This window comes from Chenopodium album, chromosome 6 (genome assembly GCF_948465745.1).
Source record: "Chenopodium album chromosome 6, dcCheAlbu1.1, whole genome shotgun sequence".
Classification (NCBI taxonomy): Eukaryota; Viridiplantae; Streptophyta; class Magnoliopsida; order Caryophyllales; family Amaranthaceae; genus Chenopodium; species Chenopodium album.
The window spans coordinates 72349006-72421094 of NC_137839.1; the positions used below are offsets into that span (position 1 = coordinate 72349006).

Sequence of the window (72089 nt, forward strand, 5' to 3'; positions counted from 1 at the left end):
CATATGAAGAGTTTTAAAGTGATGATACATAAGGTGACATATATAGTGATGATGTGGCGCCAATCATATTAAGGAATTGTAACACATGGCGTTAGCATGTTGTCCCATTATATTACTATAATACTATAGATTGAAAAGACTAATCCTAACTTTTTAAGCATTTTTCAAAAATAATCTCAACTTTTGATTATTTTATAATAATTTTAAAACATCAACTTAAAATTTGTTTTTTTATGATTTGTATATAAATATATTTGAACTTAAATGTTACATTAAAAGTTGTATAAACAGTGAAACATGGAAAAAAAAAAAAAAAAAAAAACCGAGGTTATAAGGTAAATATCAAATTTAACACTGTAATACATTCAAGCTATAGTTTAATCGCTCACAATATTTTGTACCTTAAACAAGTCAAATCTCGTTTTCAAAACGGGAAAATACAAGTTAATCTGCCAGATAAACGAATTTTTATTAATCTGATGACATTTTTGTAAATATATTGAAAAGGCAGAGTCATTTATTCAGTACTTTTGATAAACTGTGCAATTATTGTTTGTTTTTTGCTTTTACTGTTTGGTGAGAAAATTACACATATACCCCTCAACTACTACATGAAAAGACGCATATACCCCTCCACTAATACTTGAAAAGACAATTATACCCCCAGATAACCTTGGGAATTAACTGGGTATCCCTCCGTCAAAACAGTGATTTTTCAAGGACATCAAAACCCAATATCTCTAAATCAATGTGTAATTTCTCCAATTATTGGTAACCTTGATAGCCCACATTTCCAACATAGAAAAAGAGAGACGTGTGTCCTAGCATGAGGGGAACCAATGATTTGTTTCATCAATTAAAAAGTACTTACGGATTACCAAATTTGTTTACATTGATAATTTGATAGTATAGATATTTTACCATGAATATACAACACAAGTACAGCACCTAATTATTTACTGACTAATTTATTTTTAACAATAGTAATCCATCCGTTTCAATTTGTTAGTCACATATATTATTTTGGGCGTTTAAAAAAAATCTACCCATATTGAATGTATTTCACTTGTAACTTAGTTTTTATTTCCTATTTTATACATATTAAATTCTGATTGGTTAAGTTAATTGATTGTGAATTTATGACATGACTCTAAATCCTTTGAATTATGCAATTATAGTTAACGGTTTCCTAAAAAATAAAATCAAAACAATTTAAATAAGACAAAACTATTTATAAATTGTTTTTTTACTTTAACGATGAATTCCAAATATCCTTCTTCTTTTATTTTATGTGATTGATTCCATATTAGACTATTAATATTGAAAATGAGCAGTAATAAAACGTACAGAGTAAAACACATATAAAGTTCCCTCTAGGCACGCCTTGGGAGGGTTTTCTTTCTAGCTTTTGGCTAGGTTTTCCTCGTTCTCGAGGCTTTTCTCGATCATCGATCGAGTTTCTTGCTTTGTTTTTCATATATTTCTTTGTTTTCGAACTTTGTTCCTGTCACTATGGCTGAACACGAACAAACCCTAGCAATTGAGGAGATCGATTCTGGTGTGGGGAGCACCGAGGACGCGGCGAAACGGATTGATCCTGATGAAGCAATTGATTGAGATGAAACCAGAGAAGACGATGAGGATGCTCGGATTGAATTAGCTCTTGTAGGTAAACTCTGGACAATTCGTAATATCAATGTTAATGCTTTCATTGCTACAATAAAAGGGGTATGGCAACCCAAACATGGGGTGGATATCTCACATATTGGGGATAATAGATTCCTTTTTCAGTTTTACCATTGGAGGGATAAGCAACGTGTTATGGATGAACAGCCATGACACTTTGATAGACATGCTCTGATTCTTGGGGATACAATTGACTCAGTTAAATCTTCTGAAATTGAACTCTTTCATCTTCCTATGTGGATCCAAATTTATAATTTACCTTTAAAAGGTAGATTGAACCTTGCATATGTTGAGAAAATAGGAAATAAATTGGGAGTTTTTGTTAAATTAGATGATGCTGCAAAGATGAGTATTGATAAGTCTATTCGAATTCGTGTAATGGTAGATGTTCGAAAACCACTCTATAAACATGTGAGACTGAAATTGAGAGGTGGGATCGAAGAAACCTTTGAGGTGAAATATGAAAGGCCACCATTGTTATGTTTTTCTTGTGGAAAGATGGGTCATGGACTCAAGGATTGTGATGATTACAAGGAGCATGAGGAGGGAGAGCTTCAATATGGTAATTGGATGAAAGCTTCCCTGTGGAAACAAAACATAAGCAGTAGAGAGGCAACAGATAAAAAAGGAGGAACATGTGCGCGCTAGACCCCTATTTGTTACTAAGCCGAAGCATACTGCAAAAAAGAAGACAGTAACGGCTGCGCAAGTGAGTGAAGTTCTTGATAAATTGGGGGAAGTAGAACTGAGCAACAAGCATGGAGAAGGGGGCTGCCAAGATCAAAGAAGTGTTGAGAGTTTTGCTTTCACCAGTGGTGAGAAGATGGCAGGTGACATATTGCAATCTGTGAGGAAAGAAATAGCAGGAAAAAATGGGGAAAGGCAGAACAAATCCTGGAAACGTGCTCTTAGGGACAGTGATCTTAGTATGGAGGGGAGTGTGAGCATCTCTGGAGAGAAAAGGAAAGTATTGGAGATGGATGCTAATAGCAGCAACATGAGTATGAAAATAGATAGCCTGGAAAGTAATAAAAGACGAGTTGTAGAGAAAAATTCTGAGAAGGTGGCGAGCCCCACTCAATGGGCTCTTGGTGAACAATGAGCTACATCATCTCATAGAATTGCAGGGGATTGGGGGGTACCCCTGCATTTAATGCTTTGAAACGAATTTTGTTTCTTGAGTCCCCCCAAATAGTGTTTCTTTCGGAAACACGGTTAAAAGCTTTTGAGTTTGAAAAAATAAAACAAAAAACAAGATATGATTGTGCTTTGGTGGTGGATTGTGAAGGGGAAGGAAGGAAAAGGAGTGGAGGTTTGGCTTTGATGTGGAAAGATACGGTGGATGTTGTGGTTAAATCATACTCCAAGAACCATATTGATGTGGCTGTGATTTTGAACCGACAAAATGCTTGGCGTTTCACAGGTATACATGGTCATCCTGAGGATGAAAATAAATACGTGACGGGTTTGCTACTCAAGGGGTTATGGGATGATCAAGAGAGGTCGTGGCTTTGTGGTGGAGACCTCAACCTTCTGTTACAGTCAAATGAAAAAATGGGAGGGCGAGGCTTTAACAGTGAAGAAGCCGACATTTTGAGAGAAGCTGTGCAGCACTGCCACCTTGAAGACCTTGGTTATATTGGTCACAACTACACATGGTCAAATAATCGAAGTGGTGCTGACAACATACAGGAACGACTAGACCGTTTTCTGGCAAATAGCGCATGGAGGGAGCTTTTCCCTGGGTCTTTTGTGTCACATCTTTCCAAGAGAAAATCTGACCATCTCCCGATTCTCTTATGTATCAAGGAAGCCCTTCACGCTGCTAAGAAAAAGAAGAAAAAAAAAAGAAGTTGTACCGTTTTGAGGCAATGTGGCTTCGAGATGAAAATTGTGCGGAGATTGTCTCAAATGCTTGGGAAAAAGGAGGAGATATTTTCTCAAAAATTGCTTTTACCTCTTCAAATTTGAGGGAGAAATTTGGTGATTTTATGAAGGAGTTAAAGGCTTGTAAGGGGAAGATGGATGAGCTAATGGGTGAGTTTCAATCGAAAGAAGTTATCGCTCAAATGAGAGCGATAGATGATAGGGTGGACGAGTTAGAGAAGAGGGAAGAGATGTATTGGAAACAAAGGAGTAGGCATGACTGGCTAAAATATGGTGATAAAAACACTACGTTTTTTCACACAAAGACGAAGCAACGAGCCGCACGAAATCAAATAAAAAAATAAAAGATGCGACATGTGCTGAGTTTGAGGATGAGGAGCAGATTACAGAGGTCTTTGTGAATTATTTCCAGGAGCTTTTTGCAAAAAATAGCGAGGTGGAACCGGAACCAGTACTTGACAAAGTGGAATCGGCCGTGAATGAGCGACATTACAATGATCTAGCAGCTCCTTTTACTGCAGAGGAGGTTCGAATAGCACTCTTTCAGATGCATCCGACAAAGGCCCCTGGGCCCGATGGTATGTCTGCAATATTTTTTCAGAATTTCTGGGATGTAGTAGGTATGGATGTTGTAGATAAAGTGTTAGATATTTTGAATAATAATGGTGACATAGGTACTACGGAGTATTAATCAGACTCACATTGTGCTAATCCCGAAAAAGAAAGACTGTGAGTCTCCTGTTGATTATAGGCCTATTAGTTTGTGTAATGTTTTGTATAAGATTGTCACAAAGGTACTATCTAATAGGCTGAAAATAGTACTACCTTTAATTATTCATGAGTCGTAGAGTGGATTTGTTCCGGGCCGGTTGATCACTGATAATATTTTAGTGGCTTATGAATGTTTCCATTACCTCCGAAAGAAGAAAACAGAGAAGAAAGGCTATTTGAGTCTCAAGCTAGATATGAGTAAGGCATACGATAGGGTCGAATGGGATTTTCTGCAAAAAATGATGAGTAAATTGGGGCTACCGGAAACTATGGTGCAATTGATCATGAAATGTGTTAGTTCTGCAGAATTTGAAGTTCTGGTAAATGGGCAGCCTTCGAAGAAATTCAAGCCTAGTCGAGGGCTTAGACAGGGGGATCCTTTATCTCCTTTCCTGTTTACTATGTGTGCGGAAGGATTGTCAGCTCTGCTCCGGGATGCAGAAAGGAGGAAAATTATTCATGGGGTTAAAATTGGGAGAAATGTTGCTCCTATTTCTCACTTATTTTTTGCAGATGATAGTCTCCTTTTTGTGAGGGCGACGGAGGAAGAAGTGGAAAATGTGTTGGGTATTCTCTCTACCTACGAAATAGCTTCGGGTCAGAAACTGAATATGGATAAGTCAGAGGTGTCTTTTAGCCGAAACATAGAGCAAGAACGGAAAAACATGCTTCAGATGAAGTTAACTTTTAAAGCTGTCGAAGGACATGACAAATATCTTGGGCTTCCAACCTACATTGGAAGTTCGAAGAAACAGGTGTTCCATAACATTCAGGATCGGATTTGGAAAAAATTGAAGGTGTGGAAAGGAAATTTCCTGTCACAAGCCGGGAGAGAGGTATTGCTAAAATCGATTGCACAAGCAATTCCAACGTATGCAATGCAATGTTTTTTTATTCCGAATAGCATTCTTAATGATATTGAAAAATTGTGCCGACAGTTTTTTTGGGGTCTAAAAGGTGAAGAAAGGAAGCTTTGTTGGATCGCTTGGGATAAACTTTATGTGCCAAAGAAGGAGGGGGGCTCGGTTTCAGGAATATGAAGAACTTTAATCAAGCCCTTCTTGCGAAACAAGTATGGCGTATAATGTTGAATGAAAACTCTCTTGCCGCTAGAGTGCTTAAAGGAAAATATTTTCCTCACACGACGCTCATGGAAGCAAAAGTGTACTCGAACTCGAGTTACACTTGGAGGTCGATAATGGGAGCTAGAGATGTGATTTCAAAGGGGGCAAGGAAGTCGATTGGGAACGGCTCGACCATCCATATCTGGAAGGATTCGTGGGTTCCTAACTTTCCTCATTTCAAGATTGGCTCAGAACAAAGGCATGATGATGGCGAACCCATTTTTGTGCGTGACTTATGGATTGACAATGCGTGGAATACCAATGTTCTTGCTGGAAGGTTTTCTAATGTGGAGATTAATGAAATTTGCAAGCTCCCTATCCCTTTGTTCGAGAGGAGGGATTCTTGGGTATGGCATTATACTAAGAATGGAGATTTTACAGTGAGAAGTGCTTACAATCTGCTCACTATGGAACAGAAAAATGTAGAGGCCTCGACTTCGAATGTTGGTTGCAAAGTAGATTGGTCGATGATATGGAATGCTGAGGTTCCTCCAAAAATTAAATTTTTTGAATGGCGTGCAATGAAGGAGGCAGTGGTTGCTCGTCTTAGCCTTGCTAAACGAGCAATGCAATTGGACACGACTTGTCCAATGTGTGGGAGTGCGGTTGAGAGCACCCTCCATATGCTTGCCCTATGTGATGATGCTAGGTGTATTTGGTACCTTTCCCCCCTGCGGCTAGTGGTGAATGACTACGAAGGTGAAATCTTCAGGGATTGGTGCTGCTCAGTTCGCAAGAAGCATAAAGACCCCTCTTGGTGAGCTTATTTTGGAGTATTTTATGGGGAGTGTGGAAGCGTAGAAATGCATGGGTTTTCGAAGGAAGGAGGAAAGAAATGAGTGACATCATTCATAAGGCCGTGGGTATCATTGGTGAGTATGATCAAGTCAAAGACGCTGTTAGCACTCACGTTGCACCGCAGCTCTTGGAGTCTCGTTGGCAGCCCCCCCACAAGGTACAATTAAATTAAACTCTGATGCTGCAACTTCCAATTTATCTTGTGTGGGTTTGGGTGGAGTTTTGCGTGATACAGTGGGGGATGTTGTGGTCTCAACATGATTACGGATTGCTGGAAAATTTGAGGCCGATGTTGCGGAAGCATTAGCAATGAGACACGTTTTATCTATATCTTTGGAGTCGGGCTTTGATGTGGTGTGCTTGGAGACGGATTGTTTGAAGGTATACAATCACTTGGTGAAAGGTATGACTCTCTCTACTGCATTTGGCCTTGTTATAAATGACATTCTCCAACTTGCCCTCCGATGCCGTTTTGTTTCTTTCTCATTTGAGAAGCGGTCTGGCAACCGGGTTGCCCATGAGCTAGCAAAATTGAGCTTTTCTTTTGATGAACTTAGAGTTTGTAATCGATGATTTGAACCATTTGGTTGATTAATAAAATTGCTAGCTCATGTTTTCGTAAAAAAAAAAAAAAAAAAAAAAAAAAAAAAAAAAAAAAAAAAAAACCGTACAGAGTAAAAACAAAATTAGAAATCCTAAAATTCTAAAAAAAATAAAATAAATGAAAAGTAGGACCACAATATATAAACGCAAAACACACGCACAGCTTGAAAAACACATCACCCCGAATCTAAGCCTCCCTCTCGCATTCTAACACGCTTCCACCACCCACCACTCATTTTGTCAATTTTGCCGTTTACTAATCTCACTATTTTTATTAATTAACCAACATTTTTTTATCATTTATTACATACATCTTCCCCATAATTAATCATCTTTTCTTTCTATAAAAAAAGTTCGGTTTTTTCTCTGACATTTTTTCTGCCTTCCATTGACTCTCTCTTTCTCTTTCTTCATCTTTCTCTCTCTTCTAAATCAAAGCTTTTCATCAATGGATTCTGAGTTTTGGACCACCCGTTTAGCCGCTGCAAAGCGGCAGTTTAATATGCAACACCACCATAATCACCAACTTCATCATAACTCTTCTCATCTTGGTTTGTTTGTTTCTTTCTTTTTTTAATTAGTTTTTGTTGTTTCCTGTTTTTTAGATCTGAAAAAATGTTTTTTTGTTGTTAATTTGGTTGATGGTTTCTGGGTTTTTGTTGATTAATGATTTGGTGAAATGGGTATGTTTTAGATCGGTTGAATATGGATGACTTTGAGATGGAAGATGAGATTCGACCCGATATTCCATGCCCTTATTGTTATGAAGAATTTGATATTGGTTCGCTTTGTACTCATTTGGATGATGAACACTCTTGCGAGTCTCGAGCTACCGTATGTTTTCTCTCTCTTCACCTTTGTAATGTTAAGTTTTATGAGGTTTTGGTAAAATGGGATTTTAGATTTGGTTATTTTTATGTGTATATAATGTTAAAGATGAAAAGTTGGAAACTTTTGAAATTTTGTTATAAATTTCTGCATTTTTGTGCTTTTTTTTTTCATTGTATTTTGCATTTTTTTTTTTATGTTTTTGTTTTTATTTTATTTTATTTTATTTATGATACAAATGAGGTATATTTTGATTATGTTATTGTTTCAATTTTTAAAATTGGTGGTGGTGATTAATTGTTTATAATTAATGTTTAGAAAGTTTTATGATGGTGGAAGTTAGAATATATGTGCACCCACCTATGGATGTGGATTGATAGAACAATTTATCAAATGTTTATGATGGAGTTAAACTGATGATCTATAGAATATGTTGGAGGTCAAATGGTCAATGGCCCTTTTCTACATTTTAGGCTTGATGATTTGTGGGTTGAGGAATAGGTCAAGCCATGAAAGCAGAAGGAGTATGAGTTGGGTTAAACACTGATTAATCTGTGATAAGGGGGATAATAATGTGGAAAGCATTTGAGGAAGCTAACCTCTATGTTAAAGTTTGTTACTTTCCAAAGTGCAATAGTTTGTGCAATGCAATTAACATTGATTGTAGTTGCAATTTTTGTGATAGTAACAATTTGAATTTTGTATCTTGAATTCCTACTTATCAATCAATCAATCAAAGCCTTAATTGCATTAGTGAGATTGACTGCATGAGCTAAAAGTGATTTTTCTGTATAGTCATCCACAAAAATCTTTCTCCTCCATCCCTCACGATCAAATGTCTTATTCTCATGCAATTCCACAAGCCTTTTATCCTTCCTAACTCCTTCTAAGTTCTAACCATGTCATTTTCGGTCTCCCTCTCCCTCATATAACCCCTCCATGATCCTATTCTTCTACTCTTTGTATTGGTACACCCTTGGGTGTTCGTTTTACATGCGTGAACCAGCGGAGGTGATTTTCCCTTAGTATGCAGTGCTTGCAACACCCACTTTCTTGCAACACCTACACATTCATCTTAACATGTGCATTTCCTTAACCTCCATCTTTTTAATGTGCTCCTTCTTAGAAATCCAATATTTTGTACCATAGAGCAACATTGGTCTTGCGGTAGTCTTGTAGAATTTCCCTTTGAGCTGTAAAGGAATGCATCCTGGATTCCTAGTTGATTGAAAATCTTCCTAATGAGATGTTGATGACATATAAACTGTTTTGATTAGGATATGAGTTGACTACTCTGAAGGGATGGATGGGTTTTCTTTAATGCAGGGTATGTTATAGATAATTGGTTCAAAACATCAAACCAAGTCTACACAACATTGCCTTTTGACAGGGAGTTTGGTTCACAAAGTGGTATGGGTTTGCAAATTGTAATCAGGTTTGAAACTAAGATGGGATGGGGTTGGAACTTATTTCTTAATTGTGTTAGGTTGTTGTTTGGGAATGACTTTTTCCTTATTATTTGATACGTAAGAGGTGTGGTACACCCACCTTCTCCCTTGGGTTTCTAAACCCCATACCTTGTAGGTTTGAGATATGAGTTTAGAAATAAGATTTTTCTTAAACAAACATTAGGTAGGGTTTTTACTCATTCTAATCTCATACCTCATTCCTAAGTCTAATGTGTAATATTTGGAATAGCCCACTTGGGTTACTAAGGTTTAGTCTGTGAAGGTTGTTCTACAAGACTTTCAATGGTATTCTTTAGTCAATATTGGTTGATGAATGTTCCGTGAAAATGTGCTGTTGGCGGGCCAAACAAATTGATATAAGTGGCACTACTTGAGGATTTGGAGTGAATAAGTTCAGGGAGCTCAATCTTACTTGCTGAAACTCAAACATTTTGATGAAATTACCAATCGTTATTTGGTGTAGTGGCCTAATAGGTTATTTGTGGTGTTTATTTGTATATCCATAATTGTTCAAATAGGCTCCTAGTATTTGGGATGGGCCTGCTTTAGATGAATATAATTATGTAACAAGTTTGTTGATTTATAGAAAACTTTTAATCAAGCGACAAGCTTGATTGAAGAAATGATAAGCAAGCTCCTCTTATAATGTGACGTGGATAATAAAAGCTATTTTATTTACAAACGGTTTCATTATGATTATTCATGTTAGCCGAGCCCAAATCAGTTTGGGACTAAGGCTTTTTTGTTGTTGTTGTTGGCTCGCTATAGTGTGTTATAGGCTCATATAACTAAATATTGGAATACTATGTACTTTTTAGTTAGAAAGTATTGTAGCTTTAAAAAATTGATGCGTTGAGCCAAGCTATAATACCTTGTAGCTTAGCATTAGGGATGCTCTTTAGCTTGTTTGGGCGTCATGCTGCAATATCCTTTGATGACTTCTTCCCATTTCTTGTCCACTTGCATGTGACCAATCGAGGGCCATTTGCTACATCAGTACATCTTGTTCTTGGTCTCAATGCTTGTTTTGCAACTTAATTGTTTACAGTAAACTTACATGCCCCTAATTTATATTGAAGGTGTTCTAAGATAAATTACTTTGTTCCAACAACGCATATATATATGTATTTTAACGAGAAATTTGTGTGTTTGTTTGCCAATTCTTCAGGTTTGCCCAATATGCTCTGTTAAAGTTACACGAGATATGCTAAGTCATATCACGTTGCAGCATGCACATTTATTTAAGATCCAAAGACGTCGTAGATTGCGTAAAGTCGCAATTCCAAATAGCCAAGCACTATCCCTGCTTGGCCGAGACCTTCGTGAAGCTCACCTACAAGTGCTTCTAGGAGGAGGTGGATTTCGATCAAGTAGTACAAATGCCTCTAATGCTGCAAATGATCCATTCCTTTCATCACTTATCTTAAACTTCCCTGGATCAGAAGTTGATGAACTTACTAAGTCCGTGGCATCCAGCATTGAGGATACAACTTCGAAAAATACCTCAACAGATCGTTATTGGAAACCAAGGTACTTGGAATTTTCCTTGGATTTTGCTGTTCTTTTATTAACAAACAAGTCAAAATTAGAACATCTTCCAAATTGATGTTCATTTTGAAATTGTTATTGGATATAAAGAAGACCTTGTGTTTGGCATCATGCATAGACACTAGAATATTGACCAACGGAAGTAAATTTTAGACTCCGACGCCATCATCAGCCTAAACAATCAACTACTAGATTCATTGCCATTCATTTTTGTATCCAATTTGTCTTTATATCCAACATCAAGCTCCTTGTATAGATCTGTTATTGTGGACAGTTTTCTGTATGTGTAAAAGTCTATTGATAATCGATTCAATGTCAAAATTGACTTCAATAATTCAAAAAAATTGAACGGTTCAGTAGAACAAGTGGCAGAAATTCCTGATTAATACAATATAGTACCTCTCTTCTAAACTCTTCTTTGATGTTGAATTTTGATACAACATTGGCCTAGCCTCACATGCACAGAGAATAGCTTATCTATGGACTCAACAAAACACTTGAAAAATATGAGGAAAGAACAATTGACATTTATGAGATTGCTTGTGGGTATTTGCAAATTGTTATGTATAAAGCATGCAAAAAGATTTTAACACATAAACATGCTTCATGAATGTTTTTGTTCCCACACCTTGGCTGGGTTGACAGTTGGATTTTGGATATGTACTCGTACGTAGCACGTGTCAGATGTTATGGAATAGTAATGATGCAAGGTTATTATTTGAGGAACAATTTGTAAAATTTAATTGCTCAGTACTATAGCTAATATCAACTCCGCCAGTGGGTTTCCCGCTGCCAGTCCCAAGCCTGGATAAAGGAGGAGGGTTACGGTAGGCCAGTGACAGCCAGTATAAAACTTCGTCACATCCCATGACATGAGCCAAACAGATATTTTCGTGGGGGCGTTCCCTACTCAGCGACGCGCTGCACTTCCTAGACCCGGGTGTAGTGATAAGTATGCAAGGGTTGCTAGGTCGTCGCCCAGAAGCGACGCGCCACATTGCCCGAGTGTGGTGTCAAATGAGCAAGGGCGTGCCATTGGGGCGTTCCCTACTGAGCGACGCGCTGCACTTCTCAGACCCGGGTGCAGTGATAAGTATGTAAGGGTTGCTAGGTCGTCGCCCAGAAGCGACGCGCCATATTGCCCAATTGTGGTGTCAAATAATCAAGGACTTGGAGTTGGGATCAGGAGGGAGCGTGGGAGAAAAGAATTTAGTTTGCGGATTGGTTCTTGGAATGTGGGGTCTCTTACGGGAAAATCAGCAGAATTGGTAGAAGTAATGAAAAGACGACGCGTGAACATCATGTGCCTCCAAGAGACAAGATGGACAGGAGAAGGAGCTCGAGGCTTGGTTTTGGGGTATAAGGTATGGTATGTTGGGCAAGAAACGAGCCACAGAACAAGGAATGGTGGAGCTAGGAACGGAGTTGGTGTGGTTCTCGATGAGAGGTTGGCAAAAGAGGTGATCGAGGTCTATCGGAAGAACGATAGGTTGATAAGGCTGAAGTTGCTATGTGGCAAGGAGATTGTGAATGTTATCAGTGCTTATGCTCCCCAAGTGGGTTTAGATGCAGAAGAGAAACGACAATTTTGGGAGGACCTAGACGAGGTGGTGCAGGGTGTCCACCACTCAGAGAAGTTATATATTGGAGGGGATCTAAATGGGCACGTTGGGGCGAGCCGAGATGGCTATGAGAGTGTCCATGGAGGCTTTGGGTATGGGCAGAGGGACGCCGGTGGTGAAGCTATTATGGATTTTGCCCAATCATATGATTTAATTTTGGCTAATACTTGGTTTAAGAAGAGGGATTCACACTTGATAACTTTTCGGAATGGAGCAAATGCAACTCAAATAGACTTCCTGCTCACAAGGAGCATAGATAGACAAAGTTGCATAAACTGTAAGGTTATCCCAGGGGAGAGTGTGGTCACCCAACACCGGCTATTGGTAATGACTATTCGTCTGAAAGAGAAGGCGAAGAAAAAAAGTTAGACAAGAAGAACCAAGGATAAGATGGTGGACCCTAAGGGATGCAAAAGCTAAGGTTTTTACAGAAAAGGTAATTGAAGAAGCGGATTGGGATGGAGAGGTGGATCCGGACATGACCTGGTTACGAATGAAGAACTGTTTCCTAAGAGTGGCCAAAGAGGTCTTAGGGGAAGTAAGGGGAAGAACTTCGGTACAGAGAGATACTTCGTGGTGGAATGAAGAGGTGAAAGCAGTAATTAAGCAAAAAAGGGAATGCTATCAAGCCTTAGGAAAATGTAGGAGTGATGAAACCTTTGCAGCGTATAAGGAGGCTAAGAGTAAGGCAAAGGCAGCTGTTCGCCAAGCAAAAGAAAAGGCATATCAGGAGGTTTATGAAAAGCTTGATTCCAAGGAGGGAGAAAGGATCATTTATAAGATGGCAAAGAGAAGACAAGAGGCAAGGAAGGATATTGGCATGGTGAAGTGTGTCAAAGATAAGAACCAAATGGTCCTAGTGCAAGAGGAGGGCATCAAGGACAGGTGGAAGGGGTACTTCGATGAATTATTTAATGGAAGTAATGGAGTTGTGATAGGAGATACCTCTATGAGTGATGAAGAAATCAACATGGAGTATGTGCGAAGGATTAGGAGAGTAGAGGTGGAGATTGCACTGAGGAAGATGAAACCTAAGAAGGCGGTTGGCCCTGATGGGGTACCGATAGAGGTGTGGAGGTGTTTGGGTAAGATTGGTATTGATTGGTTAACAAACCTTTTCAACAAGATATGGACGGCTACAAGGATCCCACAAGATTGGAGGAAGAGCACCTTGGTCCCGGTTTATAAAAACAAAGGAGACGCTCAAGATTGTTCTAACTATCGAGGAATTAAGCTTATGAGCCATACTATGAAGTTGTGGGAAAGGGTGATTGAACAAAGGTTGAGGGCATGCACAAGCATTTCAGATAACCAATTTGGTTTTATGCCTGGGAGATCTACTATGGAGGCAATCCATTTGATAAGACAAATGATGGAGTTTTATAGGGTAAAGAAGAAAGATCTTCATATGGTCTTTATTGATTTAGAGAAGGCATATGACAAGGTGCCAAGAGAGATACTTTGGTGGGCAATGTTGAAGAAAGGTATCCCACGAAGGTATGTAGACCTAGTTAAGGATATGTATCGGGATGTGTCAACAAATGTGAGGACATGCGGAGGGTTGACAAAAGATTTCCCTATTACAATCGGATTGCATCAAGGGTCTGCATTAAGCCCTTTTCTTTTTGCAACGGTTCTAGACGAATTAACTAGACCAATTCAAGATGAGGTTCCATGGTGTATGCTGTTCGCAGATGATATCGTTTTGGTGGATGAGACTAAGGATGGGGTTAATGTCAAGTTGGAGCAATGGAGGCAAAGGTTGGAATCTAGAGGGTTTAAGCTAAGTCGGAGTAAGACTGAATGTTTGGTATGTCGTTTTGGCACTCAGAGGGGGACAAGCAATGAAGTGGTGAGTTTGGATGGAAAGGATTTGACCATGAGTGAATGTTTTAAGTACCTAGGGTCGATCATCCAGAAGAATGGTGACATTGATCAAGACGTGACCCACAGGATTAAGTCAGGGTGGCTTAAATGGAGAGCGGCCACGGGAGTGCTATGCGACCGCAGCATTCCCTTAAAGTTGAAGGGAAAATTCTACAGGACTGCCATAAGACCAGTGTTGCTCTATGGTACAGAATGTTGGGCTTCTAAGAAAGAGCATATTAAAAAGATGGAGGTTACGGAAATGCGCATGTTAAGGTGGATGTGTGGAAACACTTTAAGAGATAGAATCAGAAATGAGGTTATTCGCAAGAAAGTAGGTGTGGCGGGCATTGTAGATAATTTAAGGGAAAATCGTCTGCGTTGGTTTGGACATGTAAGACGGAGACCCGAGGGTGCACCGGTGCGAAGAGTGGAAGAGTGGGACCATGGAGGGATTAAACGAGGAAGAGGGAGACCAAAGATGACTTGGTTGGAAGGAGTGAGGAAGGATATGAAGTGCATGGATTTACGTGAGGATGAAGTTTTGGATCGTAAGGGATGGAGGAGAAAGATTTATGTTGATGACTACACGGAATAATCAAATTTGGTTCATGTTAGCCGACCCCACTTTTGGGATTAAGGCTTTGATTGATTGATTGAGTACTATAGCTAATATCCCTCTCTCTTTGTATATTATTGCAGTTTTGATTCTTCATTAAGTTCTGAAGAAAAAGAGAAGAGGATACATCAGGCAGCTGGTAGAGCTGGCTTTGTACAAGATCTAATTCTCTGCACCCTCCTGGGCGATTAGTGGAGTGCCAGGTTATCAAAATAAAGGTAACTGAGATTTCGAGTAGCTCAATGAGGGTATATTGGAGGGATTAATTGTAATATTTCTGCACTTGCTGGCTTCTAGAATCCTCACGTGATGAGATTCTATGCAGTTGCTTAACCGAGCTAGTGCTTACATCAAAACATCCCTTCAGAAAAAAAAAGAAAAAATGAATCTCAGGTACATTTTAAAGAAACAAGTCTTTCATGGCTTTAGTTTCTCCGTTTGCAATTTGCTTTTAATTCCTGCTGCTAGTTTGTGGGTATTAGCGCGGAGGAAGGTTGACATGTACTTGTAAATGTTGAAAGGTGTAACAGCCTTCCCCGTGCAAAATTGGAGGCTGTGCCTGCTTGTTTGCGTTTTCTTTTGCTTCCTTGGGAAAAAGAAGGGATCATAGGTTTTGCACCTACGCTTGTATAACAATTGCTAATTGACTTGTTCTTTCATCCAGTCATAATAGAAATGTAACTTTAAATTGTTGTAATCTTATCAAATTAGACTTTGTTATAGTGCTTATCAAAGCATAACAGTGTAAATCATACATGCTGAAGCATTTCCATCTTGATAGTGTAATTTGAATTAATAATGCGATGACTAAATCCTAGTAGAACTGACATAGTTGTGTTTAGAACCATGTGTATCTTATTAAGTCTCAAATGTGGCATGGTCAGACTCTTTATGGAATAAAAAGATTTTGGTACTCTTTGCAATAAAAGGTTTAGTTGGCTACATTAGCTGTAGAGTTGAGCTAAACTAAATTGTTTATGAGAGAAGGAAAATAGGAACTGAACTGAAATTAAGCTGAAGAGAACAGGAGAGTCTGTTCACATATACTGATCTGATTGGAGTTGAACTAAACCAAACTAAATTGAATAGAGTTAAAATGAATATTTTATGAGAGAAGGAAATTATGAGCTAAACTAAAGTGAAATTAAGCTGAAGTGAACATGCTCCTTAGTACTTCCTGTATTTCTATAGACATGAACTTGACTTGACATTATAGGCAAGCTTGTAAAAGTGTAGTTACCTTGACATTATAGGAAGTAGATAGATGTTTCAGAATTTTCAAAAAAAAAAAAAAAAAAACTGATTGTCTAATTTGTAAGTTATAACTAACACATTACTTAAAACATCGTAATCATAGTGTGTTAATAATTGAGAAAAGCTTAAACAATATATACTACATTACTACGACCTACGAGTAATAGAATTTAAAGAAGTTGTACCTAATTTTTACTCATTATTTAAATACGGTTTACATTCATTAACATATTGTGTCCCGATAATTTAGGTTGATATTTCTAGTAGTCCATTACATTAGTACTTAATAGTTGGAGTACTTTAGATAAGAATATAAAAAGTCATTTTTGCCATTATTGAAGACTTGCAAGAATAACAAACATTATTAGGAAAAAAATTGGTTAGTAATGTTGGCGGGCGTATATAATTATTGATGGCGGTGAGAGTGAGTGGTGAGGGATAAGGACGGTTCGGTGTGGTTATTGTTTGTTTGGCGGCACCGAACATGTTTCCAACTTTCTATGTTTTACAAACTACTCAATTCATTGGTGAGGGGTCTAACTTTGTGTTTAGGAAACTTTTTAAAACTCATATTAGTATATTACCTCCGGTCCAAATTACTCGCAACTTTGGAATATTTTATATCTCACAAATAATACCTTAAAGTTGCGAGTAATTTGGACTGAAGGTAGTATCTTTTGTTCTTTGTGACTTGTTCATCTTTTCTAAGTTTTGAAAAGAAGTTAATCAAATTATTAGGGAAAATAAATTGATAAAGTAGTACTATAAAGTCTATAAGTTATATACTTTCTCTGTCAAGGCGGTCCCAAGTTCCAAACTTCCAACTATTATAAATACTCTTATGTAATTGAGATAAAAATAGCCTCCCTCCCACTTCTTCTTCTTTTTTTTTTTTTTTTTTTTTTTAAATGTAAAATAATCTTGCGCTTTTTAATAAGTACTACGCTTTGATTTCCACATAGGTTTAGAATAAAGAAATAAATGTATTAAATTATTAAAGCGAAATATGTTGAAAAGCAAAAAACAATTGAGCCTTGAGCGGTTGCGTATGCTGCACCGGCTAAGGGTCGGGCCTGTTTTTTGTTTATTATTGGTTATACTATTTCCACAATTTTAAGATGCACCATGGTGCGACCATGCTTATACTTTTGAACATTTAGTAAAAAAATCTAAACAATTGCAAATTTTGAACATGTAGTAAAAACATCTTAACATCTCAAATTTTGAACATGTAGTTAAAAAATCTGAACAATCGCAATGCATCACGCCTGAACATTTAGTAAAAAAATTTAAACTATCGTGAATTTTGAACATTTAGTAAAAAGTCTGAACATTGCAAATTTTGAACATTTAATAAAAAAATCTGAACAATCGCAATGCACTACGCAAATACTTTTGAAAATGTATAAAAAATATGAACAATAACAAATTTTGAACATTTAGTAAAAAAAATCCAAACAATCGCAAATTTTGAATTATTACGAGTCAGACAAATTTTGAAAAAAGTCTGTCTGACTCGTAATAATTCAATAGTTTTATAATATAAACTGAACATTTATTGTATACAAAATGAACATTTCATTATAAAATATGAACATAAAATTGCATGTTTATATTCAGTTTTTGTGACGTGTTTATATTTTTTTACTAAATCACTAGTAGAAAAAACATCATTTGTAACGCCCTATTAGTAACTGACATACATTACGTTAGTTACTATAAGAGTATTTGTAACTGACATAACTAGTGTGAGTTATAAATACATTAGCATTAGTAACTGGCGTAACTAAGGCCAGTTAAAAAAATTCGGTCAACAATAGTCTGACCAAACATTAGTAACGGGCGTAGAAATGGCCTGTTACAAATAGTTGGTCAAAATTTATTGACCTAATTAGTTGTAACAAGCATTAACAAGGCTAGTTACTAATGTGACCCTTGGTAAATTCAAAAAACACGACTAAGAGGCCCAACTCTATCTTAGCAGTTACCCAATTTTTTTCACCCTCCTTTAAACCCTGTCATCTTCGTTTTCAAGATGTAACCACAAGGAACTACCTTTTTTTTTTTTTTTTTATTTCCCATCCGCTCTTTCTCCTGCCTGTAGAAATCTCATTCCTTTTTCTCTCTCCTCTAAAGCTACTCATCCATGGCTAGCAGTTTTTTGCTCCGAAGAATCCCAAGGTCGGATATATTCCGTAATTGGTAGTGATTTGCAGGTATATTTTCTTACAAGTCTCAATTTTATTCACAATAATCCAATTCTGGATGTTTTTATTGTGTTCGGGTATTTTACATTGAAAATTAGGGCATATTCATATCAATAACATTATCGAATTTGACTTATGAAACTAGTTAATTTGAATTATTTTGTTTGCTGAAATTTTATGTTAGCATAAGTTGTGAATTTTCATTGCTGTAATATCTGATTGAACATTTCGTTTGACTACTAAATGGGTATTCTCTACTCAACTTTAATTGTATCATCACTCTATATTTCGATAATATTAAGGTAAGGTTTTGATTTTTTTTTTTCCCCCAAATTGAGTATTGGCGGGGGATTTATGGTATGATATGGATTTGATTGATGAATATTATAGATCTTAGAGATTATTTATTTACATTGTTATGTTTAATATATGTTAATTTTTAATTCAATTATGAAAATTTGGCCTTTAATTATTCTGTGTTTGAAGCATGATTTTGAGTTAAGTGATGTTTGGCGAACACTGTTTGATAACTTTATTTGTATGATTTTGAGTTCAGTGATGGTTTTGTATTGCTGATTAATTATTGATAAAAAGTTGAAATTAATCCTGTGACATGAATCTACTACACAATTTAACTCTAACTAAGCTACATTGAATTGAACATTTTTATTGTCGGCACATAAGAATTCTGTCAAGCCATAGGTAATGACAGTAATCTGCTGCAATACTCTAACTGAGCAATCAGAATGAGTGAAGCTTCAATAGTGAAACGATAATATTTAGCTACTTGAACTTAATATCCCTATTTGGTTAGTTTGGCAACTTATCAAATGAGAAATAAATGTAAGGTGGGATGTTGATCCATGTATTGGGTTAAGTCCTTAAGCTCTAGCGATGCGTGAAAGGATACAATGAAATACCATGGCCATTATCATTATTTTTCCGTCATTAAGTTAATATGTGCTGATTGTTGGCCTCTTTGACTAGTTGAATCCATATTTTAACTCTATAACAATGATAGTATGTAGCTTATTCACTTTAAATAGTATTTGTGCAATGTAATGCTTACTTGCTAATTAGAATATTGTAGCTTTTTTTTTTTTAAATGTTAACTTGTAATTTATTTAATGTGTTGCTTCTCTGCCATTGTATTAGCTTGGTCAGATTTTATTGGTTATAGGCTTATAGCTAGTTTTTTGTATGTGATTATTTTGATTACATGACTTGTTATCTAATTATGGTTGTTTGTTCATCTCCACTACATATTTCAAAATCATATAAAAGAAATAAAGGTCTGGCATTATCTTCATTTTGTTGTTGCACATCATTTAGTTAATTGGAATTTAAATGAATCTTCTTACATCATACTACTCAAGATTAATTTTTTTTTTTAAAAAAAACTTTTTTGTTTAATATAACTAGTTGAGTAGTTTGTGCATTTTCTATTTTCCATTTTCCATTTAATACAATAAAGAGATGATATTAGCTTTGTTAATGTATCATGCTTAACTTGTCCTAGTCAATGTAAAGCTCTATGGTTTTTGATAAGTATTTATATACGATATTAACTATGAGCTATGGTTCTTCAATTATATGTATTCCCCTATTATCATTGTTATCTTGATTAAACTGAATATAATTATTCTTCCTTCTTGAATTCTGCACGGAATTTACGTGGAACATATTAGTCTATTCATTTTAATTATTTTGTTTGGAATTTGTGCATTGCTAGTTTTAGTGACAACTTCTACTTTGAGATTAGAATTGGAATGATCTCATGATGAGATTATAAATCTCTCAAAGGGATCTTGCAAATTTAGCCAAATTGAAGCTTTTTCTCTTGTAGGTGAATTATCTAATGACATAGAGAAGCAACTTGGTGAAATGGAGAGCTTAAAGCCTTAATGTCAAGTGTTAGTGGAGTGAAACGGTCTACTTTGATATGTCTACTCTTAGTGATTTGTGTTTGCAAAGGATTTAGAGCTGTTGCGCAAGATGAGGTATCAAATGGATCGGAGTCTCACATGGATATTGGCACAAATTCGGTGTATGCTATGTTGGCATGGTCTTTGTCAATTTTTTATTCAAGGTACTACATTTCGAGCATACATTGTTTATCATGTGACAAATTATGCGTGTTTTGCTTAGAAATTCATTATAAAGAAGCAGGAGTTTTACTTTAGCTTAGGTGACTAGAATTTGTGATCATATGCTTGGTGAATTGTAGTTGTATTAATATATTTTTTTTCCAATTGTTTTATGTTGTGGTGCCTTTTTCCTTAAAAATCGTCAAGCTAGATGGGTGAGCCTTTCATTAGGTATTATGTGGTGGTCTTGGTGGAGTTGTATATTTATATTGTGAAGTTAGCTTCAAATATATAGTTACTGGGAGCCCAATATCTAGTATGTAGAATGGGTATTGGAATGTTACTGGAAATTTTGTTACTAGTTAGAGCTAAGGTATACCAATGCTGTAGAGAAATATATTATTGAAACAAAATTAGAGCTAAGAATACTTTAGAGAAATATCCTACTGAAAGTCTGAAATGTGGCGTCTAAGGACTTGACATTATGGGCACTGACCATAAAACTATGTATAGTTGTTCTTGTCTATGGATTTGAGTTTTGGCATCCTAAATTATAAGGGTCTGACACACATATTACGTCTAGTGCATTTCTAACATCTTAGTTTTATGCTCATGGTAAGATATTCCTTCTTTGTTGGATAAGACATTGTTTGACCAATAAAAAAGAAAGGGAAATTTTTTGTGTGTGAATCCAGATTAGTTGTTGAGAATATGTTATTTCAATGCATTTTCTTTTCATTTTGCTATCTAAATTTTGTATGCTATGTGTATTTAATATCTCTAAGATATTTTTGGTAGGAAAGGTTACTGAATTCGGTCAAAACTAGATTGATATCTTGGGTGAAATACTTGAACACATATTCTTCAAAAAGGGACCTTTAGATTTTGTCTCTCTTAAAGATGTGGGATTAAAGGATCAATCTAAGCTGTCTATATCATTCGGAGAGTTGGATATCATGCTGACATAAGTTCTTTAGCATCTTCTCAATGAGTGAATTTGTTTTATTTATTTATTTATTTATTTTTATTTTTTTTTAAATGAAGAATGCTAAGCTTAACATGATTTGTAATTTTAATTTGCAGATTGTTGCTGGTGGACTTTGGAATAGGAACCTAGTAACAGGAAAAAAAAGCTACTACTAGAATTGGACGACCGAATTCAAGAAAAATGGGCTAAGTTTTGCAAGACTTGCAGTCTACAACAGATGTAAAAGTGGATGAGATTTGAGAACAATGGGCTAAGTTTTTTAGACTTAATTTTTGTTGAAAGGCTAGTTATATTTTTTATTGATATTATGACTAATCACATTTAGCTTAATAAAACAATATAACAAATTTCTATATATCATTATATCTACTTTTATTTAGCCTATACTGGCTGTTATTACATTCCTAAATTATAAAATAATAATTTTTTTATTCAAGTTTTAATTGTTTTGTGGAAGGTATAGTTTATTTTGTTTATTGTTATGGATGAATTCAAGTTGTGTGGAATTATTTGAAGTGATTGATTTTGTTGTATGTTGTAGGTGAATTCAATTATGTGGAATTATCTGTGGAGTACGTGTTTTGTTGGTTGAATTGTAACAGGTTTTAACCCATTTAACGATGGGTCATTTGGTAGGATTTAGTACCAAACTTGTATCGAATCAAATATAGAAAACAAAAATTACATATCTATTAGTAACTGGCGTAATCTAATGCTAGTTACTAATAGTTATTTTTTTAACAAAGAAAAGCCTACTCGTAACTGGCATTAGGCTATGCCAGTTACAAATAATACCCTTATTGTAACTGGCATAACTCAACGTCAGTTACGAATAGTATGCTTTCTAACTTGAAAATAGATTATTTGTAACTGACATTAAGTTAAGCCAGTTACGAATAGTACATTATTAGTAACTAACATTAGCTAGTTACGAATAATTTTCACTAGTTGTAACGGTGACAATAGCAACCAACAATGCCAGTTACAAAAAGTCAATTTTGCCAGTTACAAATAGCATTTTTTCTACTAGTGAATGTTCATTTTTTTTTATATAAAATGTTCAATTTTTTTTACTAAATGTTCAAAAGTATAGATGTGGTGCATCTAGAAATAGGTGCACCATGGTGCACATATTACTAATTTCACTATTTCAAATATGTGCTATTAACATATTTTACTTGGGCTATCTTTGGAGTTTAATATTTAAGATAATATCATAGTCGTGATATTCATGTAAAAGCGATACAGATTTCAAAAGGATATGGCCTGGATTTTAGGTTTGTACCTGTCGTGAATGGTGGGTGTGGGTAGCTAGGCTATAGGGAAGGGTATTCGCACTCGCCCCAAATCGTTTTTCATCCTTATAAATTATTGCAACGAAATGCCTCGTTTTGCTTGTTAAGTAAGAAATCAAATCTTGATTTGTGTCTTTAAATTTTTTTAGTCGAGAAATTTAATTAAAGTTTTAAGGGTATTTTGGACCTTAAGGGTCTAAATCAAGCTTGGAATTGTATTTTTAAAAAATGGAAAAATTGTTGGGAATAATCCCACCTTTGGAGCGTCCGCGAAAAATAATCCCATCTTTGGGATATTTTTAAATAATCCGACCTTTATACTCAATCCGCTCAAAACGGTCCCAACCGGTCATGTAACCTGTTATAACAAGTTACATGACACGCGACGGCCTGTGATTGGTCAAATAAAATAAATTAAAATAAAATAAAATTTAAAAAAATAAAAATTAGATTTTTTAAAAGAAAAAATAAAATAAAAAAAAAATCACCCACCACCCACTTAGCCACCTGCCTAAGCCACCGTAGCTGCGTCTGAGCCCAATCCCCTACCCGACGGCTTCGGCCACCTAGGCCCCAACCAGCGCCGGCGCCGACGTCACCATTGAACCCCTCCGATCCCCTGAAAAACCCTTTCCCGTCCAGACCCCAACCCCTCCCCGTCCCCTTGAACCACCAAACACCTTCGATTCAAAACCCTTCCCCGTCCCAATTCCGACCTCCCACTTCCCCCTAAGTTTTCGCCCCCTCCTTTGCCCTTTTTCGACCTTTTCCCCTTCTCCTCGACCGGATTTCGGCCTTCACCACCCTTCCCATGCCTCGATTTTGCCCCCCTCTTTTTCCCAGCCTTAGCCTTAATTTCTGTAAGAGGAGGTGACATAATAGGGTAGGGGGCGGCGATAGGCGTGAGGAGCTGCGGGTCAACGACGGAGGCTGGCGGCCGATCTGGGTTAGTGGTGGGGCGCAGAGGTGGCTGGGGTTGGGGCAGGTGGTGGTGGTTGTTTTAAATTTTTAATTAGTTTTAAAAAAAGTTAGTTTTAAATAAGTGTTTTTTTTCGAGGGCTAGTTTTAAATAAGTTAATTAGTAATAATTATTTCTTTAAAAAAAAATAAAAGTAAAAGTTTTTTTTTTGACCAATAATGTTGTGACATGTGTAGATTAGGCTTAATTAAATAAAAAATTACCTATTTAACCGGTTACAAGTCATTTGGGACCATTTTAAGCGGATGTAATACAAAGGTCGGATTATTTAAAAATATCCCAAAGGTTGGATTATTTTTCGCGAATGCCCCAAAGGTGAGATTATTCCCAGCAATTTTTCCAAAAAAAAAAAAAAAAAGTAAGAAAAATGCCTCCTTTTGCATGCTATAAAACAAAAATCGTTATGTAGAGGTGATTATTTAGTGATTTTTTAAAGATGATTATTTTCAAATTTTCTAGTAAAATTACACTTCCTCCGTTTTTTATTAGATGCATCACTTTTTCTAAATGGAATTTTCAATTTGGATATATTACTTTCCTTTTTACGAGTAGTTAATAAATTCTCTCTATCTCTCTCCTATCACATGAGTCCTCTTTTTTTTTTTTTTTTTTTTTTCTTTCTATTGCTCTTTATATATTCCAAAAATTATCTAAGATTCCGCAATTACTAAAGTGATGCATCTAATAAAAAAAAAATGGAGAAAGTAATACAACAGATGAGATCGAGGCACTATTATTTATTTATTCCATTATTTACACATTGCAGTTTCCTTGAATTTGTTGGATAGTGTGTTTAGTAGCTATTAGCTGTGAAATTCTAAAAATATACATAATAAAAGAAAATTTTCAATAGTTACCTAGTTTTTTCACAAAAGCTAATAATACTAACTTATTTAAAAAGCTACTCCAGCCACTACATTACCAAATACATATTATTGCTCCCTCCATTTTTTATAAGGTAAGTTGAGATTTTTCACTATTCATATATATATGTCATCATTGACTTAATTTTTTAACTGATATATTATATATAAGGGTAATGCTATTTGTAGTCATAGCTAAGGGCTATATATAAGCATTAAAATTAAAACACTCTTAAAAATTGTATAAATTAAAATTAGGAATTCATGACAAAAATACGCATAAATCAGTGTAATTAGTGTTTATATCTTTATGATTTTTGAAGTTTCTACGATTTTTAAGTGTAAATTTAATGCTTATATGTATGTAGCCTTAAGCGCTATGTATATAGCATTTTCCTATATATAAATATGATCATATAATATGCTGTTGGATTATTTGTCATAATGTCTACTTTTATAAGGCCTTGTTCACTTAGCTTAATTTCACTTAAGTTAAGTTAAGTTCAGTTTAGCTCCAATCAGTTCAATTCAGTCCAGTTCAGCTTAGGGCTGTCAAATAGGTCGTGTCGTGTCGGATTCATGTTCGTGTCAATGTTAAACGGGTTGAAAATCCCTTGACCCAAACCTAACCCGTTTATTAAACGGGTTAAAATCCTTGACTCAAACCTAACCCGTTTATTTAACGGGTTACCCAGGTAACCTTTTACCCACATAAGACTATATGATAAACTAAGGGGCCGTTTGGTTGGGGGTATTCAACAAAGGGAATGGGAATCAACTACCATGAATCCCTTTGTTGATGTTTGATAGACAAAATCAATCATTCCCTTTACCCCTCCCATTACCCCATTTTCCTCTATCTTCATTCCCCACCCCCCCCCCCCCAAGGGAATCACTCAAACCCCCAAATTCCTCTTCACCCAACTACCTTGACCAAATTTCTAACTACCTTGACCACTCTTGAAAACACCAACCGACTACCGACACCACCGCCTAGCCACCATCTAACCACCCTGACACCACTAGAACCACCGCCTAGACACCATCCAGCCACCCTGACACCATCAGAACCACCACCTAGACACCATCCAGCCACCCTAACACCATCAGAACCACCATCTAGACACCATCCAGCTACCCTAACACCATCAGAACCACCATAACATCGCCGACACCCCTGCCGCTACCAACAAACCACCATCGAAACCACCTAAAACCACCGAAACTACCCAAATCCACCCGGAAAAAAAATTCATCTTCCCCAATTACCCAACTTCATTGGAATTAACCCTCACCCACCACGTTCACCACTCATTACCCACGAAATCACCACACCCACCATGAAAACCACTACAAAAACTACTCCAAAAACCACCCAAAAACCCTAACCATTTCAACAAAAAAAACCCATAAACAACCCCCAAACACCCAAAAAACAACATATGACACTCTATTAACAAACAACCTACTAGATCTATAAAAAAAATCACTTAAAAAAGAGAGAGAAGAGGGACAACATCAACAATTAGAAGGAAAAGGGGCGGCGGCGCGGTGGACGAGGGAGGGCGGCGGCGTTGCAGGAAATTAGAGGGGAGTAGGTTGCCGGCAGGGAGGGGTGGGGACCGACGAAGGGGGTGGGGGAGCTCGGCGCCGCTGGGAGGAGGGTGGTTGGAGTTTCGTTGTTGGCAGTGAGTTGGTACTTCCATGTGAAGTTCAATCTGAAGGAGTTATGTCTTCGTCGTGTGCAATTACTAGATATATAATTGGATCAAGTAATGGAGATAATTAAGTTCGTACATTTGGGTCGTCGTTTTGCCATAGCTAGAGGTACTAACGATCTTTGGACTAGTAAAATAGGCCAAAGACCAATTGGACGGATCCTATAAGGTCACACAAAGGGGCTAGATCGAGCATTAGAGGACGAGGCCCAACATGGGCCTCATCACTCTAGGTGGCCGGCCATATGGAGTGGACAAGGGAGTTTTGGGCTTCGTGCCCTAGTCTAATTATAATGAGATTATAAATAGACTAGGTGCCTAGGTTTGCAGCAAGTAAGCAATTAACTGATCAGTGTGATCAAACCCTAATTAGCAAACACGAAACCCAACCCTTCTCATAGTCCTCTCTCTCACACGGCTCTATCCTCCTCCTAGGCGCCGGTGGTGTGTCGCGGTGGTGGTGGTTCGTGCGGTGGTCGGTTGTCCATAAAGGTGGTGATCGCGGTTTTCCTCAATCACTCGACCAATCTAGTATTGGTGGACGGCTCGTTCGAATCTCGTGGACTAAGTAGAGGAGCAACGCTTGGGGCTCTATTCTCTCCCTGATTTGCCTGTCGAATAGCTTCGTGGAATTCACGCGTCAAAGGTATGATTATGTGTCTTGTGTGTTATGCATGTGATTCTTGGGATTGGTACTTGTTTGAATATGATTCATATTATTTCCGCTGCGTAGTACCTATAAACTCCTACACAATCTTCATTCTCTTTCCCCTTTGTGAAGTGTGAACAAACAACCTATAATAAATAAGGGAGTTGCTTTCCATTCTCCCTCTTTCCCTTTCTCTTAGTCATTCCCTTTCCCCTTAGTGAACCAAACGGCCCCTAATTAATATTCAACTAATAATTAAAAAGACATACACCATTAACGACACGAGTTTAAAGTTAGGGTCTGTTCATTTTAGTTTAATTTCAGTTCAGTTCAACTCCTAATTTCCTTCTCTCATAAAATATTCATTTAAGCTCTATTTAGTTCAGCTCGGTTCAGTAAATGTTAATAGACCCTTAGTTTTAGCAATTACAAAAGTTTATAACTAGTGGTTATAACAACAAAAACATACATAAGAATTGTCCCAACCTTCAACATCACAAACTGTTAACTATTGTAAAGCATGGATTATTAATTAATTTTCTATCCATGAAACTAAATTACATCTATGGTTGAGTTGGTTGACGTGTGCTTGTTGCTCCACTTCCGGGAAATTCTCAATGGTAGCCTCGTATTTTTGCTTTTTTTCAATGGTAGCCAACTTTTATTTCGATTATCATTGGTAGCCCTTAACTTTTTTAAAGTTACAACCGTAACCCTATTTATGTTTTTCCGTCAACTTTCAGTTAAATTTAACCTTATAATAAACCAAGGTTAACTTTTAAACAAAATAATAATAAATAAAATAAAACCACCCCTCTCCACCTGCTCAGCCACCCTCCAACCTCCACTGTCGGAATCCGCCCAACCCTCGCCTGCCATTTTCACACTTCTCTTCTCATACCTTCCCCTTTCTCTCTCCTCTAATGGCTGAAAACCTATTTGCTTAAGAAAATGAATAACCCTTTTCAACCAAATTGAAATCAATAACCAGCTTTGTTCGACTAATTCTCCGCCGACTAGCGAGTGTAGTGAAAGTAGAGAGAGATTGGTGGTTGGAGAAACCCATATTTTCAACCAAGAAATTCGCAATGAAGCTGAAGAAGAAGAAGTATTACCTTCCTTTGACAAAGAAGAGAAATGCATCGAAAGGTAGGCAGGAAGTAGTAGTTGCAGAGGCGTCGGAAGCCATTGGGGCTAAACCCAAATTTCATAATTTCTAACTTAACTTCAAAATGAAATTATTTGGAATGCTTAATAATATAGTGAATACTCATGGATGTTGGGGAAAATTGTTGATGGGTGGGGGTTGGCTGGGCGCCGGATGGACAAGGGCTAGCTGGGTTCCGGTAGAAGAGGGGGGTGGGGGGCAAGGCCGGGGAGGTTGTCTAGACTGAGCTGGGTTGGGCAAGTGCTTAGTGGGGAGGGGTGGTTTTATTTTTGATTATTATTATTTTTAAAGTTAACCTTGGTTGTAATAAGGTTAGATTTAACAGAAATTTGACGGAAAAACATAATTAAGGTTATGTTTGCAATTTTTTAAAAGTTTAAGTCTACCATTGAGAATAAAAAAAAAACTTGGCTACCATTGAGAAAAAGCCAAAACATGAGGCTACCATTGAGAATTTCCCTAAAATTTTTCATTTTTTCGCCAAATTTCATTGCCAAAAATTTAAATATTTGATTTTTCTAAAGTTATGCCCCTAAAGTTTTTCGGTTTCTAAGCTGTAATCATGCCTTTTTAAACGTCTAAGTTGTGCCTTCAACCTTTGACGTTAACAAATTTTTTTTCTAATTTTTAAATTTTTTTTGAAGTGTTAAACCAATTAGAATGAGGCACGTGCCAAATTAATAACGCCATGACACCATTATTGATAAAATAACTTAACTTTCGTTAACGGATATGGCTGTCAAAGGGTATTGTTGATAAAATATCGTGAGATGGAGAGCACAACTTATAACTTTGAAAATGCACGGGTATAGCTTAGAAACCGCAGAACTTGGGGGGCATAGCTTAAGGAAACCGTTAAATATTTATGAACAACGCCAATGTTTTTTCACAAAACTAAAAGTTTAGGCTTGTTTGGCATCAGTTTTGGTTTTCAGTTTCCTGTTATTTTTAAAACCAAAAACCAAAAACAGGAAACAAGAAAAAGGTGTTCTCACTTTTCTGTTGTCAGTTTTCAAAATTATCATAATTTTAATAAGTTTATATAATTTTTGATTCATTATGGGACACATATCATATACTTTTAGAAAACAAAAAACCAAAAAACAGAAACCCACAGCAATGCCAAACGAACCAATTTCTTGTACTACTTAATAAATTAGTTAAGCGTGTTGAGTTTGATCAGTTAACAGATTGACGTTCAACCCATTTATATAATAGGGTTAGGCGTATTGGTTTTGGGTTACAAATTTTGACCCAAACCTAACCCGTTTAATTTTGTGTCGCGTTAGTGTCGACCTAATTAGTTAAACGAGTCGAGAATTCTTGACCCAAACCCATTTATTTCGTGTCAGGTTGCATTGTTGTGTCAGCTTTTGACAACTCTAGTTCAGCTCCTAATTTCTTTCTCTCATAAAATATTCATTTAAGCTCTATTCAGTTTAGTTTAGTTCAACTCAGTTTAGTAAATGTGAACATACCCTAAATAAAATTTTTCACTGAGTAAATTTTTTTACTAATCTCTCATAAAAATATTGATGATCAAAGTTGTTTCGCCAAATGTGCAAAATTGACTGAAGCTTATTAAAAAACAGAGAGTAATATTTTTTTACTAAGTAATGGTTTGAATAAGGAAAATTAGGCCACTATGGCTTGCTCCGATGTACTGAATACAACTACACTGAACTGATTGAAGCTAAACTAAATTAAACTGAACTAAAATATTTAGAGCTAAATTAAATTAAACTAAACTGAACTGAAATTAAGTTGAGCAGATCTCAAAAGTTAATAGCCGATGCCCCAAGGGTCCCCTAAACGATTACATAAAAAGCAGAAGTATTAAAAATAAGTCAAGCATCTGTCATCGCCAAACTGGCAAACTCATCTACTGTCTCACTACTTCTCCATTAACCTTTCTCTATCTATAAAATAGTGAGGAATCGAAGAAGAAAATTCAGTAAAATTAAAAATTGAAAATGGTGGTAGAATTGTTTGTGTTAGGATGCACTGGTATGGTCATGTTCTTTCATGGTGCTCATGTTCTCTTCCATGTCCTCTCTTCTCATGTTGCTCTTCGTTCTCTCAGGTTTTTTCTTCTTCCTTTTTTTTTTTTCCTTGAAATAAATTCATCATATAATATAATTGGGTTTGATGTATTTATTTACTCCATTATTTACATATTGCAGTTTCCTTGGATTTGTTGGATGGTGAATTCAACAGATTACAGATGAGAGGTGGTGATCACTGATCAGAAGATAAACTTAGTTTTGTAGATAATCATTTTGTATCCCTGTTTATTGGATTAATAACAATAATATTCTTATTTTGTAGGACTAATTAATAAAAACTACTCCGTATAAGCCATTTGAAAAAAAAAAAAAAAAAAAAAAAAAACATTTGGTATAATAATAAATATCATTCTAATGATTTCATCCTTTATGTATATTTTAGCACTTGGTATGTTTTTTTATGCACAATTCCATCATACATCGAGTTATCATTCTAACGAACTAGTTGCTTAATCCTATATGTTCTCATCTTTCAATTTTGTTTCGTGGTTGGTTAATGGTTATTCACTGTTATTTATTTATTTATTTATTGTTGGCATTTCATTTCGAAACTCCGTTCAGCCATCGTTTTTGGTGGTTGGTACAAAAGGTACGTACTTTATCGTGTGTATAGACTATAGCCGTATACAAAGTGATATGCTGCTTGGTCACCCAAATTTCATGAATAATTGACGTTTAGTCTGTATGTGACTTAGGGTGACTAAGTCTGTTGTATAAGTAAAACCATGTAGGTACGTGCTTTATCGTGTGTATAGACTACAGCCGTATATAAATTAAAGTGATATGCTGCTTGGTCACCCAAATTTCATGAATAATTGACGTTTAGTCTGTATGTGAATAATGTGATTTAGGGTGACTAAGTCTGTTGTATAAGTAACACCACGTAGAATACATCTAACAAATTAAAATTTTCATACTCGAACAACCAATGCCTCTTGAATATGAAGGCAATGAAGCACATATATATATATACATCATGGTGCTTGAAGAAGATTGAATTGTAGCTTGTAGTTTGTTGGTTATGTTGTTTAAGTGGGAAGTAATTACATTAGTAAGTTAGAGTGTTATTTACTTATACTCCTTGAATTGTCTCCTTTATAGAGTTTCTAAATGGCATACCTTTAAAGGACCACTTTAATATGTTCATAAAATTTTCCTAAAAACATCAACCTAAACAAACAAAAAGTTGGTGTTAAATTATGAATCAATTTACTAACTTTTGTGGTGTTGTGTTGATGTAATGATGTGAACTAGTCAAATGAGATGTGTGGTGTGGCTATTTGGGCAAATTTGCATTTTAAAGATATTGGTATAAAGTAGTAATAAATATCATATGCCATGAATGAGTTGGTGCTGACAATTTCTAGATTATCCACTCAACCTAATCCTAATTAATTATGGTCCAATACGTCTTTTTTTTTTTTTTTTTTTTTTTTTTTTTTTTTTTTTGAGGAAATGGTCCAATACGTCTTTGCATTTTATACAAACATGGGAGGGCCCATGGCATATTTTATAAACCAATAATTAGAAGCTAATTTTATAATAGTTGACAATTAATTAACCTATTGCAATAAACTAATAATCTGTGTCAAAAAATAAAAAAATAAAATACAAAAAACAATTTAATAATCGGCCTAAATTTTCTTTTAATAAGAATAATATAGAATATAAAGCCAAACGAAAAATATAGGACCAATGGCATCGTTTTTGTTTTTAGTTTTCTGCTTTTTTACAAAAAAAAAAAAAAAAAAAAATCAAAAAACCAAACACAGGAAACAAGAAAAAAAATGTTTTCACTTTTCTATTGTCGATTTTTTAAATTATCATAATTTTAATAAATTTGACTAATTTTTTATTCATTATATGACATGTATCATGTAATTTTTAAAAATAAAAAACCCTTAAAAACAGAAATCCACAGCACAAAAACGAGTAATTAATAAGTAATAATTTTCTGTATCCATGTTTTTTTTTACAAAAATAATATTACTAATTAAGTAAAAATTTATACTGATATATAGAATAATACTCCCCCCCCCCCCCCCCCCCCCCCCCCGCGTTTTTAAATACTTGCTCAATTTCTATTTTTTGCACTATTCATTTGTCCTACTTTGGCTAATGTTTGTGATTTATACATAAGATAAAATATAGTCTTGTGGGTACTTGTTGGAATCATCTCAATGAATAGATTATTAAATTTCAATTGTTAGAATTTATACTTATTGGTAATTAAAGATATTAGTGATCAAAGATTAGCATCGGCATGTGTGTCCAAGAGAAATGGAGCAAGTATTTAAAAACGGAGGGAGTAATAAATTGTATATGTCACGTGTCAATCTGTATAGTATAATTATATATATATATATATATATATATATATATATATATATATATATATATATATATATATGTATATATATATATTAAGTAATCACTAGTTTTTAGGTCGGGAAATTTCTTGGCTCGAGTTAAGCTTATAATATTTTAACTTGAGATTAAAATTATTAAATTTTATATAAATCACTTTTTCGGAAAAGTGTCAAATGATGTATGAACTTATTGATTTGAAGCACATTTTAATATATTTACTACGTAATAGAAAGTTATTATGTCTTTTTTCTCCCCTAATTTTTCATCATATGATTTCCGCCCTTGTATTATTTTTGAACATTCTCTTTCCTAATTCTTTTGACCCTTCCAAACAATTATTAATTTATTATCCTTTGCTTCACCTTTCACCTTCACTTCATCAATTTTCTTAGTTAAAACTCATCCTACTTCATACTCTCTCCCTTTTTGCATAACACACTTTATTTGACCTAAGTGTGTCATTTGAAAATAAATCGAGGGAATAGTACATAATTTTGATATATTATTCATCTCCATGGTATATATATGTTACATAAACAAACAAAACCAATTTTTAAGGGCTTGTTTGGCATCATTTTTGGTTTTCAGTTTCCTGTTTTTTTGAAAACCAAAAACCAAAAACAGGAAACATGAAAAAGGTGTTTCCACTTTTCTGTTGTCAGTTTTCAAAATTATTATAATTTAAATATGTTAAAATAATTTTTGATTCATTATGGGACATATATCCTATACTTTTAAAAAACAAAAAACAGAAAACCACAGCAATGCCAAACGAATCCTATTACGAAAATCACTTTGCATCACTTTTTTTAATTATCTTGATAAAATTTTATTCTTATTTTATGTTTAAAAAGTCAACAGTTTAATTATGGAATTATAATGCTTTTGACTATTCTAATTTGGAATAATTAATAGAATCATAGCAAATTGGGGAATTTAAGAGGGAGGGGGGGGGGGGTGTTTGTTGCCCACAAACCAAATTGGTCCAAACCCAATTAATTATCACTTCAACCAAACCTAAATGCTACCTTTAAGGCCAAAGTCAAAGTCATGGGTCAAATCCCTTACCACTTAAGATGTTGTTCAAAATACAAAGGCATATGATATATGAAAACATTCAACAGTATCAATTTCATGGGTAGGGTAACCATGAAAATAACCTACTATTTTTAGAACAATGCATTTGGATTTTGGAGTCTTGAAGATATTGGATGGAAATTTCAAAAAGGAAATTGAACTGATAGATATTAAATTTGATTATTTAATGATTGTCATTTTGCAATTGTCGATGACCATATCTCATCTTATGCCACATCAAGGGAACATCAAAGTAGCCATTTATATTGTTTCAAAAAAAAAAAAAAAAAAAAAAAAAAAAAAAAAAAAAAAAAAACAACTAAGAGTAGCCATTTATACATGTACTACAAATATGTTATTTCTCACAAAAAAATAAATAAATAAAAAAATAAAAATAAAAATAAAATCATAGGTCGAGGAATCATTGATAGTTGAAAGAAAAAGTTGTTTAAATCATTCAATCATACGTAGTAAATATCTTAGATACTTTAGGTTGATCATTTTTTCCATGGCCCTAATTTAACCTCCAAGTCTCTATAAGAAAGATTTATTGATCTTGTATAGTTGTCACTTCAAAAACTAATAACATGACTCCTAGCTCAAACAATCTTCTTTTTGGGTCTAAAACGTAATCCGGCTTATAAATAACTCTATTAAATCTAAATACTTTAATACTTTTGTTTCAGTTGTATGTTAAACATACATAATAAACTATCAAATAATGTTAAAAGAAAATTAATTATTATATAAAAAGTTAAATGTATTGATGAATGGAAGTATATAAACAAATGAGTCTCAACAATATGACCACTAAATATAGCAATGAGAAAAAAAAAAAAAAAATCAACGACTTTTTCATCATAAACCACTAAGTTTTAACGTAATTTACCATATGCAAACTTTTAAATTCTCCATATACCATTCAGTTTAACAAAAATGTCACAACAAACCCTTTTTCTTAACTTCATTAGTCATTAAGAGTTAAATATGTCACGTGGCAGCCTCTAATTAGCTCTAATTTAAACTAATTAATTAATTAAGAAACTTTTACGTACAAAAATTAATGAAAAAAAATCAAACCACCACCAACTACCAGCCGTCTCCCCGCCCCCACAACCGCCACCCAGCCCAGCCCCTCGCCACCTGCTCCCAGCCTTGAACCACCACCGCGCCGGTGCCGCCCCTTACCTAGCCTTGTGTTGGTGCCTGCATCCCTCCCTTGAACCACCATACCCAACCCAAATGCTCTCTCCTCCCAGCCAAAAATGCCTCCTCCTTGCAGCCTTCCACCTAAGTCGAAACCCACCATGTTGAAACCCAACGCCAAAGGCCCAAATCCCCCTCCCTCACTCGCCACCGCCTAATTTAGCTGCAAACAACCAACCCCAAAACCCAAAATCAAAACCCTAGAATTTGATTTTGGGGTTTTAGGGTTTTGGGGTGGTGGTTCACAAGGGGGAAAAGGGTCGAGGTGTTAGAGGGAGGGGTGACTTAGGTTCGCCGACATGGGGAATTGGTTTGGGTGTCGGTGGTTGAGGAGTGAGATTTTTTCAAGGGAAGGAGAGGGTTTTAAGGTGGTGGGATAGTGGTGGTGGATGCTGGCTGGGTCGGATTTCGCGCCGGCGGGCGGTGTCACGACAAGGTGGTGGCTGGCTGTTTATCTTTTTTTAATTAAATTGAATAATTTAAAAGGGAAAATTATATGTTGCCACGTGGCCTTATTAGCCTTAATGACTAACGGTGTTAACGCCCTCTAGTCATTAATGGCATGTTGTGACATTTTTGTTAAACTGAATGGTATATGGTGAATTTGAAAGTTTTTTATGGTATATGATGAATTACGTTAAAACACAATGGTTGAATGGTATACAATGGAAAAGGCGAAAAATCAATATTTTCAAATTACAGTGTAATCCATTGAGCTTTGGCTCAGTTTGATATAAATTGACTTGGCGTGGGTGAAATCGACTAATCACTCACCAATTATATTGTACTTGACTAAATTCATACAAGTATTTTGCAGTTTTTAAGTTTGTTTCAGATTAAAGGGGAGGTTTTTTTTTTTTTTTCAAATGTCAATATTAATAAATTGAAACACAGAAAGCAAGTCTTTCAAAAAAAGAAAATTACTAAAAGCAATAGACAAAAGTCTAGATGACTTTAATTATTCCGAAGTGATCAAAAGAATTTAAGCTTTGTAATAGGATCCTTAAAATCAGAACCTAATTACTTTTTCTGGTACTTCTAGTGAATCATATATGCATGGGCTTTTCATTTATGTTTCATATTGTTAAAAAAAAAAAAAGTAAAAAACTATAGTGTTGTGAGAGCCACAACAAGATATAGATATTATTTTATCTCATGTATTGAATTCCACACTTTCTAAAGCAACTAAACTACGTTATTTTACCTTGCTCTCATCATCTTACGATGAAAAATACGTAGTTATTCCAAGCTATGCAACGAGGTCGCCCAATATGTGTTTTGTCATAGAATAAATAAAATTTATTTAGCAACTAAACTAGCGGACATCCATTCACTTATTACCTAAGTGTCGGGAATGGATCTCATACAGTACATTCCTTTGCCGCGAATAATATGTAACAGGTACGTAGTATTGAAGACGGAGTACCACATTATAAGTTGCAACATTGAGAGTTTCATATTGATTTTACTTAATTGTGTTAGTTTGTGTTCGAGTCAACTAATGGATCATGAACATTCGTCGTCTATTTTCCCTCCAAACAACTCTTAACCAACGATTTTACCTACCACTCAAAAATTTCCCTCTTTTTCTCTCCCCAAATTCATTCTCTCCAAAAAACTTCCACACATTACCCAGATTTAGCGAAAATCATCAATCTGATTATTTCAATAATTTATCTGAAAAGGGTTTTATTTCTCCTATCTTTGTACCCTTTTCTGAGCATTTATCATATTGCTGCCAAACCAAGTCGCTTGGTCCTGGATTACAAGTTCATGCTCAATTAACTAAAACTGGGTTGTTGATCGATGTGAAACTTCGGAACCATTTGATTAATTTATACTCAAAATGTCGAGTTTTCGGGTATGCCCGCAAACTGCTCGACGAAAGTCCTGAACCAGACTTGGTTTCTTGGTCAGCTATTATATCTGGGTATGTCCAAAATGGGATGCCCAAGGAAGCCCTTTTGGCTTTTCAGGAAATGCACTCTTTGGGTATAATTTGTAATGAATTCGCTTTTTCGAGTGCACTTAAGGCTTGTGGAATTAGGGAGGATTTGAGGTATGGGAAGCAAATTCATAAGTTGGCATTGGTTGCAGGGTTTGGTTTTGATGTTTTTGTTGCGAATACCTTGGTAGTTGTTTATGCAAAATGCAGAGAGTTTGAGGATTCAAGGAGGTTATTTGATGAAATTCCCGAAAGGAGTGTTGTTTCATGGAATGCTTTGTTTTCTTGTTATGTGCAAGGGTATTTTTTCGAAGAGGCGATTTGTTTGTTCAATGAAATGGTTTCGACTAATATGAGACCAAATGAGTTTAGTCTCTCGAGTATGCTGAATGCCTGTGCAGGAAAAGGGGATGTTACTTTGGGAAGAAAAATTCATGGGTACTTAATAAAGTTTGGACATGAAGCTGATCAGTTCTCAGCAAATGCACTTGTTGATATGTATGCTAAAGTCGGAGAAATTAAAGGTGCTCTTCTTGTATTTGAGAATGTTAAGGATCCAGATATTGTTACTTGGAATGCCATTATTGCCGGTTCTGTGCTTCACAAAGAACATGAGTTGGCTTTGGAATTGTTTGGTCTGATGAATAGTTTGGGTGTGTATCCAAATTTATTCACATTATCGAGTGCCCTAAAAGCTTGTGCAGGATTAGAACTGAAAGACTTGGGTAGACAGCTTCATTCCACTTTGATTAAGATGGATACAAATGCAGATTTGTTTACTGGTGTTGGCCTGCTTGATATGTATTCCAAATGTGGTTCAATGGACGAGGCAAAGACTGTTTTTAAATCAATATCAGAGAAAGACTTGATTGCATGGAATGCTATGATCTCAGGTTACTCATCAAAGGGAGATGATAAAGAAGCTTTAAGAATTTTCATTGAGATGTATAAAGAGGGAGTAGGTTTTAATAAGACTACATTATCAGCAGTCCTCAAATGCATAACTAGCTTGCAGGAAATTGATGTTTGTCAGCAAGTTCACGCAATTTCCATAAAATCAGGTCTTCAATCTGATAATTATGTTGTGAATAGCCTTGTTGACTCATATGGGAAGCTTGGCAACATAAAAGATGCGGCAAAGAAATTTCATGAATCTAAAATAGGAGATTTGGCATCTTTTACTTCCATGATTACGGCTTATTCTCAGTTTGGACTAGGTGAAGAAGCGCTGAAGATTTATAAGGAAATGCAAGCTATAGGTGTATTGCCAGATCCTTTTGCTTGCAGTGCTCTCTTAAATGCATGTGCTAATTTATCTGCCTACGAACAAGGAAAACAAATGCATGTTCATGTATTAAAACTTGGGTACATGTCTGACACCTTTGCTGGGAATTCCCTTGTTAACATGTATGCTAAATGTGGATGTATAGATGATGCAACCCTTTCCTTCTCAAGGCTAAGTGAAAAAGGAATAGTGTCATGGTCTGCTATAATCGGAGGACTTGCTCAACATGGGCATGGAAAAGAAGCACTACGATTATTTGATCAGATGGTTGAGGATGGTGTTTGCCCAAACCATGTTACTTTAGTCAGTGTCCTATGTGCATGCAGTCACACGGGTATGGTTGAAGAAGCCAAAGAATACTTCCAGTCAATGGAAAGATTATATGGCATAAAGCCTACTCAAGAACATTATGCTTGCATGATTGATATCCTTGGTCGAGCTGGGAAATTAGATGAAGCATTAGAGCTTGTGAACAAAATGCCATATGAAGCAAATGGAGCAGTATGGGGAGCACTTCTTGGTGCTGCAAAAATTCACAAGAACGTGGAGCTAGGACAACGTGCAGCGGAGAAGCTTTTTGCCCTTGAGCCAGAGAAATCTGGCACGCACATTCTGCTGGCCAACCTGTATGCATCAGCTGGAATGTGGCAGAATGTTTCAGAAATGAGGAAAATGATGAAAGAAACCAAGGTTAAGAAGGAGCCTGGAATGAGTTGGGTTGAGGTGAAAGATAAGATTCACACTTTTATTGTAGGAGATAATAGCCACCCCAGAAGTGTGGAAATATATGCAAAGTTGAATGAGATTAAAGATCTCATGATGAAGGAAGGGTATGTACCTATGCTGGAGACTGATCTCCATGATGTTGAACAAAGTGAAAAGGAGTTGCTGCTGCTTCATCATAGTGAAAAACTCGCTGTTGCTTTTGCACTTATAGCAACCCCACCAGGTACTCCCATTAGGGTCAAGAAGAATCTTCGGATTTGCTTGGATTGCCATACAGCTTTCAAGTTCATCTGTAAGATAGTCTCTAGAGAGATTATTGTCAGAGATACAAACAGGTACCATCATTTCAAAGATGGTTCATGTTCCTGTGGAGATTACTGGTAATATTGAATTGCAGAAGATTACAGGAATCACATAAATGAAGAACAAAACATTTTCCTTCACTTACAAATGTTTAGTTCTCTGTTTTAATGTTATACAGAGTTGTGTTTTGCTGTATATCTACAGATATAGAGATGAAATGCTTCAAAATGTTTCTCCACTTTGTTCCAAGGAAGGATCAGCTTCTTCTGGGAATAGTAGCAAAAGAATCTTTAAAGTGTGATCTAACCATTTCTTGCTTCTATTTCTTAGTTTTATGCATCTAATGTGATAATATATTACCTCTAGTATATGTGCCTGGTACTCGATGCTCCATGAATTTGGACAATTGGAAACTTAAAATTAGACCATAAGCGGGATTTTTTTTTTTTTTTTTTTTTTTTTTTTTTTTTTTTTTTTAATGTGTAGCAGGGTTTGCCATTTGCATAATACCTGTCGAGTCTGAATAACATAGACTACAGCATATTCTGCATATCTTGTGAGTACAAATATATTCTCTAGTTGGAAAGACAGTAAGACAGAAATGCAAGTACATTACATGTGTCTGGATTGCTTATAGAACTACAGAAGTTTACTGGTACATTGAATGAATACATATATTTACAAAACATAATGTAGTCTGCACCTTGATAACCTGGTATAATACAGAGGTGTTGGGCAGTATCCTCCCACCACAAACACACAAATATTAAAAAAAAAAAAAAAAAAGAAAGAAAGAAAAAAAGGGAAAAAGAATAGGCAACCTGCTCCTGAAGGACAGTTAGCCACAAAAAATTTCAGGAACCTAATGAAAACAACTACCAGTATATGAATCTACAGTATTTACTTACAAAAAATAAAAAAAATAAAAATCACTGACTAATGTAAGACATAATTTACATAGACATTGAATCCTCTGAATCTGTAATCATGGTCAACAATGAAAACTTAGCTTTCATGCTGATCTTCCCACCCTGCATACACAGCTTTGCTCCGGTGACCACCCAATATCCAGGATGGTCTTCTGGGCCTCTAACCATTTCCTTGGAATCAACAATACTTGAAAGCTTTGGTGTTGAAGCAGGAGCAGGAGGGCCACCAGGATAGAGGCCTGAGTTTATATCCGGCTTCTGGGGTTCTGGTTGTGGGGTTAATCCTCCACTAAATCGTCCACTGATCTTTGAGAACATCCCTGATTTCCGAGATAAGGTGGTTGATTCATCCCATTCTGATCTGCGAATTTTTGCAGAGGCCACCATGGAAAATCCAAGCCTCAAAAACAGAACCTTTTTCATGCCAACAGGTTTGACCTCAAACCATGCCTTTGTTACAATTGGGGCAGTATCATCAGTAGATAAATGATTATGCTCAACTGGGGCAGTGTAAACATGGGAAAACATGCTCCATTTGATAGGTTCTATGTAGTCTTTTTCTAGATGTTGATCACTATGTTGGCTGGTGTGATCATCAGAAAGTTGGATGATCTTTGGAAGAGCTGAAAGATGCTGGAGATGGATTGCAAGACGGTCACTCTTCTTACCTTCCAGGAAAAGCCGTATTCCAGTAACAGGTCTATTTCCAGTGTCCACCGGCACAACATTGACATAAAGCTTAGGACCCATTAATGCATATGGCAATGATGGAGATGCATCTTTCTTTCGTCTAAGGCTTAATGGAAGATCACCATATGCAGGAGCCCACTGCCGAGGCAACTGGTACTCAAGAAATTCAGCAAGGTCATCAATAGGTGGCTTATCTGCACATATATAAGCACATAACTTACTTTTAGTGTAAATACAAATGAGACATAAAATGACATGATCCCCCTGGTTATTCACATATCACAATTATGTTTGTCTAAGCTAGTTACTTATAAAATTCCACCAGGTATTTAGGTCTAAAAATCCGGGTGAGTTTGATCAATAGATTTGGTAGGCTGTTTCGCTTCAACCTTAAAATCAAAAGAAAAAGTGGCAAGTGTAGCAGAACACTCACATCTGAGATACAGATTTACAGCATGACTGAGAAAACCACAGCCCTGAACTCCAGATAACAGTGATGTTATGGGCACAAATGACATGGATATAACATTTGGTGACTCGGCTATAGTTGAAAGCCACTGTTTGTGATTTCCGATATCAACACCTCCCCTACGAACTGCAATACTCAGAAGATCCTGCAGATATATGACAATACTGGTTTATGTCTAATCTTGTGACACTATTTACTTAACATGATTTACTATCACTAACATAAAAAAGGATCACGTAAGTCTCACCTCATTCTTTGAATGTGAAGTAACAGAAGGCCGAAATGATTGAGCCAAAGATGCTTGGAACTGCCAGTTAGTCCGGATTTTATCCTACAAGAACAAAAGGAAGCCAAGAAGAGTTAAGACTGCAACTCTTTCCCTAGAAGCTTAATAAAAAATAATCGAACAATTGGATATGTTAGTGATCTACAAGCACTTTCTTTTGGTAATTTAACCCAAGAAAAGAAACATAATAGTACAACTCGATAAATATGCAGCAAGAGACCAGCAAAATCTTTAAAGGCTGGAAATTTTAAGTTACTTGTCTGATAATCTGAACACTTTGTATGAAGTGTAGATAAGCAAGGAAACATAAAAACACTCTAGCAGTTAGCAAAAAGTCTTTTGTCCTGACTGAACCCTAGATAGTCTGCCTGATGCTTCTACTGAAATAAATCTGAGGATTTTGTTAATTTATGATCAAGAAACCTCCAATTTTCAAACTTAAGCTCGAAAGACTATCGAAATTTGTAACTCAGTCTCAAACTAGAATGGCTCCTTCAAGCCTGTGAGCTATAAAACAACTTCAAGGACAGAAGTCATGACTTATAGAGGTTTGACCTACAGTCACTCTTACACTCCGAGCACAAAGTTAAAGTACTTGAGTCCTAACTTATTATTTTCAGGTACTGATATAACAGTAAGAACACCCTAGCTAAGATATAGGGTATCCCAAAACCATAATCCGAATTAGCATCCATCCAAGCATAGGTTGATCAAGTACTTATAAGTCGTTGCAAGCATTCAAAGCAGTGAACCTCAACAGGAATGATACTAGACTCTGACCTCAGGAACAAATCATGTGATCTAGTACTAAATGCTTAGAAGAAAGACTTTCAACCATTATCAGGCCATAAGACTGCTTTTTGGTTGCTGATTAGCATGTCTTATACGGCTTTCTTCCAGAGCAGTTTACTCAGCTTTGAGGATGCCGGCTTGCAGAACCTTGTAAGCCAAGGATTCCTAAGGATAAAAGCCTAGGCACGATGTAATACAGTCTGTGGCAAGCCATCCCCTTACACCCTCCCTCAGCTTAAAACCTCGACATAGTTCAGTATAGGGAGAGGAAAAGTATAGCTGTGTGTTTCTCTGCAAAAGTCTGAGGTGATTGTATAGCAGACAATGACCTTTTTCTTCTGTAATAAGGGTAGTAAAGAGTACTGCATTATCTTACAGGGATCCAATCAGCAGTCATTTTCCACAACAATGTAAGATTTGAGCCAACATTCAGGAAGTTATGCAATTGAAATTATAAGTTTATAACAAGAACAAATTTATAGGCAGTAAGACACAATGTACCTTCGGCTTTCCATGTGCTTTAGGGGTCTGTAAATCTTCAGAAAATCTTTCATCAGCAAGCTTCTTGAGTACATTCTGCACCTCAGCTGGTTCAAGAGGTGAGCTCTTTAGCTGCTTGATGTGTATTACATCTTTACCTCCCATCTTTACCCCGACAACGATATGAGTACCATATTTTTCAATGAACCTGAAATACAAGTTACTAGATTGGTAAGACATAAACTAATCCCAACATCAAACTATATTCAGCAATAACATTCTGCTAGTGGAGATTTCTGTTGTAGCATGCATCAACAAGAGCCTCTTACTACAGGGTTGACCCGTAGAAGATACTCAAAATATAATACAACCTCCGTTACATATTATGTGTAATTTTTTGGTATTATTTATGAGATATAAAAAAATTCAAAAGTTGCACATAATTTGTTACAGAGGTAGTAGAAAAATAAACTCGTTCCATTACATTTTATGTTCATTAACCCTTCAGAACAAAATTTCAACATATGAATGCTTATCATTATTCATTAAGCAATCATGCAACATAAAATGAGAACAATGTACAAAGTAGATCCTTACGCAGCAAGAGCAGCAGGGTCCCATGACAAAGGCACTTCACGTTTAATATCCTCCGAAAGTGTAATAAGGGACTTTCCAAGCTCAATAGTGTAGAGAGTGATGAAACAACCATCGTAAGCAAGGGTTTTCGTTACACCTGCATCCTTCTGCCAGCAGCCTTTGAAGCTGAACATAACATTGAAATGGCCTGAGGGAATTTTACCAGATAACGAATGGTCTTGGTTGAAGCGTTCTGACATCTGCGATACATAATAAGGCAGAGAATTAGGTAATAGTTTTACAGGTGCATTTTCTTCCTGAGCTCACTCCTCATAAATTAACGGGAAATTCCCTGTTTCTCATGGTCTTGGCAGGGAGCTGGTTAATGCTTTGCCTTTAGGCCGGCCTGTCAAGGAAGATAGGCATTTCATGATTGAACTAAATTATAAAAGTATAGTTGGCATAGAATTTTCTGTAGAACAATGTAAACCAGTGTTGCACATAATTTACTGTGGTAATGTTAGATTATAATCACAATTGCTTATCTCTTATTGTTTCGTCTTGTTTAAGTTTATACACCAATTTACATCTATATAGACGTGCTTTTGATACCATGATACTTGGTATCATGTTGCAATACATTGACATATACATGAAACTAACAACCATCCTGTGTCGCGGATTCTTCAGGGCAGACATTATATACACAGCCTTAGGGCCTGTTCTGATTGTTTGAACTGAGCTGATCTGAACTAAACTTATTAGAGGTGAACTCAACTGAACTTATTAGAGCCGAATAGAACTGAACTGAACTGAACTTATTAGAGTTGAATAGAACTGAACTGAACTAAAAATAATCGTATCAGAACAGGTCCTTATTTTCTAACCGACCAAGACTAATAAAAATTCAAAATATGTGTAAGACTGCATCATTCACACAGTAGATACACATAACTAGTTGGTCAAAGGAGTGACTTTCGAATTAATTTTCAATGTGCATCAGTACATAGATTGTTATCTTAGTATGTTAAACATGCATAACAGTCAAGACCTTATGTCCAAAGTTGGAAAAAAAAAAGGGTCATTAAAGACATTAGAGTATAAGATATAGGGAAATATATACTACACCGTTTTTCATCAATTGACACGTTTTGACTTTTGCAGTATTCACACACTATCCTTTGTGTTTTATATGTAATGAAAAATATAGTCATGTGATATGTTGTTAGGTTCGTCACGATGTATATTTTTAAAATATAAACTTTTTTTAATTTTTGCTTATCGACAATTAAAGATATTGATGGTTGAATTTGTGTATTGACACAAGTGAGTAAAGAAATGTGTCAACTAAAAAGAAACGGAAAAACTATATAAACAAGTACTTCGACACAGAATACTACAGAGTACGGCGTATTTTTTTATAGGGTTAATGACACAGAATACTAATTCTCCTAGTCTCCTTAGTTCTCGTAAAAAAAAAATGTTAATTTTATTAAATTAGGGGCGAGTATATTTAATTAGTGGCAAGATATGTATAAGTGTCTAGAATTTTTATCATACTTCCATTTTAGTGGTCTTATTGAGCATGAAGTTCTATATAAACAAAAATACCAACAACAATTGTACGAGAAATTCTTAGGTCCACAAATGTATCGAAAGCAATGTAACATGTTTTTATTTTCTTTTTTTTTTGACCCAACAATATAACATGTTACACCATATTTTTCTATCCTTAATTATGTGACTTATGTCCCAAGTTGGCCATCAAAATACAATCACTTTTATTGGTCTAGAGAACGGTGACGTGGCCCTCAGGATACCTAGGAACTCCTCAACCAAACACAAATTTCAAAACTTACTTCTCTAATCCCTAAACAAATTTTGATCAAAATGAAAATGATTTTGGCACACCAAAATTGATTTTGACACACCTTTACGTGAAAAGAGCATAAAAATTAATTTAAGGTGTGCCAAAATTAACTAAAGGTATGCTAAAATTAATTTCCATAAAATATTAAAACATAACTCGAATAACTAACTACGGAGTACTTTGTATAGATATTAACTAATTTTAGTGTATTAAACTTTTATATCTAAAATCAAATTCCGTCCACACAAACGAAAAAAAAAAAGTGTTATTACCTGATTAAAAGACAAGACATCGGACCGAAATCGAGTACGCTCGCCCTTATCAGACTTAATAGAAGACGGAACATTAGGCACAACAATTCCACCAGGCAAAACCAAATCTCTAGTCAAACTATGATCAATTTCAATCAATCTTGAATCTGAAGGTCCAGCTTTACAAGAAGTTAATCGGAGATCCGTAGTAAGATCATACCCGTACCCGATTACTCGAACCGCCATCTCGGCTATCGATTGAGGGTCCATATTTCTCATACTACCCATGTTTTTATTTTCTCTGTAACCAAAAACACTAATAATTATTCAATAAAAACTCTGTTTTGGAACTATAAAAGGGTTGTTAGAAAGGTGTGAATTCGAGTGATTATTAAAGTAAACAAAAAGACTGTGAGAAGAGAGAGAGAGAAAGAAAAGGGTGAGTGTTGAATAGTCAGGGTGATGCGTGTTTTGGGTGGAATTGTAGGTTCAATGCAGGTTCCTCTGTTTTGACTGTAAACTTTGATTAAGGTTTGAAATTCTGTTTTGTTTGGTTGAATAGTGGAGTGTAAACTACTTTTATATGCATGGGTCAATCATTTGAATTGGTAATCATTTATATTTATTGGTTTTTTTTTAATAATTACACATTTCTTTTTTATTTTTTTGTCCCATCTTATTACTACAACGTAATCTCTACGTTAGAATTGTTTAGAGTGTGGTTTATTTTCGTCCTGAATTTATATTACGTGCCCTTATAGTGGGTTAGGTTCAAGTTCAATTAGTATAGTGCAAGATTATTCATTGGTAAAAATTTATAAGGATTGAAAAGATGTATTGTTAAATCACAAATGATATAAAATAAGATAGGACGAAGAAAGTATAATTTGTAATTTATTTTCAAGATTTAGATATTCAAATCCGATTTGGATTTAAATACAAGATTTCATTAACATTAGAATCTCTCAAGATTTCAAAAGGGATTAACTTAACAAAGGGATATTATCACCTTGACATCTCACAATTGACAAAATTTTATTGTCTACAGTTCTACCCATATACTATGTATAACGGTATAAGATATGCCCATTTGGCCTTTGGGTAGCTTAACTAAGCTTTATTAGGGCCTGTTCTCTTACGTTGAAGTTCAGTTCAGTTCAGTTCAGTTCTGTTCAATTCAGCTCAGCTCATAATTTTCTTCTCTTATAAAATATTCAGTTCAGCTCAGTTCAGTTCAGCTCAATTCAGTTCAGTTCAGTTGAGTTCAGTCAATGAGAACAGACCCTTAGTTTTTAGATCAAAAATAATAAAATATAAATACAAATTTAACGAGAGCCAACTTAACTATGTTTTTATTTTGCATAGTTAGAAAACGATGGTCAAAGTGAAGTGTAAAATAAGATTAAAATTAATAGATCATCCTCTCGAGGGGTATACCAAATTTTACCATTGTGAAGGATTGAGAGAAGTTGCAGGCTATACATGGATTAATTAACAAGATGTCTTACATTTTTTATCCAATATGCTACTCAATTTTCTCCTCTATATGTAGAAATGGTAGATTTCTCAATGCTTGAACTTTTGAAGAATAATTAGGTCTGTGATAATGTTTTCCACGGAGTACATATTCTAATTCCTTTGATAGAGTTTACCAACAGTAGATTATTATTTTTGTTGAAGGTCTTTCCAAATAACACATATAAATGGGCAAATAAAAGTTTATCAGCCAGATAAATAAATTTTTGTTAATCTGATGGCATTTTTGTAAATATGTTGAAAAAATATGGTTATTTATTCAGTACTTTTGGTGAGCTGTCCAATTACGGTTTGCAACTTGCTTTTAGTATTTGGTAAGAAAATTACACATTTACCCCTCAATTAGTACATGAAAAAACTCATGTACCCCTCCATTGGTACTTGAAAAGACAATTATACTCACAGATAAACAAATTTGTTTATCTAGGAAATTAACTGGGTATAGCTTCACATAAATGTCTGCTTTAGATAAAAGATGAGATAATTAAACACTTTAAAAGGCTAATTTTTTTTATTTTTTTTTTTGAAGAAAAGGCTAAGGGGTTAGTTACCCTTCAATTCTTCATATTGCCATATGATTTCTTGGGAGCGCTTTCTCTCTTAATGATGGGTGCATCAACCCAAACTCGTAATTAATAGTCTTGTAGCTATCTTAAATTTTGGGATGCCTTGGTTGATGGCAACTTGTAGACCTTATCTTCTATCTTAATTCTTGATGAGATGCCTTGGTTTATTGCAACTTGACGAACATGTTGAAGTACTAAAAGCCATGCATGACTCGTTGATACATACTTCTTCGTCTGTTGTTAAATAATTGCAATAATTGTAGTTTTACTCATTCTAATGCACTATTTAACTTTTGAAGTCAACAATTATTTACACATATACATTACTATAAATAGCATTGAAAATCCAATTATCACAATTATTAAAGAACAGATAATAAGTATGAACATAAGTATGAATATAGAATTATCACAAGATAATGTAACACCATTAGCTAGCCAATTGTTTGGCTGCGAAATTCTAAACTTATTATGAATATAGAATTTTTTTATACACGCTAACTTATTAAGAAGGGCAAAGAATGTCTAGAATCTCTAGATTATAACGTTGTCGTTATTTAATTCAAAATGTTGTGGAAATTAATTTTTTGTTTGTTGAATTTGGAGGCTTGTGGGATAGAAGAAAGTAGGCTTACTGGATAGAGCAATATTAAATACATCTTCTACGTATCAAACAATATCATGTAGAATTGTTGATACAAAAAGAGTACTTCTTTTGTTTTTTCTAATATTACAATAATTAACATGGTTCACAAATATTGTAACAATTTTTTTTTTTTTAATTACATGTTTTCGCTCAACTTTCACTAATATTATGAGTATATTATGTCTTTATTTGACTATATTCTCTCCTCATCTTATAATTTGTAGATACCTCTCTTGTTGCAAAGCTAATTTATTTGATAAATTTCTAATGTTTGTGGTTTGAGTTTAAATTTGTAGTGTTTGTGGTTTGAATTCAAATCTTGTAACTGAGATTGTTTGAGAGCAAGGATCTCCTATGCTCATCATTAGCTAGCTTTTGCTCATATTCTCAAGTGCGTACCTAATTTAATATCAACACGTAATAATGTTAAGATATGACTGGAATCTATCTTCACCCATATCTGTAATAATTTCACTAAACATTGCTAAAGGGTAGGTCCATCAGTCCATGAGCAACACCGAATTCTAAGACATATGAGCTTGACATGATTTACAACTTACAACTATCAACTATTTTTAAGCTAAAGGGCTAAAACGAACGATAAAAATATTACAAGTATAATACTCCAAATATATAGGATCCAATAAATTAAGATTAAAATACGTAATTTGAGGGAAAGATAACATAACCTAAATGGATGAAGGTAAAGTTGACGACTTGAGGTAGTTGGCATGTGAGGTATTAGTATCACGGATAGAATAATGTAGGGTAATATGATTATGATTGGTCAAAAATATCAATTCGGTGGTTAAGAAGTTTTTTCACGTTTTTGACGCCCGCGTTTGACTTTCTTCACCCTTTCTTTGTTTATTTATTTCTTGGTTTATTCTTTTCTTTCTTTTTTTTTTTTTTTTTAAAAAAAAAGTTGAAATTAAAATATTTGACAAATTGGAAAGTGATGAAAGCTTTAAGTAAATGATACTGCAGTAGTAGCATAGCAGCCTTGCATTACCATTTATTTTGTCGTTTTTAATTGAGGGGACCTTTAATTTGCGTACTAATTGGGGCATACGTGACTTGACCCGATTATTAAGTCGTTTTTTAGTAACAAATATCTCTTTAGCTTTTTTTTTTTTTTTTTTTGTCTTTGGTAAGTTAGCATTCAAGTCATGTATGGCTGTATATACTGACTTAATTACAATGTAACAATCGGATCGATATACACAAATACGGATTATATACTTCACTCATTTTACAATCATAGAAACACCTTCAATTTTTCTAGAATGTATATACTAATCAATTTTTCTAGTATTTAAAATACTAGAATAATTATTACATATTGTACCATTCTGCACTAATAGAGCGAAAGGTACAAAGGAATGGAAAAACATGGAGAGATTCAGAAATCCTTGTGAGCAAGATATGTTTACAAATGAGGAATCTGAATAACCTAAGGTTAGTGATAGAGTATAAAAACATATTTTTGAGCCTCAATCATCAGATTAAACTTTAAGCTGAGTTGGTCCTTCATCATAATATCAAAGCTAGGCAGCGTGACATAAACGTCACGGGTTCATCAAATCTCATCCCCCCCTCTCCTTTCAAGTGGAATATTTCACGCAAGGTATGCGAAAGGCTCATGCTGCATCCACATTTCAAGCCCAAAGGCCTCTCATGTGAGAGGTAGTGATAGAATATAAAAATATATTCTTGAATCTCATTGACTCCAAACATCATTGCCAACCTTAAATGAGAATTGCTCTTTGCTAATTCTTTCACAATCCAATCCTCTGATTTCATACTGTTATATCGTACTTCCTCCGTTTTTTTAGTTGACACCGTTTGACTTTTACACTATTCACACAACACGCTTTGACTTGCTTTTGTGGTTTATAGAATACGATAAAACATATTCATGTGGGATCTTGTTTGAATCGTTTCAATATTTATTTTATTAATATTCACTTTTTATAATTTTACAATGTTGATAATTAAAGATATTAATCGTTAAAAACGTGCGTTGGCAAGCGTGATAATAGAAAGGAGTCAACTAAAAAAACAGAGGAAGTATAACATGTTCTTGTCTCAGCTTTGTTGTATCAGACGTGTTCTGTTTACCTTATTTTCACTTATATCAAATCTAATAAGTTCAGTTAAGTTCAATTTAAGAAAAATAAGTACTAATAAATTCAATTAAAAAAATAAAAACTGATAAGAGATACTCAAGTTCAAATTATAACTAAAATAAGTTTTGATTAAGTCAAATAAGTGAAAATCAGATGAATAGAACAGACCTTAATATCAACTTTATGCAAATGTTACATTGATTTAACTACGACGAGTAATGGATAATTATGAAGAAAAAAAATAAAATTAAAAAAAAAAAAAAAACTATACACTGACAGATATATTAATTTAGGGGTTGGTCTTATGTATAACTATTATTATGTGCTTCTTCTCTTGTTTTGAATTTGTCTTGGTCAAACCATTACTTAATAAAAAATGGTAAGTGTTTGGCAAAGTAGTGGTTTGGGTATCTTTTAGTGGTGGAGATATATATCTTTTATGAAAAGTTAGAAATATTAGCTTTTGAAATTAGAGGTAGTTTTTTAAAATGTAATCTATAGTTTTAAAATAAAATTTTGATTTTTATATGTAACAGCTAATCAACTACTAGTTTACCGAACACTCATACCTAAATTATATCATCTATATTCACAGCTAACAGCTAAAAGTTACCTACACAGCTGACAGCTACTTTCACATCTATATTTTGCCGAACACGCACTAAGGTTATTTTCACTAATAGTTTAAATACTTTATACTCGTATTAGTTTATGATGATGTTGATAAAGCTCTTTTTGTTACACCTTTGTGCTATGTGTAAATTTCCTTCTAAAAACTGTAGGGTTTTAGGTACTTTAATGCGGAATTTCACGAATCATATTTGTTTGCACCTAAATAGAATCTACAAGCATAACATATAAAGAATCACATAATACATACCTTTGACGCGTGATTTCCATAAGCGATTGACTAACAATTAGAGAGATAATAGAGCCCCAAACGTTGATCCTCTACTTAGTCCACGGGATAGGTTTGAACCTCCACTACTGCTAGATAGTTGGGCACGAACACTTCGAACCACCTTCTACGGAAAGGGGAGGAGAAAACCGACCACGAACACCACCAAACCACCACCGTGCACCACCTTACACAAGGAGGTCGTACGGTTGTACGGATGGGAGGAAGGTAGTAAGGAGAGAGATTGTGTGAGGGTAGGGTTTGGTTACTTGCAAATCTATTCTCAATTGACTACTCAAGTGTGTTATGTCAAACCCTAGGCAAGGCCTCTATTTATACATCTATCATATGTATAATTAGAGTCCAAACCAAGCCCACAACACTCTCCCTTTACAACCCATATGGCCGGCCATTCCATGAGGCCCAATAATGGGCTTCTTTATTTAGTTCAATCCAGCACCCTTTTGTGTTACCTTATAGGATATATTCTATTGGGCTTTGGACTATTTGACTAGCCCAAATTAAAGATCGATCATTGATCACGTCTAGCAATAGATAGTGACGACCCAAAAAAACGAATTTAATTATCTCCATAACTTGATCCGTTATATATCTAGTAATTGCACTTGACGAAAGACATAAATCCTTCAAAAACAAATAAACTCTTCATTATTATAGAAGTAGTGAAACATTTTTTTTCTCATTCAAGGTTTTCTGTGCATTTTTATAGAAATTCTTCCACATTGTTTATCCTATACTTGTTCTACTCCGATATTATGCTAACTAGAGTTAAACATGTGCGATTATTCATAGTTAAACTTAACATTAAATATTATTTAATCGAAATAACAAAATATTAATACATAATATTACTATTTTTTAATCTTATACGAGTACAACTAACTAAGGTTCACACATGTACAAATAAATTTTAAATCTTCCAAGTTTTCATCATCCTTTTTTGGAATCAATTGTTGATCGTGCTAGTTGATAAGTTGTGTAATTAACCCCGCCCCCTTGAATTGCAAAATTAATACTTATGAGTTATGAGTGACTTCTTAATAATGATCATTGTTCATCGCATTAAGATTTCATGGTGTTCAAATTTTAAAATATATTTGTGTGGAACATTAGATGAGTTTGTATAGCATTTAAAAAAAAAAAAAGATTTTTTTTTTTTTTTTTTTTTTGACAAGAACTAAATTTATTAATGTAGAACTTAATTTTTTAACTGAATAAATGATAAATATTGAACATTTTTTTTTTGTTGGAAAAAAAGAAAGGATATATTTTTAGTTTCAGTGATTTTTTCTTATTTTTTTATCCAATTCGAAACTGATTTATATATATATATATATATATATATATATATATATATATATATTTATATATCACATAACCTGTAACGGAGGTAGTATATAATTGAGCATGATTTCATATTTTTTTTTATAAGTATTTTTTGTAAAAAAATATTTTACTACAATCACTTCTCTCTTTTTTTTTTTTTTTTTTTTTTTTTTTTTTTTTTATCTTATGCATTTAAAAAAAGAAATTCAACTGAACATGTATATTATTTTTTAAGTTTAATAGCATTTTTGTATATATACAAAAATAAAATTACTTATTTCTTTTCTCTTTGATAAAATTTTCAATTTTAAAAGATAAGTGGTAATATTTTTATTTATAATAAATTTAAACCTTTAATTTTAATCCTACGTGGTGCTAATAAACCTACGTGGCATAATCTTAGGGTGTGTTCTCATTGACTAAACTCAGCTGAACTAAACTAAACTGAACTAAACTGAGCTGAACTGAAATGAAATGAATATTTTATAAGAGAAGGAAATTAGGAGCTGAAATGAACTGAACTGAACTGAGCTGAACTGAACTGAACTGAATTTCAACGTAAGAGAACAGACCCTTATATGTAACGCTTTAAATATACTAATCCTACCTGGCACTCTAGCTCTAATAATTTTTTTTAAAATTAAAATATTACATGATTCTCTAAGATCTTAGGAAAAAAAAACTCCCCATATATATTAGATTAGATTTCCTTTATGATACAATTAAGGGGTATAATTAACCATGATAAAGTGATAATAATGATTGATACTATTTTTTCTATTTTTATTTTTTTTTAAAAGGTTCTACAACCTCTTTTAGCATAATAATACTAGAATACGAAGTATCAAGTAATTAAAGCAAAGTAAAACATGACATTGAACAAATAGAATAAAAAAATAACATTAACGATTTAACGTACAAACACAAAAACAAAAAAATTATCCGACTAACTCATTAGCGTCTCCTTATTGCATCAAAAAAAATTAGCGTCTCCTTAAATAGTTAAATCCCTTTAATTATATTATCGATCCAATATCCACTAGAAAAATATGTCATTTACATTAGTCTCTTATAAAGCTTGATTGACAAAATCAACACATACATTCATTCGTTCATTTTTTTTTAATTTTTTTTAATTTATTTTTTTTTTAAATTTTTTTTGAGAAAGTTCATTTTAGAAATTGAACCATCCAATTAATAGTTATTCATTTTGATTATTTCAATATATGCTCATTTTATATATTTATTTTTTAAACGTAATACTTCTTTTATTTCATAATAAACTAGTGTTTGTCCCGGGCGTTGCTCTGGGTGTTACTTTGAGTATTTTTATCATTATTATTATTAAAGAGCTTGAAAGAATTTATTTATTGGCGAAAATTATAATATTACAATAACAATAATAAATAGTTTTGAACAATTTTGCTTTTATTTCTAATATGTATTTATATACTACCTCCGTTAATGATTATCTGCAACTTTTGAATATTTTATATCTCACAAATAATACTCCAAAGTTGCAGATAACCATTAACGGAGGTAGTATTTATGTTTAGAAGAACATTAGCTTATAGCTTGAATGGTAATAAGTTGATCTTCATTCAATAAGGTCTTGTGTTTGCATGATTTACATATTACTTGTATAACATTAATTTTGTGAAAAAATACAAAAAAACAATTAAAGAAATTAATTAATTAAAGAATAATACTAGACTAATATATATTTATACAAAAATCATCAAAATGACAAAATGTATTACGTCATTTGCATTTCCTTTTATGTATAATGATTTTAAAACAGAATAAAAATTAGTTAAATTAAATGTTATGGAATATATTTTTAATGAACACAGTATTAACATTACTTGATTTTTAATTAGATATTTTTATGAGGATTATGAAATATTTTAAAACCGACCCGATAACAACCTGTTATTTTAAATAGTATTAACTGTTTCGAAAGGAACCGAACCGATAAGAACCTGTTATTTTAAAACCGTAAACCGACCAAACCCGATTTTCAAATTTTGAAACTGAACCGATCCGAATGTTTGAGAACCGATAAAGAACCGTACCTATTATCAAGCCGAACTGAGAACAACCCGAAACCGAGAACCCCGAACCGAGTATTTCCGAACCCAGTAGCAACCCGACCCATTGTAAAATGAAACCGTTTAAACCCGAAAAAAACCCGATAAACCCAAATCGCTTACAACCTGTAACTAGTTAGGACCGAACCATTTATAACCCGTACTAAATTATGACCGAACAATTTACAACCCGTAACCGGTTATGACCGTAGAGGGTTTTTTTTTTTTTTTTGGGTATATTTTATCGATAGTAAAACAAAAGGGTTTAATTTGAAATACAAAGTATTTATATTGAATAGGTTTGGAATTTTGATGTCAATGAAACTCTTATGATAAAATATTATCGTCCTTTTACGAGTAATGGCTTGTGGAACACTAAATTTATTAAAAACATCTGAATCAAAAGGTAAATCTAGATTTGTTAATATCATTTGATCTGAAAATCATTATACAAAAAAGGGACATAAAGCTAAACAACTAATTAATCCTCCATATGATCTACTAGAATAACTAATTAAAGAATGTAGAGGGTATACTAGAAGATATACGTTAATGAAACCCGTTTAAAATTGGAAAAATAAGTTGTCAAACCGACTGAGTTCAACTCGAACCGATTATGACCTAAACCAATTACAACCCGACCCGATTAGGACCCAATATGTTAAGACCCAAAACCCGATTTAAACTGATAAACCCCGTTTTTAAACCGACCTAATTTAACCCGAACCGATTATGACCCGAATCAATTATAACCCGACCCGAAAAGAAACTGTGATAAAAATAAACCAAACTGATACGACCCGAAATTATTTAAAATCGACTCGAACTGACCCGATAATAATTCCAACCCGTTAAAAACCGACCCGTTACAAACCGAAAACCGATAAACCGAACCGAAAACCCAATTGACACTCCTACTCAAAATCTTTTGATACTTTAGAATTTTGAGATTGTTGATTTTAATAAACATTTTTAATTAACTATTTATACTTTATTTTTCATATATATTTATGTAATTTTTTTTTTTCAATATTAAATGATTAAGATTTAAAAATAACCCTAAGAAGTTTTGACGAGAATATTGATAGAAAAGAATTTTCAGATATGGTTAACAGTTAGGACGTAACATTTGTTAATATTTTTTACATTTTAAAAAATCTTCTATTTAGGGTGGATAGGAATCCATGATTTTCTAATATATGATATTGTGATTTTTATTCTTTCCCATTCTCTTATCTGCCACCTCACCATCTGTCGTGTAGCATTATTATATATGAATAGTGCATAAGTGAAATTGTTGCGATTATTACAAAATAAAGGTAATAATAATATTAACAATGAATAAAATGTTTTTTTAATGGATAAAATACAAAGAGGGTTAATAGGAAGACTTGTGTATGAATATCGCTTCTTGTTTATATTAGCTGAATTTTCATGACCAATATTTATAGTTGTGGTTTGAAAGAAACAGCTAGATAATTCTAAAACTTCATTCGTTCACTTATTCCGTGGCAATAATATTCTAGAGTATTTAGGAGCCATGTCAATTGTAGTTTCTTCTCCAATATCATATTTAAATTTATTCAAGAATTATTTAGAATTCTCAAGGAGCTTACACGTGAATAATATAATTCTGGAGAAATCATGAGCAGATAGGAACCTTGCTTAGCTTGATAGATTTATTGAAACACTCCATCAAGATATTGGCCTATAGATTTTGGGCCACACCCTAGAAGTCAAGTACTTCGTAGTTTCTGTGCTCCACAAATGTTGCAATAAAGATGAAATTACGCATCTCAAAGCATATTTTATATGGTAAATATCTATAACTAAATAAGAGTAAAAATTATTAAAAGTTGATATTGTGAAATTATATTACGAGATGAATTTAACAAGACTTCACATGAATATGTGGTCAAACAAGCGTGATAAATAGTGTCAAATTCCAACCGTTGCAATATTACACGAAGGGAGGAAGTATAATTTAATCATGATGACCAACGTCTCATTCTTTTCTCATCTTTGTAATTTAAATATATTAAGTGCTGTTGACTTGAAAATTCAAATTCAATCCATTGCCTTGTTTCTTTGATTAATTCTTATGCTCAAAGTTGATTTCAATATACAATCCCAATTCAAATTCCTAAATCCTAATGGAATAGACAAGCAATAAATGATTCTGATTATTCAATTCATCATATGATGAATAATGTATACACTGTCTGATCTGAAGTATGTGACACCAGAATTAGAATGCAATTCCAATTACAACAGAGAACACATTTTTGCAATTTCGCTACTTAAGACACCAAGCTAGTCCTCCAAGCATCAAGTTAAGTTCAGAGTCTACCCTCGATAGATGACATGCTCCTTGCGGTCATGTGCACTCCGTGTATATACTCTTGTACTCCCTCCGTCCCTTAATTATATGTCTATTTCTCTTTATTATATGAGTAATAAATGAAAGAAATAGGGATATAATTAAGGGACGGGGAGAGTACAATAGCAGAATGAGTAATGGTATATGGAAGATGCAATTTTATCTTTATTAAGTGGATATGTTTTAAAGCACGCAGCGAGCATGACTGTTATTTACTTTCTTTTGGCCTCATCGTTGTGGGTCTCGAACCACAATTCAAGAGCTGTGGCACGGGACTCAAGCTGCCGCTGGAAATTTGATCTTGCAGCTAATTTAGATGTTCATCCTGATAACATTCAAGAAGATTGCGCGTTACATCATGTTAGTTGAGACGAACACTACAAGAGGGGGGGTGAATTGTAGTTGAGTTCCTAGTGACTACTTTTTCAAATATAAAACAGAATAAAACAGGAACTTCAATGCACACAGGATTTTACGAGGAAACCTTCTAGTGCCCAACTAGAAGTAAAACCTCGACCCTACCTTAGGGATTTCAAACACAAACAATTCCACTATAATAAGGCAAACACCAAGTTACAACCTATTATAATCAAACCTCTACTCACAAGTTCCTGAACAAACTTGCTACAGAATAGGACTCTATTCTACCCAGTCTAAGTCCCACACTTAGACTTTCTCTCGTACTCCCTAAGTACAGGCTTTCCAACTTCTCAACAGAAGCTCTTTCTCTGTATGCAATGATAACAAAATCACTCACACCCAAATAACCCCAAACCAATTACAAGTAAAACACTTAGTATATGATAGGCAAGCTATGCATGAAACCCGAAACTAATATGACAAGATGATAAGCTTGGCAAACTTACACAATTAAAGCTCTGTAAATTCTTCATGCATAAAACTCACAAAAACCTAAACTCCTTTTATTCTCTACTATTTATACAAGTATTACTTGTATAGAAAGTAGGTTTTCTTAAAGATAAATAAGTTAAACTTAACTTATCTTTTCACACGGTTTTTATGTAAATCATTAGAAGAAAATCTTTTCCGAAAAACAAGATAGAAAGATTGAGTTAAAGAGTATAATATCTTTTTAACAAACCGATTTTAAGAAATAAATGTTTAAAGAAAATCTTTTTCGAATTCTATCTTTTATTTTTTCCGATTTTAATTTATTTGCCAAGCCAACTTGTCACGCTTCTAATAGACTTCATGCATATCCTACTTAACATATTTAACAATGAATCTACAAGATAAAATCTTAACTAAGTCATTGTCGCGCTGCGCTCTTGTACTGGTAGGTTTACTTGAGCTTCACGCTTACTAAGTTCCTCCAAAGATCTTAGTCAGCCATCTTCAAGTTCCTGTGAAGGAACGTTCCTGTTAGGGAACTCAGTTCCTGTGAGGAAACTCTTCTTCTGTTTCGAATAACCTTCTCAAATAAAGAACTTCTTCAAGTCTTCTTAGTTTCAGTTACATCTTCCATCTCCAAGATCAATTCCACCTAAACTAAACAAACACTTGAAAAACCTTTATTAAATGAGTTTGCTGTAGTTTAAGTTCATCATCATCAAAACCTTTAAACATCAACAATTTCCCCCTTTTTGATGATGACAAACTTAAGCAAACTCTTAGAGAAGATTAAAACAAAATAGAAGGACGTATTTTTGTATTTTTTATTTATAAACAAAAAGTAAACACGCAACTGAATAAAAGACAAAAACTAAAAACAAAAACAGACAAAAATAACTAAGACAGAAGTAAACTAATCTAACAGCATTATATCAGAAAAAAAAATCTGATACTATATCAACTGGAACCCAGAACAACTTCAGCCTCCATGTTTGCTTCTTCTTTTCCCTCTTTTGGCATTATCAAAAAGTCCTGCTTTTTCAAGTTTATTAAGCATCTACCTACAGCCCCACAAGCAATTCATCGAGTGTGGGAAACTAAAGGCAGCGCTGCTAAACAGCCTCAAGTAAGATCTTCCCTTCAGCATAAGAGTTCAAAATACACATAAACACACAAGTATAAGCAAAGTTCCAACTTTTCATTCAAAACCAAAATATTTATCATCCAGTTGAACAATTTAGAAATATTTACAAACAAAATTTAATTGTTCAAATACTAAAAACAGAAATTAAAATTGTTCATGACTATGACAGTGAAAATAGGCTAGGCTGAATATGAAATAGGGCAGGCTAGGTTTCAAGGAACTCCAGAATCTTCTTGAAGTCCTCCTTTGTCTGTTGTGCAGAGGCTTCCAACCTTTCTTCAATACCCTTGAGTTTCACCAGGAACTCCCCCTTCTGTTCCCGTAGAGCTTTGTTAAGTTCTTGCTCTTGAAACTCCTTTTGCTCTTGAAGTTCCTTGTTCTGTTTTAGCACTAGATTCTTGAGTTCCCTCAACTCCTTCCCCTGCTCCTGTACCAACTTTTCCAGAGTCAGCACATGAAGCTTTCCAGCAGAGTCCTTCATTTGACTCTCAACCCTTTCCATTCTGTCAACCAGTTCAGCAACTTGCCCATTGAGGATACTTTCCTCAACATCCAACTCCAGTGGCTGTTCCATACTAGTTTGAGGAACACCACTGGCAGAAATCGTCTGGCTCTTCCTCACAGGCTGCTCAGACACATCCTTTTCCTTCCTCTTCCCTGTTACTTTCTCTTTCTTTTTCTCTCCCTTCTCTAATTTTTGAATTTTTCCTTGTACCACTTCCAGACTTAACCCAGCAAGGGTTTCCTCATTGATCACATTTTCTGCTTTTCATCCAAAGCCCCATATCTTCCTTTTAGAACTACTCCAGCATTTTCAAACACAGTAGACAAAATGGCTCCATACCCCACTTTTGTTCTACTGGGAACACAGTGTGCTAAGTGCTGGTACATTAAAGAAGGAAAGTTGACCTTAATCTTCTTTGAGATACAGAAGATTACTGCCATATCCATCAAGCATGCTTCCCTCTTCTTAGCAGTCCTAGGCAAGATAGTCTTCTTCACCAGATTAAACAACAGCTTGTTTAGAGGACTAAGATCATTATGACTCATGACCTTCTTCCCTCTCTGACCACCTAATTCCTCAACTATATCACCAGCCAAGAAATTACCTACATTGATACTACCCTTTCCCTTTAGGTACGTATCATACCCCTCAGTAGGTGTTTTCAGAATTTTACCTAGGGTTTCGATGTTCAATTCTATTTTTACACCATTAACAACACTCGATATTATCCCTAATTTTGCTTGAAAATTTTGGAAAAATTCAGTCATAGCAACAGGATACAAATAGTTTGCTGAAACCCTTGTCATCAGAAATTCCCAACCTTGGAACTTAATTAAATCAAGAAACTCTAAAAATCTTGCTTTCCTACACCACACTACATCAATACGATGTCCTACTACATACCTTCCTGCTTGTGACTCAAGTTCCGCTTGATCAGTCACTTCCTCTTCTTCATCTTCTTTTTCAGATTCTTCCTTTTCTGAATTGTTCTCCTCTTCTTTATCTTCCTCTTCTCCCTCACTTATCTCTTCTTCTTATTTGTTCTCCTCTTTTGTTTCTTCTGAATTTTTCCCTTGAGCAAAATCATCAACTTCCTCGATTTGCTCTTCAAGAGATTTTTCGCTTTGTTTCTTCTCTTTCCACTCTTTTAGTCGTTGAAGAATGTTTGAGACAGAGGAATCTCCTTGATCGCTCTTACTTTCTACTTCTTTTGGTTTCGGAGGAGATTTTCTAGGGTTTTCAGAAGTTTTGTTTGAGGTGGAGGACGATTTGTAGTTTACCATGGCTAAGGGAGATGTTTCTTCTTGAATTGTGTTTTTGGAGTGTTGTGATTCTTCTGAGGAGATAAATTCAGCAATGATCACCATTGATGCTTTAGGAAAGGTTTTAAAGAGGTTGAAAGAGTTTTTACTGAAAAGGATTAATTTGATGTGACAGTGAGGTGAAAGAAGTAGGTGAAATCAGCTTTTATAATAAATGAAGCGGTGTGAGAGAATTTAGGAAGTTTCACTGTTCAGTCATTAATTGAACAAATTCAATTAATTTTTCAAATTTCAAATTACTGGATGAATCTTTTTAAAAACTTAACTTTCCAAATTCAATTAATCTTAAAACGAAGTTTCTACAAAACACAATTGGAACACGCTTTTTACATGTGTGTAATGTACATATTTGATAACTTATACAGTTGAGCAATTTAATGAACTTACCTTTGGTAGTTAACAACGGTGACACTTTAGCTATGTTTATCACACCAAGGTTGTGGTAGAAGCTCTTTTTGCTCTATTTACATTATTTTTGACTTTGCCATATCTTGGAACTTCAGAGGCTAGTACTTCAGCTTGATCATCCCAAGTTCCAGTCTCAATTTCTCAAATCTTTCTCTGTTCAAGGGCTTGGTTAGATATCTGCAATTTGATTTTCAGTTTGGCAAAATTCTAACTTTATATTCCCTTGCTCCACATTATCTTTTAGAAAGTGATGCCTAATGTGGATGTGTTTTACCTTTGAGTGTTGAACTGGATCCTTAGAAATACATATAGCACTAGTATTATCACAATAAATAGGTACACATTCAAAAATAATACCAAAATCTCTGACCTGTTGTTTTATCCATAGAAATTGTGAGCAACATGCTGCTGCTGCCACATATTCAGTTTTTGCTGTAGATAAAGCAACTGTGTTTTGATTCTTGGAACCCCAAGAAACTAAACAAGGACCTAAAAATTGTACCATACATGAAGTGCTTTTTCTATTAACCAGATCACCTGCATAGTCAGCATCGGTAAAACTATTTAAATCAAAAGAATCACTTCTGGGATAGAAGAGAATCAAATCATCAGTTCCTTTCAAGTATCTTAGAATTCTTTTTACTACTGTCAGGTGAGACTCCTTTGGATTTGCTTGGAACCTTGCACACAGACCTACACTAAAAGATATGTCAGGTCTACTAGCTATTAAGTAGAGTAGTGAGTCTATCATACCTCAATACATAGATTGATCAATGCAAGTTCCAGATATAGCACTAGTGTAGGGAATAATTTCAAGCCTTAAAAATCCCACTAGCTTGAACCCCACCGTGATCATACATTAAAGTACGGTGGCGTCCAAAAGGGAAGAAGATAGAGCAAAAGAGTCGCCAACAAGTTTTTAAGGAACTTGTAAACCGTTCACGAGGTGAAGGTTACACCCCTTAACGATCCAAGAGATCGTCAACTCCATAAGGTCATGAACCAAATAAGGGTTCGGGGATAAAGGTACAAATCCAACCTAAAAGAGATTGAACCTGCCCTAATAATAGGCCTCTACTTTATTCTGCTCGTATTCATGTGCGCTTTCTGATTAACATGCAATCAATAGGATTACCCTAAACCTGTTTAATCTATGTTGGTTGAATATAATGCACAAACAAACTATTATTGGCGATCACTTGAATTATAATCACAATAACCCTAAACAAGATTATTAATTATCTTATTAAGCATGATTACAAGTACAAATTCCCTTTAAACATGCATAAAAGGCGTGATCAAGCAATAAATAATAAATATAATCAAGCAACATAATAAATAATAAATAATAATCATGAACAATTATTATAACAAATTATAATTAAAATAATCATGAACAATAACGAATATCATAATCATAGCAATCATAATCAATAATAATCATAATAATCATAATTATAATAATATTCATGTTAAAGCAAAATAAAAGTAAGATCCTAGGCATGATACTAACAAGATTAATAACAAACCCTAGCATGTCACTAAGCAATAAAAATCAAATCTTTAACCCTAACATGATACTAACAATCATAAATATTATGAAGAACATAGGAAGCATCGCAGGAATCATATTATATATTTGATATTAAAATTACCCTAGACATGATACTAGGAATATCATAATAACAATATGAACATGATTTCTATATCATAATATCAATTAAAACCATTAAAGTACTTACTTTGATGCCTCGTACCTCTTTCTAATAACAAAATACACGCGTTAGTAACTTCAAGGAAAATAATAATCAAAACAATTAAATTAAATAATTGAAATAGAGATTTGGGACCAAACCCTCATAAATTAAACCTTTCACGTCTAGGGCGAAGACAACTTCGAATATGGCTAGGTGTATCTAGATCTTGTGAATGCGGAATTTTGTATGAAAAACAAGGTAAGAAAGAGATGAATGAAAGAATGCTAAAGAATTAATGATTGTTGATGAAAGCTAATTAAAACTAATTGTTGATGAGAATTCGTGAATGAAAACGGAGTTTTTGATACGATATCTATAGAGAAAATCAGCAAAAAAAAGATAATTTAACAAAACAGAGTCCGACGCTCAGGAAACAAGGTTGGCGCCAACCCTGGCTAGCTGGCGCCAGGCACCAGTGGCTAGCGCCTGGCGCCAAGGCCTGGGGTTGGACGCCATTCTTGATTTTAACGTGTTTTCGAAAATACGATAAGTTTACCGTACTGGAGGATAAAATAATATAATTTCTTCGAAAATGCTATTTGATTTTGACTAAAACTCTGAAAAGTCAACAAAGTCAACTTATCAATGCTAATTGAATTAGGAATGAAAAGAACCTTCTAGAAGAATCTAGAAGACTAAAACCATTCCTAATTGCATTAGGAATGATAAATCACATTAGGCCCTCCCCTAGATCATTGGGCCGCACATAAACCTCAAACCGGGCCCTGTTTAGTAAATTGGCCATAACTTCCTCAATATTCATCGGAATTGGGCTCATAATATATCGTTGGAAAGGTCTTTGCAAGCCCCATCCAACTACACTATTATTGGACCCATATCATGGACCAACCAAACAGGATTGGCTGTTTTCTTAAAATAAAGTTTTCCAAAACAGAGAGAAGAGAAAAGAAATAAAAACTTTCCGCAACACTAGACCTTCCACACTTTCGCTTCATTCGATTATGATTCGACGTGAAAGGTACTCATCACTGGGTTTGGTTTTGGGGAGACACAAATGGGTGTCTACAGAAGCCCCCACTTTGACTGAGTTTGGAGAAACGCAAGTTTCGAAAACAAAAGTCAAAGTATCGATAGGGACGGAGATTGATTCAGAACGTTCTGCGATCCTAAATCAATCTTATAACGCCGATACCTGCAAAACTAGCATTAGTTAAACAGATAGAAGAGTTAAGAAACGCGTATCTTGCACCGTCGAGCACACGTCTCTGAAAGTAACCGATTTGTTTTGATGACCTCCTACAAGCTAGAGAATGCCATCCCGCTTGAAAACCGCTACGCCTGTAACTGCTTCCAAATTAGAAGATTTCTTCGCCTGAAACGATCCTCCTCCGCTATGATGATATTCCGCGTCCAAGGGAATACCATCGAAGATTATTTCTCTTGAAACAATCCTCGTCCGCATTGATAATATTCCACATCCTAGGGAACATCATCGAAGATTATTTCTCTTGAAATAATCCTCATACGCATTGATAATATTCCACATCCTAGGGAACACTTGAAATAATCACCAGTTGTTTGTGACAACTCTCCGCAAGCTAGGGAATGATGTCGAAGATATCTTCTCTTGAAGTCATCCTCATTCGATGCGATAATCTCCCAAAGGAAATTACCGAAGATCCACGCCTGTCGATCTTTAAAAGTTCGCCTGAACTTTGCCTCCGCTATGCCTGTACGTCGGCGCTCTTTTGCTTTGAACCTGTATGTCGGTGCCTTTTGCTCTTGAACCTATATGTCGGTGCCCTTTGCTAATGAGCCAATGCTTAGGCGCTTTAAGCTAAGTGAAACGATCTCTTATCAGGTCGATCACTTTATGTAATCAAGCCGATTACTTAATCATGTCAAATTGCTTAGAGGGGCTAACTGGCGTACCAAGGAACCCAAAATATGTTGTATAAGGCTAGCACAACCTCAACAGGTGGCTGAGTGCTTTGGCGTCGCTGAAAAACTATCAGCGCCAGCCATTTGGTGTTAGCGCCAGGCGCTGATGTTGGCGCCAGACGCCAAGCCCAGATTGTGACGCCAATGCCTAGGGACTGGCGCCAGCACGGGATTTTCTTTTAAATGCCCGTTTCTTCTTCATTTGCTGCTCTGTTCGTCGCGAAATTTCTCGAAAGAAGTCCGAAACTTCAATTGCTCATTGCTTGCTCGTTTCTCAACCGAATTCGCTCAAATTTGTTGCAAATCAAAGCTCTTCTCATCTATTTTCCCGATCTATGTAAGTTTTCCTCAAACTCACACCGGTTTTTATGAATTCTTGGCATGAATATTCACGAATTTCATGAAAATTCGAATTCTATGATGCTCAATTTGCTTTGTTTGTCAAGTTTTATGCCATGAAATTGCTCGTTTATGTTTATATATTGCCTTGGGAGTAATTTGAGACTTGTTTGACTCAATTTGGTGAAGAAATGAGCAATCTGCCATTATTGGACCTCTTAAGGTCGTGAAGAACAATGTGGCTTGTTCTTGACATTTTTTCTAGCAATTCTTGTTCAATTTGTCACAATAATCACTATAGTGTTGCAAGAAATTGTTTGATTACAATTTGAATTTGTGCTCTGTTTTAGTACTACGTACTCTGTTTTTGCGAACATAGTATCATGCGGCTAGGCAAACCTTAGATACTATAGAACCTTAATTTGTGATGATTCTGCACAATGTAGCATGGCTAGACAGCGAGGCTCGGGTTCACGGTCTCGAAACACCCGACGGGAGCATGAGCCCGTAGAGGATGACGCCACGCCGTCCACTTCGCTTGGTCGACTTCCGGAGTGGGACGAGCAGACTCTGTTCTTTGCCCCTGTCCACCACATTTCTAAGAGGGTGAGACGGGGAACCGAGCCCGGGAGGACACGGCATCACGGCTCTGGCTGTGACGGTCTAGGCGATTTGTACATGATGCACATCGCTAGGGACCTCGAGACGAGACTCCTATGGGAGTCCTGCGGGCTAGTTACTCTGTTTGAGACCTCCGAGGCCGTGGTCGCCTCCAGCGGGGATCATCACGTAGTGCGCGCTTTGGTGGAGTTCTTCTGGGACACCACCAACACCTTCCATTTTCCCTAGGGCGAGATGATGGTCACCCCCTCAGACTTCAGTCTCATCACAGGACTGGAGTTCACTTCTGTGCCACTGCCGTTCGACGGTGGGATCGACGTCTTTTCTTCGGAGGTCGAGGAGTTGTTGGGGCCGATTGCTATTCGGGCCCGAGCTGAGGTCGAGACGACTCAGTTTAGTGCTAGAGGGATTCGCCGCTCGACGCTGGCAGCGGCTCTTGATGACGATGCGACCACCCGAGAGCAGCGGGTGCGCATCTTTGTGCTGATGTTGTTGTCAGGGACCTTCTCCCCTGACAAGGGTAGTAGGGCATTGCTTTACTACCTCCCTGCTGTCCGTGATCTCCAGCGGATCGGGACTTATGACTGGGCCAGCTTGGCCTATGCTGATTTCGTTCGTGCGCTGAGGGACTCGTGTTGTCATCGGTCCTTTAGGACGAACGTTGCTTTATCTGCTTTTTGGAAGGTCGTAGAGGTAAACATTATTCCCTATAAAGTTTAGCCCTACATATTAGTTAGCATTTATTCACACTTCTAACTCTTTGTAGATCTAGTTCTACGAGCACTTTCCTTTTGTTGCGCCGGCGAGAACATCGCCGAGGGGATTTCCGGTGAGCGCCTCTTGGGGCGGCCAACACGTGGACATGTCTACTGCACGTGTCCGGAGCTGGATCATCTCGGTATGACTTTTAATGTTTATCTTGCTTTTCCGCAGTGTTTTAAATATGTTCTTGCCTGATTGATGCTTTTTATAGGGACCTGAGGTGGTATACCGACCGTGGGGCGGTTGGACAGTCCCTGGATTAGCCGCACAGTACTCTGCTGAGCGTCGCTATTTTCTGGGGACCTATGGAGCGGTCGCGTACTTAGGAGAGAGAGTCGCTAGACAGCACTCTTCTGATGTCTTCGTCGTTCCTGCTCCCCCGCCACGTCACATGTTCGACGAGGCACGGTTATCGAGCATGGCTGAGGGAGCTAGTACCCTTTGGCGGTCCCATGTGATCCTTGGGCGGTGTTACACTGAGGAGCTACTACCTTTATTAGCTCCAGCCCCTGTACCGGCTGAGGATGTGAGGGTAAGATTCTTAGCTTTTTATTTTTCGCTAAGTAGCCCCCAGGTAATACTTTACTGATTTTTTTTTATTATCAGGATGGTCCTGCTGAGTTTGTGCCGCCCCGTATGTCTATTCACTACCAGGGGATATACGGGCCGATCGAGGAGATGATTTCTCCGGCTCCCGAGGGCGAGCGCTTCGTAGAGCGGTCGATTCCTCGCCACCAGACTAGTGTAAGCCTAGTTTAAATTCAGAACTTTTTTGTGTTTGTTTATCATGTATTTGCACTGACTTATTTCTCTGACAGTTTTCACACGAGGTGGTTTCGGTTATGGCACGATGCATAGATGCCTTCCGGAGCCAGCTCGTCCGGATGAGGAACGCGGCCACCTGTCGTCGGGATGACGTTGTCCGAGAGGTAAACTTTCTTCACTCATTATTTCTGCATTATGGCTTCAGTTTTACCTTGTTTCTGATTTAATTCTTTTTGCACGGCCAGCCTATCGCTTCTCACACCCGTACAAGACCTGAGGGGCGGAGAGATCCGGCGAGGTCTAGCTCGAGACGTCGTCGTACTTCGTCAGGGGGTAGAGGCGGTCGTTCTGAGGCTGCTCGAGCCGATGTTGCTGAGGGCTCGGGATCTTCCTCTGAGGGTGCTCCTGCTGCACCGGTAGGAGAGGCTACCTCGGCTTTCAGAGGTGGTGGGATGTACAAGGTCGGCTCGTCATCGCAGAAGCCTCCGCGGCCTCATCCTCAGGTTGATCCTGGCTGGAGTGGTCCCATCTTGAGTCTTCCTCCTCCTACGGAGACTGGAGCTGGTGTTGAGGCCGGAGCTGGTGGAGAGGTGACTCCTCGTACGGCGCAGTTTTATGGCATGATGGGCCTACGTCCTCCAGCGCCGTAGTCTGTTTCTGTATATATATTTTATTTTGACTTTTTATAGAACTTTGCCTTTGACTCACTATTTAGACGCATTTTGTATTTTTATGTTATCGTAAATTTATTTGATTGTTTATTATTATGTTAGTGTATGTTAGTGTGTGCAAAAGAAGTGTGATAACAATTTTGCGCAAAAATTCCGTCATTTTTATTATTGATGGAGGATATTATCCGACTCTTTCCCCTAAAAAGAAAAAATAAAAAGGAAAAGAAAACGGAAAAATGCCGGTTTTTTGAAAATTAAAATAAAATCCAAAAAAAAAGAATGAGATAAATTAAAAATGATTGCTATATTTAATTAATTAAAAAAAAGATAGAAAAGATATTTAAGAAAATTAAACGGGGCCATAAAGTCATTAACTGACTCAAGTTTAATATCAAAAACGCAAACTGAGCACGCGCAGCTGGCATGGTGACTTGGCGCCAGCTGGCGCCGCACTATGGCGCATGGCGCCAGGCGCTACACTTAGCGTGTGGCGCCAAGCTCTGGCGGTTGGCGCCAATCACGGGTGTTTGACGCCAATTGACGTTGACTCCGTGTTTCGGTCTGATTAAAACTCTTCGCAATTTGTGCATAAATAGCCCCCTGCTCAGCCGATTCTTCTCATAATTCCAGCGAAAAAATTTATTCTCTTCTTTAGAAAAAAAACATGTCTTTAGACACTAAAACCTTCACCCAATACACTCATGAATGGTGTCGATCCCTTAATGCTAGAGACAAAAAAGAATTAGATTTATTTCACTTGGGGGGAATTTATGGCATCAAAGGGGTAGATCTAGACCTAGACTTCATACATACCGCTTTAGAATTTTGGAATATTGATACGCATTGTTTCAGAATAGGGTATGATGAGATTAGCCCTTTGCCAGAGGAATTTGGTGCTATCTTAGGCTTCCCTGCAATAGACCTGGTAGTAATCCCTAGAGTAGATGCATATTACTATAAGGATTTCGAACGCTTCTTTAATTTAAAGGAAAGGGATTTAACAAAAATAGTAGATGGAAATATAGTGAATTTGAAAGAATTCGCACGCTATTATTTTGATAAACCTCTTTCTGAGTCCTTTCATATATATAGAAGAAGGGCGTTTTTATTTTGCATGCTCAATCAATTTTTTCTTAGTAGTGGTAAAAATAATGAGGGTCAATCAATTATCACCACTGTACTAGAACAAATTGAATCAGGGAGGAATCCAATGCCATTAATAGTTGGAGAGACCATGATTAGTCTCGATGAATTGAAAAGGGACCCAAAAGCGCCTTTTCGTGGTTCTCCAATTTTACTACAGGTAGAAAAATAATATTTTTAATTACAGAAATCAAAAAAATATATTTTTGTATTATAATAATAATTGTGTTTGCATTGCAATTTACAGATGTGGCTAATGGAGAGGCTAGGATTAATTAGCCCTCCAGATGACATTGAAAAATATACTCCTAATTGCTTCGTGAGAAGAAAGAAGCGCATCCCTAAGATTGGGCGCCATGGGTGGAGAAAAGTCTTTGAATCACGTGATTTTGCTATCAAATGGGTCATCCCATGGTGGAAAATAGAAAGGATGATTGGTGTTAACAAGCAACCTTTCTGCCGTCTTCCAAGCTTGTCTCGCGTAACATATTATTATCCGTGCAGGGTAAAGAGACAATACGGCTTACTTCAAAATATTCCTTCTGGGGATCTTCGTCCTCCCTATGAGTACCCTGTATCTCAAGAAGTAGATAGATTTGACGCTTACTGGAGCGCTAGACCTTTATGGGAAGTGATTACCCAAAAGGTTCCCCCTTCTTTACCTAATGATGTAAAGTAATGGTTGCTGAAGAAATCTTCGATTGATCAGGGTAGAACCGATGTGAAGAATCGTCTAGGTGACAGGGTGACACCTGCCAAAGAACGCTTAGGTGCAAGAATTGAATTCAAAACACCTTCAATGCCTAGGAAGAAAAATACTACTAGAGACAAAGGAAAAAGGAAAGCTAACACCGCAAACAAAAGGGCTTGGGTGGAAAAGAAGCATGGAATGCTAGCTGAAGGGGAGACAATCTACTCCAAAATTGAATGTAGGTCCTCTAAAGGATGCCTACTAGCTAAAGTAATGGATGAAGAGGAGGAAGCAGAAAAGAATTGGAAAAGAGCTAGAAAGGAAAAGAAAGATTAAAAGCATTGCTTAGCTTTAGATTTATTAGACTTAGATTGTTATCTAAAGTTAATTTATTTCAGCCTTATTTAAATGTAATTTTATTTTATTAATGAAATTTCAGCTTTCAATTAAATTGTTCACTTTAAATTTATTTTATTAAAGCAATGAAAATCGAAAAAAAAAAAATTAATTTTCCAGAAGTTCTTCGAGTACGGAAGTCGAAAATTTTCCGAAAAACACCGAAATTTGCCCAGATTTTATTTCCAAATTGGCGCCAGTAATTGGGGTTTGGCGCTAGCTATTGAGGTCTGGCGCCAGGCGCTAATACCATCGGCTGGCGCTGATGACTTCTGGCTGGCGCCAGGCTCTGTTCTGCGACGCCAATAATTTGCCGATTTTCTATTGACTTTTTAATTCATTCTGGAATGCGGAGATGTCGAAAAATAAAGTGGCCGCACCCGTAAAGGGTTGCCTACGTATCCTTTCCTAAGGAATCAGGCCGAACGTAGCTCTCTTGAGTATCCTACTCAAGTAATTATGGGTAGTATTTCTTAAGTTGGTCATGTTTGAGAATTCATTGCCATCCATATCAGTTAATTTTGCTGCACCACCTGACAGGATTGCTTTGACAATGTAGGGGCCAGACCAGTTAGGTCTAAATTTTCCCCTTGGATCTAAAACATTTTTCCTTAGTGCTTTTAATACCAAATCCCCTACTTTGGTATTTCTTGTCTTGACCTTCTTATTAAAATGTCTAGCCATACGAGTTTGATAGCACTGAGTGTGATGTAGAGCTTCTAGTCGTTTTTCGTCGAGTAGAATCAATTCTTCATATCTTGCCCTAGTCCATTCAACTTCATCGAGTTTACTCTCTAGCGCAATGAGTAGAGATGGTATTTCTAGTTCGACAGGTTGTACGGCATCCATTCCATATACCAGGGAAAATGGTGTATTTCCTGTTGATGTACGGATTGACGTGCGATAACCCCACAATGCGAAGTGGAGCTTGTCAGGCCAATCCTTATAACTTTCTGTCATTTTCTCGATGATAGTCTTTAGATTCTTATTAGCTGCCTCGACTGCTCCGTTTGCTTGAGGTCTATAAGGGGATGAATGATGATGTTGGATGCCATATTTTTGTAGCAATTCTTCACATTCGGCTTGAAAGTGAGTTCCATTGTCACTTATCATTTCATGTGGGACTCCATATCGACAAATAATATTTCTCTCGATAAAGAGTGCTACATGTTTTGCAGTGAGTTTAGCATATGATTGCGCTTCGACCCACTTTGTAAAGTAATCAATTGCTACTAGAATAAATTCGTGGCCTCCTGTTCCTGGGGGAGTGATTTTGCCAATTATGTCAATTCCCCATGTAGAGAATGGCCATGGCGATGTGTAGGTGTAGAGCACAGATGGAGGGACATGTTGTAAATTGGCATAAATTTGACACTTAGGGCATCTTTTTACGTATTGATGGCAATCCCTATTCATTGTAGTCCAATAATATCCTTCTCGCATTATTTTCTGGACTAACATTTTGCCATTTACATGAGTTCCACAGATTCCTTCATGAACTATTCTCATTATTCTTTGTGCATCCACCTTTCCTACACATAGGAGAGCTCGACCTTTAGGTACCTTTTTATGTAGCTCGTTGTCTATGAGTACATATTGAGAAGCCAAAAGTCTCAGTGCTCGCTTTGCTCTTTTGTCACCATGAGGAGGGTATTCTCCATTGGTGACATAGTTGAGTATGTCTGTGTACCATGGTTCTTCTTCTTGTTCTTCTTCTTTGTCTTGGACTAATTCGTTGTCTTCTATAGCCTGGATATACGCTGGTTTATGCCTTTTTTCGATAGTTAGAGGCATTTGCTCGATTTCCGTGGGAATCCTAACCATTGAGGCTAATCTCGCCAAGGCATCAGCAAATTGGTTTTCTTCTCT

The 72089-nt window shown here is 35.6% G+C and overlaps 2 protein-coding genes, 2 long non-coding RNA genes and 1 pseudogene across 6 annotated transcripts; 4 read left to right on the top strand and 1 right to left on the bottom strand.

The window, feature by feature from the left end:
* The first annotated feature begins 7191 nt into the window (after positions 1 to 7191).
* Positions 7192 to 15613, top strand: LOC145636250 (protein DEHYDRATION-INDUCED 19-like). 3 transcript variants are annotated; one of them, XM_081687760.1, is made up of 5 exons: positions 7192 to 7420; positions 7564 to 7703; positions 10335 to 10696; positions 14905 to 15039; positions 15119 to 15613. In XM_081687760.1, the coding sequence occupies exons 1-4, from the start codon at positions 7318 to 7320 to the stop codon at positions 15011 to 15013; spliced, it is 714 nt and encodes a 237-aa protein (XP_081543886.1). In that variant the 5' UTR covers positions 7192 to 7317; the 3' UTR covers positions 15014 to 15039; positions 15119 to 15613. The 3 variants fall into 3 exon arrangements, with proteins under 3 accessions (XP_081543886.1, XP_081543887.1, XP_081543885.1); XM_081687761.1 differs by having other exon boundaries at positions 15147 to 15613; XM_081687759.1 differs by having other exon boundaries at positions 14905 to 15613.
* Positions 15614 to 17851: 2238 nt separating this feature from the next.
* On the top strand, positions 17852 to 21793 carry LOC145635200 (uncharacterized). The gene is made up of 3 exons (XR_014113808.1): positions 17852 to 18291; positions 20129 to 20371; positions 21453 to 21793. It is a non-coding gene; the product is annotated as an uncharacterized LOC145635200 (long non-coding RNA).
* An 8050-nt stretch (positions 21794 to 29843) lies between these two features.
* Positions 29844 to 30356, top strand: LOC145636258 (uncharacterized). The gene is made up of 2 exons (XR_014114089.1): positions 29844 to 30112; positions 30213 to 30356. It is a non-coding gene; the product is annotated as an uncharacterized LOC145636258 (long non-coding RNA).
* A 5900-nt stretch (positions 30357 to 36256) lies between these two features.
* On the top strand, positions 36257 to 39332 carry LOC145636251 (pentatricopeptide repeat-containing protein At3g12770 pseudogene; annotated as a pseudogene).
* A 315-nt stretch (positions 39333 to 39647) lies between these two features.
* Positions 39648 to 46001, bottom strand: LOC145636252 (MACPF domain-containing protein NSL1-like). Its single transcript, XM_081687762.1, has 6 exons — positions 45372 to 46001; positions 43251 to 43489; positions 42675 to 42861; positions 41343 to 41426; positions 41060 to 41240; positions 39648 to 40820 (listed from the first exon to the last, which is right to left on the bottom strand). Exons 1-6 carry the CDS (start codon positions 45636 to 45638, stop codon positions 39961 to 39963), a joined length of 1818 nt encoding a protein of 605 aa, XP_081543888.1. The 5' UTR covers positions 45639 to 46001; the 3' UTR covers positions 39648 to 39960.
* Between the last annotated feature and the right edge of the window lie 26088 nt (positions 46002 to 72089).

Bases quoted from the DNA above. Each gene is read 5' to 3' on its own strand.
- LOC145636252 (XM_081687762.1), bottom strand. From the start codon at position 45,638: ATGGGTAGTATGAGAAATATGGACCCTCAATCGATAGCCGAGATGGCG. The intron at 42,862-43,250 runs GTAAGGATCTAC...CTTGTATTTCAG, and splicing joins GACCCTGCTGCTCTTGCTGC to GTTCATTGAAAAATATGGTA. The intron at 41,427-42,674 runs GTACATTGTGTC...TTGTTCTTGTAG, and splicing joins AAGCACATGGAAAGCCGAAG to GATAAAATCCGGACTAACTG.
- LOC145636250 (XM_081687759.1), top strand. From the start codon at position 7,318: ATGGATTCTGAGTTTTGGACCACCCGTTTAGCCGCTGCAAAGCGGCAG. The intron at 7,421-7,563 runs GTTTGTTTGTTT...GGTATGTTTTAG, and splicing joins TCATAACTCTTCTCATCTTG to ATCGGTTGAATATGGATGAC. The intron at 10,697-14,904 runs GTACTTGGAATT...ATATTATTGCAG, and splicing joins GATCGTTATTGGAAACCAAG to TTTTGATTCTTCATTAAGTT.